The following is a 56,853-nucleotide window of genomic DNA, read 5'->3' as shown; positions in this document are numbered from 1 at the left end:
CACATGCTAGGCTCGTCAAGTCAACCTAAGTGTTTGCATGTGTAAATCTGTCTTACACCCGTTGTATGTGAACGTTTGAATCAAACACCCGATCATCACGTGGTGCATTGAAACAACGAACTGTCGCAACGGTGCACAGTTAGGGGGAACACTTTCTTGAAATTATTATGAGGGATCATCTTATTTACTACCGTCGTTCTAAGTAAACAAGAGGCAAAACATGATAAACATCAAATGCAATCAAATAATAATAGTGACATGATATGGCCAATATCACATAGCTCCTTTGATCTCCATCTTGGGGCTCCATGATCATCTTGTCACCGACTTGACACCATGATCTTCATCATCATGATCTCCATCATCGTGTCTCCATGAAGTTGCTCGCCAACTATTACTTCTACTACTATGGCTAACGTGTTTAGAAATAAAGTAAAGTAATTTATATGGCATTTCTCAATGACATGCAGGTCATACAAAAAATAAAGACAACTCCTATGGCTCCTGTCGGTTGTCATACTCATCGACATGCAAGTCGTGATTCCTATTACAATAGCATGAACATCTCATACATTACATATAGATCATTCATCATTTATCACAACTTTGGCCATATCATCTCACAAAGCACTTGCTGCAAAAACAAGTTAGACGTCCTCTAATTGTTGTTGCAAGTTTTACGTGGCTGAAGTAGGGTTCTAGCAAGAACGTTTTCTTACCTACGTGAAAGCCACAACGTGATTTGTCAACTTCTATTTACCCTTCATAAGGACCCTTTTCATCAAATCCGCTCCAACTAAAATAGGAGAGACAGACACCCGCCAGCCACCTTATGCAACTTGTGCATGTTAGTCGGTGGAACCGGTCTCACGTAAGCGTACGTGTAAGGTTGGTCCGGGCCGCTTCATCCCACAATACCGTTGAAGCAAGATAAGACTAGTAGCGGCAAGAAAGTTGACAACATCTACCCCACAACAAATTGTGTTCTACTCGCGCAAGAAGAACTACGCATAGACCTAGCTCATGATGCCATTGTTGGGGAACGTTGCAGAAAACAAAAATTTTCCTACGGTTTCACCAAGATCCATCTATGAGTTCATCTAGCAATGAGTGATTGGATGCATCTACATACCTTTGTAGATCGCGAGCGGAAGCGTTCAAAGAACGGGGATGAGGTACTCGAACACGACGTGATCCAAATCACTGGAGATCCTAGCACCGAACGGACGGCACCTCCGCGTTCAACACACGTACGGTCAGCGTAACGTCTCCTTCTTCTTGATACAGCAAGAGGGAAGGAGAAGTTGAGGAAGATGGCTCCAGCAGCAACATGACGGCGTGGTGATGGTGGAGCTGCAGTACTTTGTCAGGGCTTCGCCAAGCACTATGGAGGAGGAGGAGGTGTTGGAGAGGGAGAAGGAGGCAACCAAAGGCGTGGATGAAAAGCCCTCCTTCCCCCACTATATATAGGAGGGCCAAGGGGGGGGGCGCCGGCCCTAGGGGCGGCGGCCAAGGGAGGTTTCCCTCCCCCCCAAGGCACCTAGGAGGTGCCTTCCACTAGTGGGACTCTTCCCTTTTGTGAACCCTAGGCGCATGGGCCTCTTGGGGCTGGTGCCCTTGGCCCATGTAGGCCAAGGCGCACCCCCTACAGCCCATGTGGCCCCCGGGGGCAGGTGGCCCCACCCGGTGGACCCCCGGGACCCTTCCGGTGGTCCCGGTACAATACTGATAACCCCGAAACTTGTCCCGATGGCTGAAACAGCACTTCCTATATATAATTCTTTACCTCCGGACCATTCCGGAACTCCTCGTGACGTCCGGGATCTTATCCGGGACTCCGAACAACATTCGGGTTACTGCATATACATATCCCTACAACCCTAGCGTCACCGAACCTTAAGTGTGTAGACCCTACGGGTTCGGGAGACATGCAGACATGACCAAGACGACTCTCCGGTCAATAACCAACAGCGGGATCTGGATACCCATGTTGGATCCCACATGCTCCACGATGATCTCATGGGATGAACCACGATGTCGAGGATTCAAGCAACCCCGTATGCAATTCCCTTTGTCAATCGATATGTTACTTGCCCGAGATTCGATCGTCGGTATCCCCATACCTCGTTCAATCTCGTTACCGGCAAGTCACTTTACTCGTACTGTAATGCATGATCCCGTGACCAGACACTTGGTCACTTTGAGCTCATAATGATGATGCATTACCGAGTGGGCCCAGTGATACCTCTCTGTCATACGGAGTGACAAATCCCAGTCTTGATCCGTGTCAACCCAACAGACACTTTCGGAGATACCCGTAGTCTACCTTTATAGTCACCCAGTTACGTTGTGACGTTTGGTATACCCAAAGCACTCCTACGGTATCCAGGAGTTACACGATCTCATGGTCTAAGGAAAAGATACTTGACATTGGAAAACTCTAGCAAACGAACTATACGATCTTATGCTATGTTTAGGATTGGGTCTTGTCCATCACATCATTCTCCTAATGATGTGATCTCGTTATCAATGACATCCAATGTCCATAGTCAGGAAACCATGACTATCTGTTGATCAACGAGCTAGTCAACTAGAGGCTTACTAGGGACATGTTGGTATTTATTATTCACACATGTATTACGATTTCCGGATAATACAATTATAGCATGAATAAAGACAATTATCATGAACAAGGAAATATAATAATAATGCTTTTATTATTGCCTCTAGGGCATATTTCCAACAGTCTATCCATGCTGTTTGTGTTGTTTCCTTTCTGTGTTACCATTGTTGTCGCGAAAGTTCTCTGCCACCACACTACAAGATTATCATCGCTTTCACCAAAAGTTTTGCTTAGGCGTATTGGTTTAGCCCGTTTGTCATCGTGTGCCTATATTTACTTTGTTTCAGTGTTCCTGTTGTAGTATCACTTCCACTGTTTTGTCTCGAGAGATTTGATGTTTTGAAAAGAAATTTTAAATCTTCCATTTACCCCCCCCCCCCCCCCCCGGTTGATATACTCTCGATCCTGAAGTTTGTCTAGAGTCATACGGTACAAAATTTATTCAAGTTTATATGAAAACTATCAAACAAATGCAATACCAAATTAGTTATCCTTAAATACATCATAGAATGTACTTTCAAAATTATATCAAATTCACATGCATATTTTTATGCTTTATCTACAAACATGGTCTATTCTTTTTATGTGCACTCGATTTAGGCGGTCCTTCGCCGAGTGCTCGAAGGTATGCACTTGGCATATAATTAATCATTTCACGGTAGTGATTTATCGGGAAAAAATTCTATTGCCCATCATGGCGTCTCTGAACCTTGGCAATATTGGAGCTAACTTTATCCGCTCCCTCAATTCATTTCACAAGCACAAACACAAGTACAACAACAGATAGCCTAGATCAACTCGCGAGGGCCTCGTAAATCTCTTTCAGCAGAAAAAAAAACCCTAGGGTTCCTCTGCCTCCCGCCGGCGCCGTCGTCGGTCCACCCCGTTTCCGGTGGCCTTAGGGGCATGGGGACGGAGTGGATCCCGGCCCTTGCCCGTGGGAGGGCTCCCCTTTTAGATCTTTTTTGAGTTTTGTCAGGGTTTGTGTCCTGCTCAGGAAGGTGAGACGGCGGCGGCTCCCTGAAGATGGAATAAATGTCTTCCTGCCTAGTCCCCGTTCTGTTGATGCGTCTCGCATCATCGGTGGGCATGTGGATGTGTGTCTTCAGCGGATCTGTCTTTGGTGGATTTGTTCGAATCTGTCTTTGGTGGATTTGTTCGGATCTGTTTGTCGTTCGTCTATGTTCTTGTGTCTTCAGGTTGGATCCTATTGATCTGCACTCTTCATCGGCGGCGGTTGCTGTTGTGGTGCGCTGGTTCTATGGGGCCTTAGCACGATGACTTCGCGACTGTCTACTACAATAAGGTTTGCCCGGCACTGGCGACGGAGGGGCGATGACAATTATTATTATTTATAGTGTTCGTTGTACTACCACTATTGAAGATGAATAGATCGAAAGTTTTTTCTGTAGTAAACAAAGTGGACACAGGACGTACGATTTTGCTTTTCTCCTATCCATTCTCTTCTTCTGACCCCCAAAACAAAACATGCTTGTAACCTCCCTAAATAGCCCGCATGCAGCAAGAGAAACAGGCGTGCCCTGATTTTGCGCCACTCGCGCATGCACAAGAAGCTCTGCCAACATGCAAACACATCTAGGAGTAGCTAGTAAAATGTAACGTGAGGTTGGAGATCATCCAAAAAAATTATTTACCACTCTTTCTTTATTGGTTCTCCAAGAACAGCAAGAACAAAACGAATGTTAAAGAAAAGAAAAAAAAGGCAACAACAAAATGAGATGAATACACGCATGTGAAAAAACACATGAATGAATGAATGAAGCACTCTGGAATGAAGGAATGCATACTTCACTTGTTGAGGATGCATACTTTACGGCACTCTTCACTCGTCTTCTTCTTTTCGCAACAGCTCATGAAGCAATCCATGTTTGCATATATGGCGTCCTGGTCGGCAGTGGTGGCCTTGATGTAGCAAAATTTCGAGGCTGTACGGTAGCATTCGATGTGAGCACCGTCGGTGCAGGTGGGATCCTTGCATGCCGCGTCGATGTCCTTGACGCAATGCTCGCCAGCAAACTGCTCGACCGTCTTGTTGCCGGGGCAGCCCCCATGCTCGTCGACGGCCGCGTAGAGGGCCGCGTGCCCCCATGGCCATGCGGTAGAAGGGAAATCATAGTTGTCTCCACCGACAATGGAGAGCGCGCTGAACATGCCCTTGATGGACTCGACGCTCTCGCCATTGTCGCGGCAGGCGGTCTCGACCATGTTGGTGCACGCGGGCTCCTTGCCGCACAGCTTTGGAGTACTCGCCGACGCAAGCAGACTTGTCATCCCCCTTCACCACCGGCATGGATGATGTGGCCACCACACCACCACCATGAGGGTGACGGCGAGGAACGACCCGACAACACTGGCCTCCTTGCGCTCACCGGCCATCGATCAATCTTGTTGTCGATTTCTACTCTTCTAGCTAGCTAGATGATGGCTTGATCGAATCCTATATATATCCCTATATATAGAGAGAGAGTTGGGTGATGTTATTGTGATGTTCGAGGCCATGAGCCATTAGTAGGTAGATTGCCAAATTTAGTGCATGCATTTCGACAAGCCCGCCCGCACTCAGGGACGGAGCTTAATATAATTAGCATACACGTACGTGTTGGGTGCAGATGATACCAACAACAGCTTTTGCTTGAGCCTTTTTTTTTCTCTAGCTAAAAAAGGATGGGCAATTTACAGTATGGTTCAAAGGAGATACGTACGTACATGAGCTGACATTTTTACCACTAGAGTGGAGAGCCTGCATACATGCATATAGTTGAAATGTCTGTTTACTGACTGGATTTGTGCCTCTATCCTCTGTTGCACGTTTAACATCTACTGTAACTGCCTCGATTTGTGCTCAGTCCTAAGGAGGCCGGCCATGCATCATCCCTTTGCCTTTGCTGCCGCTATTCTTACCTCCATACCGGTGAAGAAGAGGGCAAATTGCTGTTGCAGTCCTTGTCAAACACCATGGCATCCAAGAGGTCCACGACGATGAGCCTAGCTACCGGAACCAAGGTTGATGACCCTATAGGCTTGAACAAAGCGCTCGACCAGAAAATTTATACTACCCATTGTTTTCTTCCTTGTTGTTTCTTTTTAATGGTCATAAAACAAGTTGTACTGCTGAGTAGATCAGTTTCAGTTTCAGCTATTTTGTGCCGCTACATCTTTTTAATTAGGCAAATAAAAAAAATGATCAGTTTGCGTTCCACATGTGGTCAAAAGTCAAAACTGAGCATGTATTTAAAAAAAATGGAACCTGCATTCTAGTACGTACGTACCACTCCCATACTCATACCTGAAAGTGAAAGGATTGATTTTTATTTTTAATTGCATGTGTATTTGTTTTTGTTTTTTTAAGGGTGAAACATGTTTCATTTATTCAAAAGCCACACTTTACAAAGATCATCACTAACACCAAGTTTAGCTAGAGTATGCGCAGCGCTATTCGCTGACCTTCTCGTCCATCTAATCTTATGGTCCACAAAGACTTGTAGCATGCCTTTGATCTCTTCCACCACTGGCCCAGCTACAGCAAGGTTCTTACTCGGATCATTTAGCATATTCACCACATTCTTGCTGTCCAGTTCCATCTCGAGCTTCTCCACATTCAGCTCCACGGCAAGTTGCACCGCTCGTCTGCATGCAAGAATCTCCGCAAGCTCCGGATCCGACGTCGAAGCAAAGCAGTGGCATGCAGCAATCCGAGCGAATTATCACGAATTATCACGACTCCACCACACTTTTCCCCTGACTTGAGCGTAGCCCCATCCGAGTTCGCTTTGTGCCATCCGTCCGGCGATGGTTTCCATCGCTCCGTCGGAGTGGGAGGCATAGTGGGCTTGTCCCGAATCACCTGCACTGCTTGCCATTCCAGCATATATGAGATCACTGTTTTTGCGACAACTAGAGGATCAGCTATTCTCTTTCCATCCCGTGCATCATTCCTCGCGAGCCACAAGCCGTACAGGCTCTAGATCATCACATGTCGCTGATCTGCTAAGGATTCCGCCAGCCACTCGATCATCCATCTCTGTAACGCGCTCTGGGAGTCAACCAACACCGGTGGGATCGCCACCGGGACATCCATTTTTTTTAGAGAATGTCAGACTTTATTCATCAAGCAACAAATTTACAAAGAGTCTCCCAGATGCAATCTGGAGCAGAATGAAAAATACAAAGACTAGACGAGTTTAAACATGATCTAGCTAAGACATGAGCTAAAACATTGTACTGCCGACGGACATGCTGGAAAGCCACAGAAGAAAGGCCATTAGCCAAGTCTTTGACATCTGCGAGAATGGATCCCACCACCGAACGATCCCTGGCAGGAGATACCAAGCGTTGCACCACAGAGAGGCAATCCGTGTGGAAGATAATATCATCAAATCCCACCTCCCGAGCAAGATGGATGGCCCGCCGGAGAGTGCTAAAGCTTCAGCCAGTTCAGGAGAAAGAGCACCCCTCATGGGTTCAGAACAGACAGCTACACAAGAGCCCTCGTGGTTGAGCACCACCACCCCTATGCCAGATTTATGCCTCTCCTCAGACACAGCAGCATCAGAGAAGGCCACCACTATACCCTGCGGTGGCGGAGACCATAGGCGATCCGAAGACGAGGTCTCACACCTGGATACAGGAACATGCTTGTGGAGGTGTTGGAATATCAAGTCAATATAGGCCTTGGCCCTGGCGGCCGTATGTCCCGGCGCGGGTGGCACCGGTTCGTTCCTCGTTTCGTTCCTGGCCTCCCATATATGCCATATAGCGACAGTGACAATCGTCGCTTCCTGCTCAGAACAACTGGACAAGAATTCGAAAAGCCACTGCCTGGGAGAGGAGAAGGACGACCGACGCAGCCAGATGCAGAAAGAATCCTTGAGCGCATCCCACACCGCGCGAGCATGGGGGCAAAACAGCTGCTGGTTCTTTCCATATTGTAAGCAGATTTGACAGTGTAAACACCAAACTTTGTAAAAGGCCAGCGAGCAAAATCATTCCCTCCGTTTCTGTTAATCGGGATTTGCAAAATATCCTCCGCCACTCTAGTGGGGAAGAAAGCTCTGACAGACTCGGCGTCCCACTCCCCACTCTCCTCCTGAATTAGGCAGTGGACAATAGCAGAGGCCGGAATAGGCAAAAGGGGCTGCAGCACACCCGGAGGCGAAGACGGAATCCAGTGGTCAGAGAGGATTTTGGTGTCCCGCCTGTTGCCAATGCCCCATTGAACACCTCTCTCCAGCAGGTCCCGGCCATGAATGATACCACACCAGGTAGCCGAAGCAGACCGAGGCACAGAGGCATTCCAGAAGTTTCGTTCGGATAATATCTGTCTTTCAGGACTCGGGCACACAACGAACCCGGTTCAGTGAGAAGCCTCCATCCCTGTTTACCCAGCAGTGCTTGATTGAACAACACCATATCACGAAACCCCATACCCCCGAGATACTTCAGGGTCGACAACGACGACCACGATCGCCAATGCATTTCTTCTTCCCATCCTCTCTTCCCCACCATCGATCGGAGACAATCTGCCTAAACTTTTCACATGTGGAAACCGGAAGTCGAAAGCAGCTCGAAACAAAGGTTGGAATGGCTTGTGTGATTGATTTCAGTAGATTCTCATTCCCAGCCCTTGACAACGACCGATCAGACCACCCAAAAATGTTCTGCCAGGCTCTATCAGTCAAGAATTTAAAAGTGCTAGTGGGAGAGTTACCAACCTCCGTGGGCATGCCCAGATAAGAATCATGAAATGTCTCATTGAAAATACCTAGCTGGTTATTAACTCTATTCTTGACATCCTCCGGGTAGTGCCGTCCAAAGAAGGTAGAAGATTTTTCCTTGTTGATGGCCTGACCAGAACCCTCACAGTACGAGGTTAAGACCGAATCCAAAGAGTCCACACTACGTTGGTCGCTCTTAGCAAAGAAGTTGCTATCATCCGCGAATAGGAGGTGTGAGATAGGAGGGCCTTGCCGGCCGTTTTGATCCCATGTAGCTCGCCACAACACTCCTTCTGGAATAGCAGACTAGACAAACCTTCAGTGCACAAGAGAAACAAGTAGGGACTAATTGGGCCCCCTTGGTGGATGCCTCGAGAGGGAACCGCCGGATCAGTAAGTTCACCGTTGACTTTGACAGCATAATGGACGTTGGTGACACATCTCATAACAGTATCAATCCACGCAAGAGCAAAACCCAGCTTGGCCAAACAAGCATGTAGGTAGCTCCACTCCACCCGATCATAAGCTTTCATCATGTCGATCTTGAGCGCAAAGAAAGGCTGCTTCACCCGCTGCCTTCTAATCGTATGGAAGCATTCATAAGCAATCAGGGTGTTGTCAGTGATCAATCTGCCCGGCACAAAAGCACTCTAACACTCTGAAACCACAACCGGCAGTAGCACCTTCAACCGATTTGCCAGATGTTGGGTAACGTAGTAATTTCAAAAAAATTTCCTACGCACACGCAAGATCATGTGACGCATAGCAACGAGAGGGGGGAGTGTGATCTACATACCTAGTAGATCGACAACGGAAGCGTTTGGTTGATGTAGTCGTACGTCTTCACGATCCGACCGATCAAGCAACGAAACTACGGCACCTCCGAGTTCTAGCACACGTTCAGCTCGATGACGATCCCCGGACTCCGATCCAGCAAAGTGTCGGGGAAGAGTTCCGTCAGCACGACGGCGTGGTGACGATCTTGATGTACTATGGCAGCAGGGCTTCGCCTAAACTCCGCTACAATATTATCGAGGACTATGGTGGCTGGGGGCGCCGCACACGGCTAAGGAAAAGATCACGTGGATCAACTTGTGTGTCTCTGGGGTGCCCCTGCCTCCGTATATAAAGGACTAAAGGGGGGAGGCTGGCCGGCCAAGGAGGGCGCGCCAGGAGAGTCCTACTCCCTCTGGGAGTAGGATTCCCCCCCCCCCAATCCTAGTTGGAATAGGATTCGAGGAGGGGGGAAAAGAGAGAGAGGGGCCGGCCCCCTCTCCTTGTCCTATTCGGACCAAGGGAGGGGAGGGGCACGCGGCCCATGAGGGGCTGCCTCTTCTCTTTTCCACTAAGGCCCATCATGGCCCATATAGCTCCCGGGGGGTTTCGGTAACCTCCCGGTACTCCGGTAAAATCCCGATTTCACCCGGAACACTTCCGATATCCAAACATAGGCTTCCAATATATCAATCTTTATGTCTCGACCATTTCGAGACTCCTCGTCATGTCCGTGATCACATCCGGGACTCCGAACAATCTTCGGTACATCAAAATACATAAACTCATAATATAACTGTCATCGTAACCTTAAGCGTGCGGACCCTACGGGTTTGAGAACAATGTAGACATGACCGAGACACGTCTCCGGTCAATAAACAATAGCGGGACCTGGATGCCCATATTGGCTCCTACATATTCTACGAAGATCTTTATCGGTCAGACCGCATAACAACATACGTGGTTCCCTTTGTCATCGGTATGTTACTTGCCTGAGATTCGATCGTCGGTATATCAATACCTAGTTCAATCTCGTTGCCGGCAAGTCTCTTTACTCGTTTTGTAATACATCATCCCGCAACTAACTCATGTAGTTGCAATGCTTGCAAGGCTTAAGTGATGTGCATTACCGAGAGGGCCCAGAGATACCTCTCCGACAATCGGAGTGACAAAACCTAATCTCGAAATACGCCAACCCAACATGTACCTTTGGAGACACCTGTAGTACTCCTTTATAATCACCCAGTTACGTTGTGACGTTTGGTAGTACCCAAAGTGTTCCTCCGGTAAACGGGAGTTGCATAATCTCATAGTTATAGGAACATGTATAAGTCATGAAGAAAGCAATAGCAACATACTAAACGATCGGATGCTAAGCTAATGGAATGGGCCATGTCAATCAGATCATTCTCTTAATGATGTGATCCCGTTAATCAAATAACAACTCATTGTTCATGGTTAGGAAACATAACCATCTTTGATTAACGAGCTAGTCAAGTAGAGGCATACTAGTGACACTTTGTTTGTCTATGTATTCACACATGTATTATGTTTTCGGTTAATACAATTCTAGTATGAATAATAAACATTTATCATGATTATAAGGAAATAAATAATAACTTTATTATTGCCTCTAGGGCATATTTCCTTCAGTCTCCCACTTGCACTAGAGTCAATAATCTAGATTACACAGTAATGATTCTAACACCCATGGAGCCTTGGTGCTGATCATGTTTTGCTCGTGGAAGAGGCTTAGTCAATGGGTCTGCAATATTCAGATCCGTATGTATCTTGCAAATCTCTATGTCTCCCACCTGGACTAGATCCCGGATGGAATTGAAGCGTCTCTTGATGTGCTTGGTTCTCTTGTGAAATCTGGATTCCTTTGCCAAGGCAATTGCACCAGTATTGTCACAAAAGATTTTCATTGGACGCGATGCACTAGGTATGACACCTAGATCGGATATGAACTCCTTCATCCAGACTCCTTCATTTGCTGCTTCCGAAGCAGCTATGTACTCCGCTTCACATGTAGATCCCGCTACAACGCTTTGTTTAGAACTGCACCAACTTACAGCCCCACCGTTTAATGTAAACACGTATCCGGTTTGCGATTTAGAATCGTCCGGATCAGTGTCAAAGCTTGCATCAACGTAACCTCTTACGATGAGCTCTTTGTCACCTCCATATATGAGAAGCATATCCTTAGTCCTTTTCAGGTATTTCAGGATGTTCCTGACCGCTGTCCAGTGATCCACTCCTGGATTACTTTGGTACCTCCCTGCTAGACTTATAGCAAGGCACACATCAGGTCTGGTACACAGATTGCATACATGATAGATCCTATGGCTGATGCATAGGGAACATCTTTCATATTCTCTCTATCTTCTGCAATGGTCGGGCATTGAGTCTTACTCAACTTCACACCTTGTAACACAGGCAAGAACCCTTTCTTTGCTTGATCCATTTTGAACTTTTTCAAAACTTTGTCAAGGTATGTGGTTTGTGAAAGTCCAATTAAGCGTCTTGATCTATCTCTATAGATCTTAATGCCTAATATGTAAGCAGCTTCACCGAGGTCTTTCATTGAAAAACTTTTATTCAAGTATCCTTTTATGCTATCCAGAAATTCTACATCATTTCCAATTAGTAATATGTCATCCACATATAATATCAGAAATGCTACAGAGCTCCCACTCACTTTCTTGTAAATACAGGCTTCTCCAAAAGTCTGTATAAAACCAAATGCTTTGATCACACTATCAAAACGTTTATTCCAACTCCGAGAGGCTTGCACCAGTCCATAAATGGATCGCTGGAGCTTGCACACTTTGTTAGCTCCCTTTGGATCGACAAAACCTTCTGGTTGCATCATATACAACTCTTCTTCCAGAAATCCATTCAGGAATGCAATTTTGACATCCATCTGCCAAATTTCATAATCATAAAATGCGGCAATTGCTAACATGATTCGGACAGACTTAAGCATCGCTACGGGTGAGAAGGTCTCATCGTAGTCAATCCCTTGAACTTGCCGAAAACCTTTTGCAACGAGTCGAGCTTTGTAGACAGTAATATTACCGTCAGCGTCAGTCTTCTTCTTGAAGATCCATTTATTCTCAATTGCTTGCCGATCATCGGGCAAATCAACCAAAGTCCATACTTTGTTCTCATACATGGATCCCATCTCAGATTTCATGGCTTCAAGCCACTTTGCGGAATCTGGGCTCACCATCGCTTCTTCATAGTTCGTAGGTTCATCATGATCTAGTAGCATGACTTCCAGAACAGGATTACCGTACCACTCTGGCGCGGATCTTACTCTGGTTGATCTACGAGGTTCAGTAGTATCTTGTTCTGAAGTTTCATGATCATTATCATTAGCTTTCTCACTAACTGGTGTAGGTGTCACAGAAACAATTTTCTGTGATGCACTACTTTCCAATAAGTGAGCAGGTACAGTTACCTCGTCAAGTTCTACTTTCCTCCCACTCACTTCTTTCGAGAGAAACTCCTTCTCCAGAAAGTTTCCGAATCTAGCAACAAAAGTCTTGCCTTCGGATCTGTGATAGAAGGTGTATCCAATAGTTTCCTTTGGATATCCTATGAAGACACATTTCTCCGATTTGGGTTCGAGATTATCAGGTTGAAGCTTTTTCACATAAGCATCGCAGCCCCAAACTTTTAGAAACGACAACTTTGGTTTCTTGCCAAACCACAGTTCATAAGGCGTCGTCTCAACAGATTTTGATGGTGCCCTATTTAACGTGAATGCGGCCGTCTCTAGAGCGTACCCCCAAAACGATAGCGGTAAATCAGTAAGAGACATCATAGATCGCACCATATCTAGTAAAGTACGATTACGACGTTCAGACACACCATTACGCTGTGGTGTTCCGGGTGGCGTGAGTTGCGAAACTATTCCATAATTTTTCAAATGTACACCAAACTCGTAACTCAAATATTCTCCTCCACGATCAGATCGTAGAAACTTTTATTTTCTTGTTACGATGATTTTCAACTTCACTCTGAAATTCTTTGAACTTTTCAAATGTTTCAGATTTATGTTTCATTAAGTAGATATACCCATATCTGCTTAAATCATCTGTGAAGGTGAGAAAATAACGATATCCGCCACGAGCCTCAATATTCATCGGACCACATACATCGGTATGTATGATTTCCAACAAATCTGTTGCTCTCTCCATAGTACCGGAGAACGGTGTTTTAGTCATCTTGCCCATGAGGCACGGTTCGCAAATACCAAGTGATTCATAATCAAGTGGTTCCAAAAGTCCATCAGTATGGAGTTTCTTCATGCGCTTTATACCGATATGACCTAAACGACAGTGCCACAAATAAGTTGCACTTTCATTATCAACTCTGCATCTTTTGGCTTCAACATTATGAATATGTGTGTTACTATTATCGAGATTCAACAAAAATAGACCACTCTTCAAGGGTGCATGACCATAAAAGATATTACTCATATAAATAGAACAACCATTATTCTCTGATTTAAATGAATAACCATCTCGCATCAAACAAGATCCAGATATAATGTTCATGCTTAACGCTGGCACCAAATAACAATTATTTAGGTCTAATATTAATCCCGAAGGTAGATGTAGAGGTAGCGTGCCGACTGCGATCACATCGACTTTGGAACCGTTTCCCACGCGCATCGTCACCTCGTCCTTAACCAATCTTCGCTTGATCCGTAGTCCCTGTTTCGAGTTGCAAATATTAGCAACAGAACCAATATCAAATACCCAGGTGCTACTGCGAGCATTAGTAAGGTACACATCAATAACATGTATATCACATATACCTTTGTTCACCTTGCCATCCTTCTTATCCGCCAAATACTTGGGGCAGTTCCGCTTCCAGTGACCAGTCTGCTTGCAATAGAAGCACTCAGTTTCAGGCTTAGGTCCAGGTTTGGGTTTATTCTCTTGAGTAGCAACTTGCTTGCCGTTCTTTTTGAAGTTCCCCTTCTTCTTTCCTTTGCCCTTTTTCTTGAAACTAGTGGTCTTGTTGACCATCAACACTTGATGCTCCTTCTTGATTTCTACCTCCGCAGCTTTCAGCATCGCGAAGAGCTCGGGAATAGTCTTATTCATCCCTTGCATATTATAGTTCATCACGAAGCTCTTGTAGCTTGGTGGCAGTGATTGGAGAATTCTGTCAATGACGCAATCATCTGGAAGATTAACTCCCTATTGAATCAAGTGATTATTATACCTAGGCTCGGATGCCACTGTTGGGTAACGTAGTAATTTCAAAAAAAATTCCTACGCACACGCAAGATCATGTGACGCATAGCAACGAGAGGGGGGAGTGTGATCTACATACCTAGTAGATCGACAACGGAAGCGTTTGGTTGATGTAGTCGTACGTCTTCACGATCCGACCGATCAAGCACCGAAACTACGGCACCTCCGAGTTCTAGCACACGTTCAGCTCGATGACGATCCCCGGACTCCGATCCAGCAAAGTGTCGGGGAAGAGTTCCGTCAGCACGACGGCGTGGTGACGATCTTGATGTACTATGGCAGCAGGGCTTCGCCTAAACTCCGCTACAATATTATCGAGGACTATGGTGGCTGGGGGCGCCGCACACGGCTAAGGAAAAGATCACGTGGATCAACTTGTGTGTCTCTGGGGTGCCCCTGCCTTCGTATATAAAGGACTAAAGGGGGGAGGCTGGCCGGCCAAGGAGGGCGCGCCAGGAGAGTCCTACTCCCTCTGGGAGTAGGATTCCCCCCCAATCCTAGTTGGAATAGGATTCGCGGAGGGGGGAAAAGAGAGAGAGGGGCCGGCCCCCTCTCCTTGTCCTATTCGGGCCAAGAGAGGGGAGGGGCACGCGGCCCATGAGGGGCTGCCTCTTCTCTTTTCCACTAAGGCCCATCATGGCCCATATAGCTCCCGGGGGGTTCCGGTAACCTCCCGGTACTCCGGTAAAATCCCGATTTCACCCGGAACACTTCCGATATCCAAACATAGGCTTCCAATATATCAATCTTTATGTCTCGACCATTTCGAGACTCCTCGTCATGTCCGTGATCACATCCGGGACTCCGAACAATCTTCGGTACATCAAAATGCATAAACTCATAATATAACTATCATCGTAACCTTAAGCGTGCGGACCCTACGGGTTCGAGAACAATGTAGACATGACCGAGACACGTCTCCGGTCAATAAACAATAGCGGGACCTAGATGCCCATATTGGCTCCTACATATTCTACGAAGATCTTTATCGGTCAGACCGCATAACAACATACGTCGTTCCCTTTGTCATCGGTATGTTACTTGCCTGAGATTCGATCGTCGGTATATCAATACCTAGTTCAATCTCGTTGCCGGCAAGTCTCTTTACTCGTTCTGTAATACATCATCCCGCAACTAACTCATTTAGTTGCAATGCTTGCAAGGCGAAATACGCCAACCCAACATGTACCTTTGGAGACACCTGTAGTACTCCTTTATAATCACCCAGTTACGTTGTGACGTTTGGTAGTACCCAAAGTGTTCCTCCGGTAAACGGGAGTTGCATAATCTCATAGTTATAGGAACATGTATAAGTCATGAAGAAAGCAATAGCAACATACTAAACGATCGGGTGCTAAGCTAATGGAATGGGTCATGTCAATCAGATCATTCTCTTAATGATGTGATCCCGTTAATCAAATAACAACTCATTGTTCATGGTTAGGAAACATAACCATCTTTGATTAACGAGCTAGTCAAGTAGAGGCATACTAGTGACACTTTGTTTGTCTATGTATTCACACATGTATTATGTTTCCGGTTAATACAATTCTAGCATGAATAATAAGCATTTATCATGATTATAAGGAAATAAATAATAACTTTATTATTGCCTCTAGGGCATATTTCCTTCACCAGAACCTTGGAAGCAATATTAATAAAGCACATTGCAAAGAATGATCGGACGGAAATTCTTCAAGTGCTTGGGTCGCGTGGTCTTGGGGATTAAAACAATAACTGAGTCACAAAAGCCCTCAGGAATTGGCCACCCTTCGAGAAAACCCCGCACAGCCTGACATATATCCTCCCTAAGAATATTCCAATGTGTTTGATAGAAGAGTGCCGGAAAACCGTCAGGACCCGGTGCCTTCGTGGGACCCATCTAAAACAAAGCAGTTTTGATCTCCTCATTAATTAGAGTGCGGTTTGCAGAGATCCTCATTCATCTCCGGAGTTATCTTTGGAGCAATAGCATCTATGACCATGTCCGCAGATTGGCAAGGCTCAGAAGTAAACAATTTATCATAGAAGCTTTGAACCAAGCCCTTGATCTCCCCCTAAGAATTGCAGCAAGAACCATCTATACGGATCAGCGAATGAATATTGTCCGTTCACATTCGGGCAGTCTCCCTAGCATGAAAGAAATCCGTATTGTGATCGCCAGCTTGAAGCCAATCAATACGGGACAGTTGACATGCCATAATTTCCTCGCATTCAAATAGCTCGCAGAGTTGTCCCTTGATTCGACCGTTCCTCAGCCTGTAGAGCAGGGGAGGGGGCGAAGACCTAATGGTAGCTAGGCGTCGTTCTAGCTTCCTGATTCTCCTCCTGATGCATCCAAAGGCCTCCTTGCTCCAGGATCGCAAAGATCTAGCGACATGTTTCAGATTAGACCAGGTTGATTCCAAGGACGGGCAGCCCGCCCGCACGTCCGTCCAAGCTTGTTTGACGGTTCCCTTGTAGTCGTCAGCCCGCAACCACATAGCCTCAAATTTAAAACCTTGCTGAACAGTAGAGACCCGATTCTGAAGAAAGTTGTTGTCCAACGGAACCAGCACTGGGTGATGATCGGAAGAAGTTGCAATAAGATTCTCCACCCGACGTCATCAAACAAACTCGTGAAAGCACCATTTGCAACAGCACGGTCCAGCCGACACTTGACATGACAATCCGGGTCTTGTTTGTTGCACCATGTAAACCTCGGCCCAGAGTATCCCAAGTCCATTAGACCACAGTCCAACAGACACTCTCTAAAAGCTTGAATCTGAGACTTTGACCGATCCCTCGGACCACAATGTTCGTCCTGAGCAAGAACCTCGTTGAAATCACCACAGCATAGCCACGGCCCTTCCCACAGAGGCTGCAGGCGTCGCAGCAGGTCCCAAAATTGAGGTCTATCCTCTCTTCGGGGCTCCCCATAAACAAAAGAAGCACGCCACACCGCACCTTCATTTAGCTTAACACGAGTGTCAATGCAACGCTTATTATCCGCCTTAACTGTCACTTCAGCAGCTTATGTCCAGAACAAAGCCAGGCCACCACTGAGCCCCTCACTACTCACTGTGTAGCAGCCAGAAAAACCCAGGGACCACATAAAGTTCCTCACACGAGACTCCCTCATCTTCGTTTCAGAAAGAAAGAGGAGGGAGGGTCGGTAAAGCTTCACTAGCCAGCGAAGCTCGCCAACTGTCGAGTCCGACCCCAAACCTCGACAGTTCCAGCAGATGATACTCATTGCGTCTGGCGGGGCTGCGCTGCAGCCTCCGCCGGATCCGGGATGGCAAGCTGCTGTCAACACCCACACCCGCCAAGGCCTGGGTGTCCAACAGGAGAAGGATCTGCAAGGCTGACCTCTCGGCGGCTGAGGCGGCGGCGCCCAGCATCCGGACGCCGGCAAGAGAGTTGGTCATTAAGCCACCGGACGTATCATGCAGCCTGGCAACCCATCACCGCGTTCATTTCCTCCCCACCGCCTCTGAGGACAAGGTCGTCTTGGGCGACCGCGCGAACCGCATGTTCCGCTTCGACGCAGGTGAGGGCCGCCGCTGGATCAAGAGCCTGCCAAGCCTCCATGAGCACAAACACTCACCGCTATCCATCGCCGTCCCTCCGTCGGACTTGCACCTCCATGACGGCCAAGACGGCGGCGACATGTACTTCATCGATAGGATCCTCCATCCGGACAAGTTGGAGGCGAAGCCACAGTTCGAGGCCTTGGTGTGGAGGGCGGAGCACCCGTGCTCCTTTTGTAGCAGTACCTGGCACTGCGACATCCTTCCGCTACCACCGTGGATCATCCACCAGAAGCACGCCTATGTCTGTGGTCATGCTCTTGTAGGCGACGACACCATCTGCTTCTCCATTGCCGGCGCCCTCGACGCCGGCACCTACTGCTTCCACATTGCGACTCGCGGGTGGAGTAAGGTTGGCGACTGGGTTATGCCGTTCCAGGGCAAGGCGGAGTGTGTTCCGGAGCTCGGGCTCTAGTTCGGCGAATCAAGAGGCCTCCCCTGCGCCGCCGATATCTCTGGCATCGTCAGAGGAGAGGAGCCGCCGCGGGAGAAGTTGCGGATCTGGGTGGATGATGACCTACCAGAGGAGTAGCAACCGAGCAAACTGTGCAGGTCCAAGGTCATCAGCCTCGGTTTGGGCAGGTTCATCGTTGCAGACTTCTTGGATGCCATGATATTCAACAAGGATTGCAACGAGATGGTTACGGGCAAGCAATTTTCCCTCTTCACTCTTATGGAGGTAGTGTACGATAACGGCCGCAGCAAAGGTGCTGGCAAAGACAATGGCAACTACAATAGTGGTACCAAATGCTCCGGCAACGAGAATTGCAACAATGGCGGCAAAGTCAAAGGGATGATGCGTGGCCTGCGTATGGTTAAGCACAAATCCAAACATTACATGTTTAACATGCAACAGAGTATCGATGTGGTGCTGTAAATGCGTGATTCAATAAGTTATTTTGACTTGCTGAGCTCCAGTTATGTTTGACTATATGTATGCATCCATGCCGGGATTTAATTTGCTATCGGTGTACTCTTGTTGCTCTTTTTTGTTGCTCCTTGTTTTGTACGGTAGGCAGCACAGACATTAGTGCCAAGTCAACTTAGTACCTTTGAATAATCTTGTGATATCTATGATGCATAGTAGCCGAAAACAAGGGTTGGCGCCACGATCCCATGTCCTAAGTTAATGGATGCCAATCGAGGGCCTGGTCAGGGTCGAGTGCGCGTTGATAGGATACGATGGCCTAAATGTGTTCTATGACAGATCTTAGACATTGCAGCGATTCGTGATTCATGTGGTCTGTTTCTTTCCCAATGTTAATACATCCTAGATCTTCTGAACCGTGATGGTATGCTAGACTGTCATCCTTCCCATACTCCTGTCGACACTAGTTTCAAACTTTCTGCCATTGGTGTTCCTTTCTTTGATCCTACTCTTTATCGTAGTCTTGCGGATGCTTTCCGATATCTTACCATCACTCGTCCTGAAATCTCATTTGTTGTCCAACAAGCTTGTCTGCGGCTATTGTTGGCATCGTAACATTCGCCTTTATTGTCGTACGCTACCTCCATACCGGTGAAGAGGGAAAATTGCTTGCCCGTAACCATCTCGTTGCAGTCCTTGTCGAATACCATGGTATCCAAAAAGTCCATGATGATGAACCTGCCGCAACTGAGGCTGATGACCCTGGGCTTCAACAAATCGCTTTGTCGCCACACCTCTGGCAGGTCCTCATGCGCCCAAATCCGCATCTTCTCTGGCGGTGGCTCCTCCCCTCTGACAACGCCGGAGATGTCAACAATGCATGGGAGGTTGTGTGAGACGCCGAACCAGAGTCCAAGCTCCGGGACGTAATTCGCCTTTCCATCAAATGGCATGAGCCAGTCACCAGCTTTGCTCTACTCACAAGTCGCGATGTGGAAGCAGTAGGTGCCGATGTCCTCGGCGCCAACGATGGAGAAGCAGATGGTGTCGCCGCCAATGAGGGCGTGGCCATAGACCATGGCGTGCCTGTTGTGGTTGATCCACGGTGACAGCAGGAGGATGTCGCGGTGCCAGAACCTGTGAGATGTGACGGACGGGCTGAGGCCCCTCCACACCAGGGCCTCAAACTGCGGCCGCCCCTCCATCTTGTCCGGATGGAGGAAGCTATCAATGATGTAGAGGTCGTCGGTGTCTTCTCCATCATGCAGCTGTAAGTCCGTCAGAGGGACAGAGATGGCCAGCGGGGAGTGCTTGTACCCGTGGGAGCTAGGCATGCGGTTCGCGCGGTCGGCCAAGATGACCAGTTATCTGTTCGAGGGAGCGTCGGCGTGCATGGATGGATCAATGAGCCCAACCCAGCAGCGATGGGGAAGATGTCTTCCTTTGCTCATGCCCGTTTACTCCCAAGTCTACTGATATGCTCCTCTGTACCGACCTCAAAAAACTAATCTTGATCTATTTAAAAAAACAAAAGAAATTCTTTATCTGGTCCTTTAAAAATTCTTTATCTGATCCTTTAAAAAATATTGATATTTTTTTGAACATTGTACAGACCCATACGCCCGTGCATAAGCACATAAACTCATGCCTATCCCTACGAGCACCTCCGAGGGGCTGGGCAGACACATCATCTTGAGATTGACGAAGTCGTCACAGACATCTCGTAGCCGGCGGAAATATCTTCTCCCACTGAATGCACATCGCTGGAGGGCCTGAAATAATCCTAGAAAAATGCGAGCATCAGTGTCAAGTTTATGACTTGAACTCTGGTGGGCTGGAGATACCATTGTACTACTAATCATCCAATAGTAGCTACAAAAATCTAATCATCCAATCACAGATTGGTTCAAAAAAAATTGATCTTAATTTTCTGGGAAAAAAAGGAACTTTCACTTCCAAAAGACGATTGCATTACTGCCATGCTTTGCCTCCCTCCTTAAAGAAACTAGATGATACCCCACTCGTTATTGCGGGAATATTTCGCAACATATTTCAATGTGATTTGTTATATGAAACATGAATATTTGAAGTAATACTAATATAAAAAGCTAAAACTAAAAATACGTATAATTTATTATGTTCTATTACTATATAGTTGTGAAATGTCTATTAAATATAAATAGCATAATAGAATGAAAATTGTTATGTATGTTTGCGTATTGAGATGAGTCTTTTTTTCATGCATGTTGAGATGAGTCTTTTTTCATGCATGTTTAATGATGAAGTGACATGCTTACATGTTGAGAGACATATGACAGTGAGGGTGAGCCTTTTCTCATGCATGTTGGGGATGATGTGGCATGCTTGCATGTTAAGATAAATAATTTAGTTGGGGGCTAGCTATTTAGATATTGAAGATATAAGAGCATTTAGATCACTACTTTAGTGATGTAAACACTCTTATATTCTTTACAGAGGCAGTACTTGTGTTATTTGATTATTCTCATTTCCGTTATTTCAATATATCAGATTCAATGTGTGAATCATGATGGATTGTGTTGGATGTGGTTGAGTCACATAGCACTAGAACAAAACCAATTGGACCAACGAAGGAGTCACATACCAAGGAGTAATGCCCCAAAACAGAAACAAAGCTTCGAGCAAGGAGATCGAAAATCGCACGAAAATGAGCAATGGGCTAATCGAATAATTGATGGAATAACTTGTGTTATTGGATTATTCTCATTTCTGTTATTTCAATATCACGGATTCAATGCTTGAATCATAATGGCTTGTGTTAGATGTGATTGATGCTGATAATCTCCTACAAAGTCGCCCTTTGTTTTTTGTGTGTCCAAAAAATAACCTTATTTTTCTGTAGAACAGCAAAAGCACCTACAGACTAAGCTGCATGTTGGGACCAGATGGGATTGGAGCACCCCCAAAGCAAGCAAACTAGCTAGCAATTACTCTCGTTTTCACTCTGTTTCATTGAATGTGCGTACAACTAAACTAAACCAAAATCTCAACACACATATAAACCAGTAGCCCCATTCTGTAGATCTCAACCATGTTAAAACTTCCAAAACTGTCCAGTGTCATCCGGTTAGCTGGTTAAAACCATCATCATGTTTTGGGCAACCATGTGACAAAAGAAAACAGGCATGTCTACTTCAAGATCCACATCAGATGGTTCCAAGTATGCTTTTGTCTGCCCTGTAGTTAATTCAGGTGTTCTCACTTTTGCTGTCTAGTAAGAACCAGCTGGACTGACGGCGGCCACGATGAAAGCAGCAAGTGTATTGACCTTGAGAGTTACCATGTGTGTTATCAGGATATAATTAATGACATGGCTAGTTTCATATTGTTTGTATAAATTTGTATCATGATTGAACGCAGGAAAAAGATGTGTAATACACAAATAATTCATCACTTATCAAATTTAGCTGTAATACCTTTTGGTAGGTTACGAAGCTCTGCTACTCCTTAAACAGATAAAACTACCACGTACAATGCACCATCAACTAGTGCCTTTCTGATTTGGTGCATGTCTAAGAACTTGTGGAGCATCATTTGGGGTAAGGGGGTCAATGCCCCCCCCCCCACCCCAAATATCTTATCTGCAGTGCATCCCTTAGTTTTTTTTTAGTAAATCGGTTTTCGTTAGTTACTAGTCATTTGCTCAAATCAGCAGAACTCCAAGCGCCAAGACGAACTCTGTGGTCAGCCACCTCTACACTGCAGAGAAGCGCTGACCGGGTCTGCTGCTTGGCAGCTGGGGGAACTCGTCGGGTGGCGGTTTCGTGCACTCGTTGTCGTCGAAGTAGATCTTCCTCAGCAGCGCCTACCCATCAGAGAAGCTGAACTCGTGGTCCTTTCTCAGTAGGACCTCCGTCTGCACTTTGCCATCCTGCGGCAATATCTCGTTCAATTTGGGGAGCCCCCACAATAGGCTCATGTCATCTGCAAATTCCACATGTGTTAGTCTTGAAAGAATTTGGGAATACTCTAAATGATAAATGTGTTATGGTAAGTATGTAGGTTTGCAAATTCAGTGCACATATTGAAACAGGAGACTAGATAGTATTTTCTTTTGACCATGTTGGGCACTAGGACAGGCTAGCTCCTTCCGAGCTCCTTAATTCGGGGAAAAATGATTTAATTTGATTAGAAGAAGAAAAAGCTCTCTGCTAGCGAATATGCCTTGGTCGTCTCTTTCCTCGATCCTTCGATGCATCTGTCCATCCGTGAGTACAAAAAAACAAGCCGAGGCCCAAGCCCACACACAATAGACCCAGCCAGGTTTCAGGCAAACAACCCGAGGTCTGCCTAGAATCCGCCCAGATTGGACTGAAATTTTGAGGGGATTTTTATCTGGCTATCGCTTCCTTTCGGTAGAAGGACACCCCCAACCGACTTACAAGGGAGCCTGCACGAGACTACTAGGGCCGCCTAGGGTAGGGGGCGCGCCCCTTGAGCACGTGGGTCCTTCGAGCATCATCTCGCATTGATTTTTTTTTTCTAAAATATCACATATATTCTAAAATAAATCTTCGTAAATTTTATCGCATTATGACTTCGTTTGACATGGATTTTCTGCGAAACCAAAAACATGCAACAAACAGGAACTGACACTGGGCATTGGATCAATATGTTAGTCCAAGGAAATCATATAAATTGTTGCAAAAAGTATGTGCAACGTGTAGAATATTGGCATGAAACAACCAAAAATTATAGGTACGACGGAGACGTATCAACCTCCTACTCGCGACATGTGCGCCCGAAACCGACCGCCCGGATCCCCTCACTCCCATGTGCGCCCTACTGGGCCGGGACTCCCCCTGTTATTTCCTTTTGCCCCCCCCCCCCCATCCTTTTTCAATAGTTCGGGATATCAAAACGTTCTAAATTTCAAAAAGTTGTGAATTTTTAATTTTTTCATGAATTTAAAAAGTGTCCAGGAATTCGGAAATGTTCACGAATTTGTGAAAAATGTTCATGGATTTAAAATTTGGTAATGAATGTAAAAAATGTTTCATGATTTTAAAAATTGTTCATGATTATAAAAAAATGTTCGCGAACTCGAAAAATTTGCAAGATTTAAGAGAATGTTCACGAATTTGTATAAAATGTCCACAAATTTAGAAAATATTAAAAAATTGAAAATTATTAATGAATTTAAAAATGTTCACAATTTCAAAAAAATGTTAGTGAACTCGGTAAATGCTCACGATTTGAGAGAATGTTCAGGAGTTTGTTAAAAATGTCAGTAATTTTAAAAATGTTCACAATTCAAAAAATTGTTCATGAATTTAAAAAAATCATGATTTCAAAAAGATCTTCAAGATTATTAAAAAGGTTCATGACTTAATAGAACGTTCACGAATTTGTAAAACAACGTAAGCAGTAGACACAACTGGATCAACATTATAACTGATTGTTTCATCTTTAACTATGATAGGTTCCTCGCGATTTTCTTCAATAGGTCGATGAAACTTAACCATTTCTTGTTAGGAAGATCAACAAGATTGATTTTTTGGCAAAAAAATAAACAAATGATTTTCTGGCACGACCCACATCTTCCTCTTCGTTGCTGATGCCGGCTCCTGCCGCATGGTCACCTTAATATTTATTTGGATCTTGACATCTAATCGTTACGTCATTACTATTTTTGATTTTCTTTCACAATGTTTTTCACGTGCTTCTTTTTTTGGGTGAAAGAGAGATTTTATTTCATCAATCAGGACATAAGTCGTTCTTACAAATATAAGGGACGTCTCCTGGTCCTGAACCCAACCACACCACAACGCGACCTTCTGTCCGGCCAAAGGAGGCCAGATAATGGCTTACACCAGTATGTTCCCTACAAACATGAGATAGCTTGAACATTCTCCATTCCCTCAAAAGCTTTCGGATTTGATCAACCAACATGGAATAGCGAGACCGGCCCACCATTGATCATGTTAAGAGCGACATCATATATGTGGTCAATAATTAGTTTGGGTTCGTTGGTACTTGCGATTTGTGTTTTGCACTATGTTGTATCCTACTCAACTCGCTTAGAATTGACTTTGAGCATTGTACATTTGCATGGTCATGCTAACTTGTGGGCACTGATTCATCAAAGAAGACGATCGCATTTTCCACGCGAAAAAAGGATGGTTGCATTTTTACTGACATTCTTTGCATGTTAATAGTACTTGCATTATTGGATTATTCGCATTTCCGTTATTTTAATATCTCAGATAATGCGTGAATCATGATGGCTTGTGCTGGATGTGGTTGTTTTTGATAATCTCCTCCAAAGTTACCCATTCTTCTTTGTTTTGTGGCAGAAAATGACCTTAGTTTTCCGTAGTAATGTTTCCTACTCCCTTTGTCCCATAATGTAAAACGTTTTTTAACACTATACTAGTGACAAAAAACGTCTTACATTATGGGACGGAGGGAGTACTTTTTTGTTCTCTAGCAACACACAGACATTCGGCTAGCTTTTCTTATTTCTGAATTGATGCCGTGAATGAAGAATGCATACAAAATATCAGTATTTTTTTGAGAACTATATATAAAATATCAGTAGAGTTGGATGTAAACGGGCCCTAATTTTAACGTATTTGAGCATCACGAGCAAGCCACATTATTTATGTATAACGAAGAAAAAAATGGACGTGTCCTCTGGCCCATCCCATACCATGGCCCGTGTGGTGACTACGATCGATCGATCATGCAGCTAGAGATTGACAGCCGCCGCCGCCGCTCTAATCTAGGTTCCAGGCAGATCGACCACGACGACGAGGTGGTTGCTCGATCCTAGCCGGAGATGAGCGGCGGCATCCGGCGGTTGGTGAACCTGGGGTGTATGATGGGCGCAACCGCGTGTATTCGCTCCGACGCTTGGACCTCTCTAAGATGGACTTGTTTCACCGGACGGTAGAAGAGGCGGCCGCGGATGGCAAGCTGCTGCCAACACTCACGCCCGCCAAGGCCTGGGCGTCCAACAGGAGAAGGATCTGCAAGGCTGACCTCTCGGCGGCGGAGGCGGCGGCGCCCAGCATCCGGACGCCCGCAAGCGAGCTGGTTACTAAGCCACCAGAAGTACTCCCTCCGTATGGCGCTCCCAACGGCTCCTGTACGGACAGGCGTTGCGAGCGTCTCTCGCGATGGTGGCGACGGTGGCGGTGTCTCGGCGCAGGGTGGCAGTGCTCAGGCCCCGGCGAAGGACCCGGAGGCTGGCTAGGGGGCGGCTCGCGCCCCAGTCCCCAGGTGGGCGGCTGCGCCCCCCATGGGTGTCGCTGGGTGGTCGGGAAGCCGCTTTTGGGCGCTGGCGGAGGACGAGTCGGACTGCGACGAGGAGGCGGAGTTAGGCGACGCGGTGGCGTCGGGGGCAGGTGGCCGTGCGGCCTGCTCCATTGGCGACTTCGTGTCGCGGGACGAGGAGCTCGGGGGCTCTCTCAAGGCCGGGCGCCGTCGTGCGTTTGCGCCCGGGGGCCGTGGCTCGCGGCGGGTCGATGCGGCTGCGCACAGAGCGACCCGCTCGGTGTGGCGTCGCGAGGGCCGCGGCATCCTTGCTGCGCCTGACGCGGGGCTGCTCCTGCAGCTCGCGGCAGACCAGTCGTGTCCGGCGCCGGCGTCCCCCGTGGCGGCGGCGGCGGTGCGGACGACGCTGGGCGTGGTCAACCCTAGGGTTGGGGCGGACCAGCAAGCGGTCCAGACGGGCCAGCCCATGCGGGTGGTGGACGGCCCAAATGCGGTGGTGGCGCGGGCTGGGGCCCAGTCCCCTGACGCGCGGGTGGTACAGGGAAGCGTTCCTGTCCCCAGGACCCAGCCCGACCCACAGGGGGTGATCCAGCCCAATCAGCCCAGCCCAGAGAGGGCACATAAATGGCTCTGGATCCCCCGCGGAACCCTAAATCCCTCGCTAGGTTTCCCAGCTACCGCTGCGGAGGTGCGGCGCTTCGGTTGTCTCGCCCGATTCCTCTCACCCACTCCACTCCCTTCCCCACTGCGGCGCACCTTTGCAGAAGTAGTGGCGATGGGCTCCAAGCAAGATCGCCGGGGGAAAAGCCTCCCATGGAGCCGCCGCGGGACCGCAACCGTGGCCGCGCCGACGACGAGGGGGGTTGGGGGCCACCGCCTGCGTGGTGGCTCAAGGAACAGGAAAGGAAGAAAAAGAAGAAGGCGGAGTACAAGCAGCGCGGCCTCGAGCTCAAGCGCAAGGGGATGCAACCAGCGACGGGCGGCGACCGGGGCGGCGACTCCCACGCGAAGAAGAAAACCAAGCCTGCGGGGGCGGTGGCCTCCAAGCTGCCTCTTCCGCCCAGATCTGAGGTGCCGGGCTCATCCAAGGGCACGAAGGCGGAGCCAATCCCGATCGAGGAAGCTGACGGACCTGAATGCTTCCGATGCGGGCGCACGGGCCATTTCCAGAACCTCTGCACCTTCAAGCCCCTGTGCGTGGTGTGCACCAACACTACAAGAAATCAGTTAATACATGACGGAACCAAACCGTCATGGCTGGGCACAAAACCATCATGGATGGCCATGCGTGACGGATTCGAAATCCGTCATGTATATCGCGTCATAATTTGACCACCATGCGCTCCATGACGGAGCTACCAATACCGTCATGGATCCATGACGGCTCTTGACCGTCATGTATGGCACTTAACTGATGTGCTAACAACGACGTTAACGCGCATGCCACGTCATCATCCGACATGGCAGCCAACATGAATCCAACATGGCGGCCCATTTAGTAATCAGCCCATAGACAATTTCGGTCCATTGTTTTCGGCTTCGGCCCATGTGATCATCAGCCCAGTTAAAATCTCAGCCTGCTGAAGTTGTGGCCCAATTAGAATTTTGGCCCACTGATTTCCATTAGATGCAACTTTAGCCCACCAATTATAGTCTAGACCAATACCTATTTTTTTGTGTCTGTTAACATTTCAAGCACATACTTTTTTTAAAGATTTTTGCTCACACCATTAAATTAGAAAAATCACACAAACATAAATTACAACCAATAATAAAAAGGAAAATGAAACCCATTAAAAAAATACATAAATGCAAGTTACAACCAAGTCATGTTCGTTGATTTTTTTTTTGAGAAAATGGAAGTAGAGTACAACATCATGACGCTGAACTTATTAGGCTAGGATCCACTAGATCCAGTACCACCATCGTCTTCCATTTGCTAAAAAAAGCCATCATTTTTCCACCACGGAAGAACACGCCTAGGAGGGGATCTCACCGCATATGGTGCCCCTAGATTCTGGCTCCTCAAGCACGCATGGGAGGGGATCACGTGCACGAGCCGCCTCGGTGCCCATCGCCATCTAGCTCGCGTCCGCTCCGCCCTGCACTTTGGACGCGTGGCCGTGGAGGGGCGGTCACGAGCCCGTCGACGCCTCAGTACCCATTGTCGGGCGGCCTCGAGCACGCCCATCGGGTATTCTGCCGCACCAGACCCATCCAAGTCTGCGAGCCCGTCGACCTTTGCGGGCGTCGCTGCTTATATGGACGAGGCAGTCGTCGAGGCGGCAAGCGCCTTGCAGCGACACGGGCACCGGTCGCGGCTGAACGGGAAGCCATCCCGCTGGCGCCATAGGTCCCGTCCGCCAACGCTCGGGAAGTGGACGCCGTAGCACCGTTCGGCCGTGCGTCCGCCACAGCGCTGCTCCCCGTCGACCGGTTGATGCAGACCCCTCGGCGGCCCAGCGCAGTACACGCAAAGGATTCGATGGCGGCATGGGCGTCGTAGACTCGTGGGGGCTGTGCTTGCCTTCGGTGAGAGGATAGTGGAATGGAGATGCTGGGAGAAGGAAGATGTGGATTAGGGGAAGGAGGAAGGAAGGTGCTGCGAGGATAGGATCTGGAAGGATCGACAGATACGTCTGGTGGGTGGAGAAGAAACACAGGAGATGGGAACCAGTCTACCACCGTTGGATTGGAGAGGATCTGACGGCTGTGACCGGCGATCCGCGTGAGGGTAGAGTGAACCAATCAGATGCCACGGTTTTCTTCACGCAGGATACATGCATACTCAGCCAGGAACCTAATGGGCTCTTGTTGACTCTCGGCCCAGCTGTGAGCAAGGCAGTCCAGATTTTGAATTTTTTTTCCATTCCGCAAATAACTAAGTAAGGCACCGTTCTAAAACAATTTGCAAAAAAATTACCATATGACCCCAGCACACCTTCTACATCTACATACTACATATATTTTATTTTTAAAAGTTTCAATATTTTTCAAACTGGTTTAACATATTGTTATCATTTCATTGGAGTTTCAATAAACTTTGAATTTGTTTAATACTTATTATAGTTTAAATGAATTTATGTATCCTTATTGATTAAGTTAATTTGAGCTGCATGTAAATCAAATAAGGTTAACATAAAATCACAAACCAATAATTATGAACATATGTGTTGTTCTTTCTCATAGCTTAAAATAGTTGAAACATCTCCCCTGTCATAACTTAAATTATGTTGGGGATAATTCAAAATTCTATTGGCAACCAATCAAGAATAATAATAGTAATAAAATATCTAAATGTGGTCAGATATGAAAGCTATATTTCCGATCACAACATCTTTTTGAAACAAATTTTACAAAAACAATATTGTAGGACTTATGATTTATGTTAGCTCGTAACCTCAAAATAGATGAAAAGATCACATGATAGTTAGGGATAATTCAATCTTTACCTAATGAACCACAAAATATTTTTGTTGAAGTTGAGAAGCACTAAATATAAACATTTATTATACGTATAGTATATTAAAAAGTGTTATTTAGTTCTCTATCCAAAATAGGTTGAACAATATTATCCAATCATTAGAATAACCAAAGAACACTTTCAAAAATATTTTGAGTTTTTACACATATTGTTTTGAGTGAATATCAATCAATTATGTTTTTTCTAGATTTAAAGTATACCATTATAACTGGTAAATATTTTCATATATTAGTCATATTTTTAGTGAATAATTATTTAATGTATGGATTTTACTTAATGAATAAATATTTTCAACTCACAGGTGACCTAGCCATCGTCAACGATGTGCGGTGGTAGGAAACACTTGCTAGAAATTTAGCAATTTTCGTGTATACTGCTTGTGTGTTTTTACGTGAGAGTGGAAGGTACTAAATGTACTAAGTTCTCTGAAAATAATTAATTCAAGGCTAGTGGATGAAGCATATGTCTTTTCACCTTCAAACATGGCTCTTTCCCTCTCGAAACATAGATTCTTCTTTGGAGATGGCCCGGTTTCTAAGCAGCGTACGTCATAGCTTTTGCAAAACCTTCTCAAATCTTTACCACAACCTTTGGGTGTCATAGGAGGGCACGAGGCCAAATTTCATGTTTTCTAGACTTCGTTTGCATTTTCAGAATTAAAAACAAAATAACCAAACTCTATGTCTGGGTCAAGTCTAGGCAACCTCAGGTTTTGAACCCCTTTTCTTTTTTTTACTAGTAATTTGTCTGTGCTTTGCACGTTAGATTATTATGTGTCATCACAATACTAGTAAATCATGTAAATTAAAAGTAAGATATTATATGCTATAATAAAATTATCATGTTGGGAACTTGTGGACTGTTTTTTACAATTCGTATCGAATCACGGTAGCACAACAAATTTCTATATGAAGAATGCTTTTAAAAAATAGACTTTTATTCCAAAAGAAATGTTATTGACGTGTTTGTGAAATCTTTTAGCTTTTTCAAATTCAAACTTGAAAATACAGATAAAGTTGGTTTGATGTTAATTTTCACCTTTTCAAACCGCAAACTTTAAATAACTTAACATCCTATGAAGAATAAATAAATTAAATCTATCTAAATTTTCTATAGGCTGTTTGCATATTTTCTATAGGTAGTATTGCCATGCGTACAATTTTTTCAACAGCGTACTAATTCTTTTGAGAATAATAAAAAATGCTTTCGTGCATGCATTCAACAGTATTTTTTTTGTGGGAGCATTCAACAGTATTCATGCGAGGGCACCATGCCAAGTTCCATTTTTTTTCAAAATTCGTTTGCATTTTGTAGAATTAAAAAAACAATAAACTCCATGTTCAAGGTCGAGTCTGTCACCCTCATGTCTGTAACTCCTTTTATTTTCTTGGATAAGACGCAAATATAGACTCAGCAAAACAAGTAGGGTTTTTCAAACCAAATTGGCCAAAATTGTCATGCACTTGCAATTCAAATTGAATTGTATTCATTAAATGCCACGAAAATGCATGAAATGACTTAAATATGGCAAACGAACCCCGAAAAATGTCAACTTTTGACATGGATCATACAACTATGTATATTAAGTGTATGAAACATTTTAAGGTCAACATATGATGCAATGGTCGCTTTACCTTCACAACTGACCTCTTCCTTCTCGTAACATAGATTCTTCCTCAGAGTGGCCAATTTCTAAGTAGCGGATACCACCACTATTGTGAAACTTTCTCAAATTTTTACCAGAGCCTCTAGGTATCATACGAGGGCACCATGCCAAGTTTCATATTTTCAGAACTTCGTTTTGATGTAGGGTGGAGACCCTAAGTGGAGATCTTTCACAAATTGGAGGGTGATCCACAAAAAACGCGAAGAACACGAAGAACAAGAGGGGAAATCACAAGAGAAACACTCAAGAACAAGTCCGGGGGCACCGCGGGGTCTGGTCACCCAGGGGTGGATGGTGCGGGCACCTGGGGTGTCCAGAGAGCCTCTGTTGCTTCGTGTCTTGGAGCTCTTCCTTCTCCCTTCTTGTTTGCTTGTGACTCCCTGCTAGCTTCCTACGGTCATCTCGTTGGTACCTACGAATGCACAATGTTTCTCTTTGAGGTTGAACCCAATTCTCATGTGAATTCCAATGATGATCGAAGAGGAAAGAGTTAACCTCGGTTTCGATGGCACGTGCGCGAGCTCTCGTCATTGGTCCTTCTCGAGGTGCTTGATGAGTTGTAGTAGACTCCACGGGGATGATGGAGGGATGCTCCGCATCACGTTTGCATTTTACAAAATTAAAAGATTGTCAACGTGTTTACAAAATGTTCGTCAAGCATTAGTTTTTTTTGGCAAAGTGTATTTAAAAAAAATGTTCAACATATTTTTAGAAAATGTTCAACATGCATTCAAATATTATTGTGTAAAATTCTTCTTAGATATTTACAAACATCTCTAACATTTTTAGTACATTTCTAAAATTTATTACTATTACACAATTATCGATGTGTTTTTAGAAATTGGTCAACGTGTTTTCAGAAAATGTTCAACGTGCATTAAAAGATTAGTGTGTAAGAAAATTAGTTCATGTTTACCTCTTCAAGGTACAAAATAACAAAAATAGAATAGAGATTTAGAATACACAATAATTGTACAAAAAAATTATTGAAACTTTTATATATAGGGAACACAAATTTAAAAATAAAAAGGGGAAATTAAACATGAACTTGCACAAAATAAAAAAGAAATCCAGTAGAAAACCACCCATTCGCGTACAGGGCTGCGCAAATATATGTGAGGTGAGCATTAGACAGAATTGGTATGTATAGGAGAAAGTAGTACTAAGTGTACAAAATTCGTAAATTTTTACTTGATAAACCATAGCCTAGCTAGCATCACGGGCAAGTTTTTTTTTTTTCAGTTGAGCACCGCGGGTAAGTGATTACCTCAATTTAGAGGTCAGTGTTCGAACCTGGAGTCTCACTTTTAACTAGCGACACAAGGTTTGTCGCAAAAAAAAAAAACTAGCGACACAAGGCCCAACTAAAAAAACTAGCCATTTAAGGCTGAACTTCTATAGTATTAATAAATACAAGGTGTAAGGGCTTCACACATCTTCTGCTGTAGCTCAGTGGCAAGGACAGGTCTCCCTGCTCGTGAGGTTGTGGGTTCGAGTGCCTCCCCGCGCTACCGATTTTTTTTTTATAAATTTCACAGGACAGACCAACACCGCATCAGTGTGACCGAGTTGGTTCACCAAATGGCCCAAACACAGTAGGACAAGTCTGCAACTAGGGCCCGGTCGCATGACCGAGTTGGTTCACCAAGTGGCCCAAACACAGTAGGACAAGTCTGCAACTAGGGCCCGGTCGCATGACGACCGTCAGTTTGTCCGAGCCAGTACACGGCAGAGTAGTTAAAAAAATCATGGGACAACCCTATCACGCCACGTCTGCAACTATAAATCCATGACGGTTTCAACATTGTAAAAATGAAAGACAAAACTCTGCATTTTAGGACCAGTTAGCCGCTCCCAGATTCATGACGGATCCCATGACGGATCTACTTAAACCTTCATGGTCTATGACGATTTTTAGGAACGTCATTGGAAATTCGTCATGAATTAACAGATTTCTTGTAGTGCAAGGAGGGGCACACGTCAGCGCAGTGCCCAACCCGCGGCAAGCCTCTGCTCCTCCAAACCATGGGGCACGCCATCTCCGGCGAGGGTTTCTTTTGCCTCCAGTACCCGGATGATTCGAGGGAGGAGCCGCAGATCCAGCTGGGGGCCAACGCGGCCGTGCTCTCCATGCCTTCCGGCACGCTCACCCAAGAGATTCTACAAGTGGAGCTGCCACACCTCTTCGAGGGCGAATGGGACTGGCAGATCTCAGCTATGGAGGGAGGGGCGTTCTCGGTGGTCTTCCCTGACCCGGTGATGCTCCGGATGGCAACAAGGAGCGGCAAGCTGTTCCTCTCCCTCAACAACCTCATGGTGGACATCCGCGATGCGGTCCTCGACGCCCCCAAGGGAATGGCGATGCCGGAGGTGTGGGTCAAACTGGGGGGAATCCCTCCCAAGCAACGGCGCTCCGACCTGCTCATGGTCTATGACGATTTTTAGGAACGTCATTGGAAATTCGTCATGAATTAACAGATTTCTTGTAGTGCAAGGAGGGGCACACGTCAGCGCAGTGCCCGACCCGCGGCAAGCCTCTGCTCCTCCAAACCATGGGGCACGCCATCTCCGGCGAGGGTTTCTTTTGCCTCCAGTACCCGGATGATTCGAGGGAGGAGCCGCAGATCCAGCTGGGGGCCAACGCGGCCGTGCTCTCCATGCCTTCCGGCACGCTCACCCAAGAGATTCTACAAGTGGAGCTGCCACACCTCTTCGAGGGCGAATGGGACTGGCAGATCTCAGCTATGGAGGGAGGGGCGTTCTCGGTGGTCTTCCCTGACCCGGTGATGCTCCGGATGGCAACAAGGAGCGGCAAGCTGTTCCTCTCCCTCAACAACCTCATGGTGGACATCCGCGATGCGGTCCTCGACGCCCCAAGGGAATGGCGATGCCGGAGGTGTGGGTCAAACTGGGGGGAATCCCTCCCAAGCAACGGCGCTCCGACCTGCTCATGGCGGCCACCACCATGCTTGGCCGTCCCCTGCTGGTGGATGAGGAGTCCCTCATTCGTCCGGGGCCTGTACATATGCGTTTCGCATGCCGCAACCCCCGCAAGCTGCGTGGTCTGGTCCAGATCTGGTTCAATGGCGAGGGCTTCAACATCACCATCGACCCCGAACTTCCCCCGGAGCAACTCGCGGCGCCTGCCCTGCCTTCTCCAAACCCTCCTTCTCCAAATGACCAAGGCAGGGGTGGGGAGGGGCGTGATGGAAACCTGGGCGGCGACAAGGAGGCGGATGCAAGCATGGAGGATGATTCCATCGATACGGCGGCATGGGAGAAGCTGGGCATCACTGACAAGGGCGGGGCGACGAACCGGGCGCCGTTGCCTTCGATGGAGCTGCCGCCGACTGGGGGGGTCCATGGAGCTGGACCTCTCCATCCCCAACCAGTATGGCTCAAACCTGGGCTCGGTCACGTCCCCCCGGTGCGGGCGGTGGCGGAGCCTGGTGCGGGACAGATGGAGGAACCGCTGGGGGAGGCGCGCACTCCCATTGCGGTGTCCATGGAGTCGCTGCCGCTTGTCTCGCGCTCTCCATCCCAAGGGGGCCGCAGCTCCAACAAGCTCGGGGCGGTGAAACAGCTCAAGAAGGTGGCCGTGCGCAAGGTTAGCGCGGAGGCCGTTCGTGTGGCGGAGCTCCAGGGCGCGCCGGTGACTCCCCGGCAGGTGGTGATGGCGCTGGCCGTGCCCACCCCCGACCCGATCGCACATGAGGCGGCCAAGACGATGACTGTCCCGAAGGCCAAGCGTTCCAAGGCCGTCGTAGACGGGCAGGTGGCCCCTGTGCGGGTCAGCGCGTGGGCCAAGGGCGCCAAAGGAAACATGCCTTCGCTCCAACGCGCCCAACTCCTCCAAGCACAGAAGAATCTGGAAACCTCAGGTAATCCATTGCCTCGCTTTTTGATTTTGGATTCTTTATCGGACGAGCACCTAGGTGAGGTGTTGGTGGAGAGTGGGGTGGAACCAATTGGGGAGGGCGGGGTTAGCGAGCTAATCTCGCTGGTGCGCGCTAAAGAGTTGGCTCAGGCGGCACTCGCAGCGGCGGCTGCTTAACACGCGGAGCGTCTGGCTGTCGAGGAGGAGCCCTCGACGTCGCTAAGACTCCGGCCCGAAGGGGAGACAACAACAGGGGTTGCTGCTCCTCCCTCGCCTCGCTGCGGCAAGGTGAGGCGCGTGGCCAAGGCGATCACCTCGAGGGGTGTCCGCCTGCGAAACCGCGTCATCTAGATGCGGATGCTCATTTGGAACATCCGTGGCTTCGGCCACTCGGGGCGGCGCACCCAACTTAGAGACTACATCAGGAAAGAAGGGATAGATATAGTTGGGCTCCAGGAAACCATTAAAGCTGATTTTCGTCACCAAGACTTCGTAGCCATAGACCCTTTGGAGCGTTTCATTTGGCAACATAGCCCGGCTATTGAGCATTCGGGTGGCATGCTGCTAGGATTTTGCAGTGCCATGTACGAGGTGCTGTCCTGGGAGGTAGGCACCTTCTTTATTACAGCCAATATTTGTGTGAGAGCTTCGCTACGCGAGCTCGTGATCCTGCAAGTATATGGACCAGCAGATCACTCACGTTCGGCAGAGTTTCTGGGAGAACTCGAAGCCAAGGTGTTGGCAGTCGCCGCATCCCAAGTCCCGCTCCTAGTGGGTGGCGATTTTAACCTCATCCGATCGAGCGCGGACAAAAACAACGACAACATCAACTGGTCAAGGGTGACCATGTTCAACAGCGCAATTGCGTCAATGTCACTTAGGGAAGTGGCAAGGACGGGGGCAAGGTACACTTGGACCAACAAGCAACTAGCCCCGGTGCGATCCGTCTTGGATCACGCTTTCATGTCTCCGGAATGGGAAGTGGTGTTCCCATTATGCTCGCTCCTTGCTGAAAAAAGGATCGGCTCGGACCATGTTCCACTCATCTTATCTTCAGGGGAAGATAGGATTCGTCGCAGTCCACGTTTCTTTTTCGAAACAGCGTGGTTCGAGGTCCCTGATTTCGACAACATCTTTTGGGAAAGATGGTTGAGAAGTGTTCAAGCCACGGGCCAGCAGCGCGGCCCTATGGAGTTTTGGACAGCGGTCGGGGGACGACTACGTGCAAGCCTCAAGGGATGGGGCGCGAACCAGGGACGAGACGAGAAAGTTTTGAGGGCGAGACTTCTCGATGAGATTGCAACCCTCGATACTCAAGCAGACGCGCGTCCTTTCTCGGAGCAAGAATGGGCGCATCGATACGCCTTGGAAGGGCAAGTCGAGGCGCTGCTCCGATCCGAGGAGGAATATTGGAGACGTCGAGGACTTAAGTGGACGCTCAAGGGCGATGCGAACACTGGCTACTTCCACGCGTACGCGAATGGTCGTCGCAGGAAATGCCTAATCCTGAGACTGCAGACGGAGCAGGGGCTCCTTCTCCAGCAATCAGAGATTAGCAAACACATCTACGACTTTTACATAAGCCTGATGGGGACCGACGAGCCTCGGCGCGCCAGGCTGAGTGAGGAAGCCTGGCTGCCAGCACAAAAGGTCTTGGAGTCGGAGAACGAAGAGCTGGGGCTCGCGTTTCTCCCCAAGGAGATCGACGAGGCTCTCCAAAGCATGAAAACAGACACGGCACCGGGGCCCGATGGGTGGCCGGTGGCGATGTTTAAACACTTCTGGCCATTGTTGCGCGATCCCATCTTCGCGGTGTGCAATGGATTCATGCGCGGTTTTGTGGACATCGCTAGGTTAAACTACGGCGTGCTCTCCCTAATACCGAAAGTGGCGGGTGCGGATAATATCCGCCAGTACAGACCAATAGCGCTCATTAATGTGCCTTTCGAAATATGCGCCAAGGGCTGCGCCACGCGGCTTACTCCGATAGCACACCGCACAATCAGTCGTTCCCAATCTGCCTTTATCCGCGGCAGGAACATTTTGGAGGGACCATTAGCGCTACAAGAGACCCTCCACGAACTTAGACGCACGCGTGAACCGGCAATTTTACTTAAATTAGACTTCGAAAAAGCTTACGACCGCGTCAACTGGGATTTCCTCAGACAAATCCTGTTGAGCAGAGGCTTCTCGCCGGTGTGGGTGCACAGAGTCATGCAGTTGGTCTCGGGGGGCCAAACTGTGGTCTCGGTGAGCGGAGAAGTAGGGCACTTCTTCCGGAACAAGCACGGCCTCCGACAGGGTGATCCCATGTCACCGCTCCTGTTCAACTTTGTGGCAGATGCTCTTGCGACCTTGCTGCGGAAAGCAACGGAGGCAGGCCATATCAAAGGGGTGTTGGGGCACCTCATCCCAGGGGGGATATCGCACCTGCAATACGCCGACGACACGCTCCTGCTGTTCCAACCGGACCTGCACAGCGTGGCCACGATCAAAGCCCTGTTGATTAGCTTTGAACTTATGTCGGGGCTAAAGATCAACTTCCACAAATGCGAAGTGATGCCCATGGGACTCGAGCCGTCAGATAGTAGGCGTATCGTGGACCAACTCAATTGCAAACTAGGCAAACTTCCGTTTACTTACCTTGGGCTCCCGTTGGATGCCAAACGCATCTCGATAGATGGCTGGGCGCCACTCTGGACCAAGGTGTGTGGGCGGGTCTGTCCGTGGAGGGGGAAGTTCCTCTCTTCTGCAGCCCGACTAGTGCTCACAAACGCGAGCCTGTCCTCGCTGCCGTAGTTCGCAATGGGGCTGTTCCTCTTGGCTGAAGGGGTGCACGCCAAGATGGACACACCACGGCCCCGTTTCCTTTGGGAAGGTGCGGGACCCAAACGCAAGTACCATATGGTCAGATAGGACGCGGTGTGCAGACCCAAGGACCTAGGGGGCTAGGGATCACAAACCCACGGATCCTCAACATTGCACTCATGTGCAAATTGATCTGGAAGTTGTCGCAGGGGGCGACCGGTCTGTGGGTGGACATACTGCGCAATAAGTATTTCCCCAACGGGAACTTTTTCGAAGGCAGGGCGCGGGGCTCTCCCTTCTGGAACGACCTCCAAGCGGTGCGCCCGGCCTTCGCCCTTGGCGCCAAGTTCATCGTAGGGAACGGGCGCTCGGCCCGCTTCTGGCTTGACCTAAGGCTGGGAGCGCAGCCCCTTTGGGCCCAATTTCAGGACTTGTACGTCCTGGCGGTCAACCCAGAGATGACGATAGCGACGGCCCTAGCCTCGAACCCCCCCGCGATCCACTTCCGTCGAGAGCTAACGGACCTTGAACAAGCACATTTTGAGGAGCTGCTTGGCTTGACACAATCGGTGACGCTGTCCACTTCCGCGGACACAGTCACTTGGGCTCTCTCCCCGTCTGGAAAGTTCACGGTCAAATCCCTATACCGCAGGCTGTGCCAAGCTCAGGGACCGGCATTCCCAATGCCGACCGGTTTGTGGAACGCCCGTATTCCGCTTAAAGTCAAGGTGTTCTTCTGGCAACTTTTCCGCAATAGACTTCCCACATCGGCCAATGTTGCAAAACGCAACGGCCCGTCTTCCGGCTTATGCGCCATTTGTAATACCATGGAGGATGCGAATCATGTGTTCTTCCGCTGCCCCCTAGCGCGTTTTGCCTGGAGCGCAGTCCGAGCGGCCACCAACACCAATTGGGACCTGCAATCGGCCGCTGACCTAGCGGCCATTGTTGCGTCGACGTCGGGTGGCAGTAAACGCGTGCTTTGGAGCTGCCTAGGTGCCCTAGCCTGGGCAATGTGGCTTACAAGGAACAAACTTGCCATCGAGGGAATCTTCCCATCACACCCTGCTAATATTCTTTACAAATGCAACATGCTTATGCAGCAGTGGAGTCCGTTGGCGAAGCACAAGGATGCTGAGAAGATGAAGCAAGCTCAAGATCGTCTTCGCCATGTCTACATTTTGGCTAGGGAGCCGCCCGCCGCTTCTACGACGTGAAGTGGTTTCTTTTGTCTAGCGAGCGAGCCTGCGTGCTCTATGCTCTTGGCCTTGGCCTGTAATAGACTCGCTTTGATCACTTTTGGCCGCTGGCCTGTCCGTGACCCTGCTGTGCTTGCGCGCCAGCGTAACCTGAGCCTCCACGCTCGTGACCTTGCTGTGCTTTCGTGCCAGCGTAACCTGAGCCTCCGCGCTCGTGTCGTCTGTCCTAGTCCTCGTCTATAAACGCTGCCTAAGTTTGTGGGCTTTATTAAGTTAAAGCCGGACGCTTCTAGCGTCTCCGTTCTAAAAAAGTACTCCCTCCGTCCCAAAATTCTTGTCTTATATTTGTTTACATACGGATGTACCTAATACTAAAACGTGATTTGATACATCCGTATTTAGACTAATCTAAGACAAGAATTTTGGAACGGAGGGTATCATGCATCCTGCCAACCCATCACCGTGTTCATTTCCTCGCCACCGCCTCGGAGGACAAGGTCGCCTTGGATGACCGCATGAACCGCATGTTCCGCTTCGACGCAGGTGAGGGCCACCGCTGGATCGAGAGCCTGCCAAGCCTCCACGAGCACAAACACTCACCGTTGTCCATCGCCGTCCCTCCGTCGGACTTGCACCTCCATGACGGCCAAGACGGCGGCGACATGTACATCGTCGATAGGATCCTCCATCCGGACAAGTCGGAGGCGAAGCCGCAATTCGAGGCCCTAGTGTGGAGGACGGAGAATCCGCGCTCCTTTTGTACCAGTACTTGGCACTGCGACATCCTCCCGCTGCCACTTTGGATCATCCAACAGAAAGCACGCCTACGTCTGTGGTCATGCTCTCGTAGGCGACGACACCATTTGCTTCTCCATTGCCGGCACCGAGGGCGCCGGCACCTACTGCTTCCACATTGCGACTTGCGAGTGAAGTAAGGCTGGCGACTGGGTTATGCCGTTCCGGGGCAAGGCAGAGTATGTTCCGGAGCTCGGGCTCTGGTTCGGCGAATCAAGTGGCCTCCCCTGTGCCGCCGACATCTCTGGCGTCATCATAGGGGAGGAGCCGCCGCAGGAGAAGTTGCGGATCTGGGTGGATGATGACCTGCCAGAGGAGTGGCAACCGAGCGAATTGTGTAGGTCCAATGTCATCAGCCTCGGTTTGTGCAGGTTCATCGTTGTGGACTTCTTGGATGCCATGGTATTCGACAAGGACTGCAACGAGATGGTTATGGGCAAGCAATTTGCCCTCTTCACTCGTATGGAGGTAGGGTACGATAATGTCCACAACAAGGGCAATGCCAAGAATGACAGCAATGGCGCTGGCAAAGACAATGACAACTACAATAGTGGCACCAAATGTCCTGGCAATGGGAATGGCAACAATGGCGGCAACGGCAGCAAAGTCAAAGGGTTGATGCGTGGCCTGCGTATGGTTAAGCACAAATCAAAACGTTACATGTTTAACGTGCAACATAGTATCGATGCGGTGCTGTAAATGCATGATTCAATAAGTCATTTTGACTTGCTGAACTCCAGTTATGTTTGACTGTATGTATGCATCCATGCTGAGATTTAATTTGCTATCGGTGTACTCTTGCTGCTCTCTTTTTTTTGCTGCTTGTTTGTTTACGGTATGCAGTACTGACCTTAGTGTTAAGTCAACTTAGTGCCTTTGAATAATCTTATGGCCCCAAAGTACATAACGATATATAGCGCTCGTGACTTGTTCTATCTACACGCACCAGCACTGCACAGACATGTGAGCATTTTCTTCTATTTGATGACTGCCATTAACAACTCAAAATCCCAGCACACTTAGATTATTAGAACGAAGACGCTAGAAGCGTCCGGCTTTAACTTAATAAACCCCACAACTTAGGCAGCATTTACAGACGAGGACTAGGACAAACGGAACGAGCGCGGAGGCTCAGGTCAGCTGGCGCGAAAGCACAGCAAGGTCACGGCAGGCCATAGCCCAAAGTAATCAAAGCGAGTCCATTACAGGCCAAAGACCATGAGCATAGAGCACGCAGGCTCGCTCGCGAGACAAAAGAAACCACTTCACGTCGTAGAAGCGGCGGACGGCTCCCTAGCCAGAACGTAGACTTGGCGAAGACGATCTTGAGCTTGCTTCATCCTCTCAGCATCCTTGTGCTTCGCCAACGGACTCCACTGCTGCATAAGAATGTTACATTTGTAAAGAATATTAGCAGGGTGTGATGGGAAGATTCCCTCGATGGCAAGTTTGTTCCTTGTAAGCCACATAGCCCAGGCTTGACACCGAGGCAGCTCCAAAGCACGTGTTTACTGCCACCAGTCGTCGACGCAACTATGGCCGCCAGGTCAGCGGCCGATTGCGGGTCCCAATTGGTGTTAGTGACCTCACGAACTGCACTCCAGGAAAAACGCGCTAGAGGGCAGTGGAAGAACACATGATTCGCATCTTCCATGGTGTTACAAATGGCGCATAAGCCGGAAGACGGGCCGTTGCGTTTTGCAACATTGGCCGATGTGGGAAGTCTATTGCGGAAAAGTTGCCAAAAGAACACCTTGACTTTAAGCGGAATACGAGCGTTACACAAACCCGTCGGCATTGGGAAGGCCGGTCCCTGATCTTGGCACAGCCTGCGGTAGAGGGATTTGACCGTGAACTTTCCGGACGGGGTGAGAGCCCAAGTGACCGTGTCAGCGGAAGTGGACAGCGTCACCGATTGTGTCAGGCCAAGCAGCTCCTCTAAGTGTGCTTGTTCAAGGCCCGTTAGCTCTCTACGGAAGTGGATCGCGGGAGGGTTGGAGGCGAGGGCCGTCGCTACCGTCATCTCCGGGTTGACCGCCAGGACATACAAGTCCTGAAATTGGGCCCAAAGGGGCTGCGCTCCCAGCCATAGGTCAAGCCAGAAGCGGGCCGAGCGGCCATTCCCTACGACGAACTTGGCGCCAAGGGCAAAGGCCGGGCGCACCGCTTGAATATCGTTCCAGAAGGGTGAGCCCCGCGCCCTGCCTTCGAAAAAGTTCCCGTTGGGAAAATACTTAGCGCGCAGCAGGTCCACCCACAGACCGGTCGCCCCCTGCGACAACTTCCAAATCCATTTGCACATAAGTGCAATGTTGAGGATCCGTGTGTTTGTGATCCCTAGCCCCCCTAGGTCCTTGGGTCTGCACACCGCGTCCCATCTGACCATATGGTACTTGCGTTTGGGTCCCGCACCTTCCCAAAAGAACCTGGACCTTGGTGTGTCCATCTTGGCATGCACCCCTTCGGCCAAGAGGAATAGCCCCATCGCGAACTGCGGCAGCGAGGACAGGCTCGCGTTTGTGAGCACTAGGCGAGCTGCAGAGGAGAGGAACTTCCCCCTCCACGGACAAACCCGCCCTCCCACCTTGATCCAGAGTGGCGCCCAGCCATCAAGCGAGACGCGTTTGGCATCCAACGGGAGGCCAAGGTAAGTGAACGGGAGTTTGCCTAGTTTGCAATTGAGCTGGTCCGCGATACGTCTACTTTCGGACGGCTCGAGCCCCATGGGCATCACTTCGCATTTGTGGAAGTTGATCTTGAGCCCCGACATAAGTTCAAAGCTAATCAACAGGGCTTTGATCGTGGCCACGCTGTGCAGGTCCGGTTGGAACAACAGAAGCGTGTCGTCGGCGTATTGCAGGTGCGATATCCCCCCTGGGATGAGGTGTCCCAACACCCCTTTGATATGGCCTGCCTCCGTTGCTTTCCGTAGCAAGGTCGCAAGTGCATCTGCCACAAAGTTGAACAAGAGCGGTGACATGGGATCACCCTGGCGTAGGCCGCGCTTGTTCCGGAAGAAGTGCCCTACTTCTCCGTTCACCGAGACTGCAGTTTGGCCCCCCGAGACCAACTGCATGACTCTGTGCACCCACACCGGCGAGAAGCCTCGGCTCGTCAGGATTTGTCTGAGGAAGTCCCAGTTGACGCGGTCGTAAGCTTTTTCGGAGTCTAATTTTAGTAAAATCGCCGGTTCGCGCGTGCGCCTAAGTTCGTGGAGGGTCTCTTGCAACGCTAATGGTCCCTCCAAAATGTTCCTACCGCGAATAAAGGCAGATTGGGAACGACTCATTGTGCGGTGTGCGATCGGAGTAAGCCTAGTGGCACATCCCTTGGCGCATATTTTGAGAGGCATATTAATGAGCGCTATTGGTCTGTACTGGCGGATATTATCCGCACCCGACACTTTCGGTATTAGCGAGAGCACGCCGTAGTTTAACCTAGCAATGTCCACAAAACCGCGCATGAAGCCATTGCACACCGCGAACATGGGATCGTGCAACAATGGCCAGAAGTGTTTAAACATCGCCACCGGCCACCCATCGGGCCCCGGTGTCGTGTCTGTTTTCATGCTTTGGAGAGCATCGTCAATCTCCTTGGGGAGAAACGCGAGCCCCAGCTCTTCATTCTCCGACTCTAAGACCTTTTGAGCTGGGAGCCAAGCGTCCTCACTCAGCCTAGCGCGCTGAGGCTCGTCGGTCCCCATCAGGCTGATGTAGAAGTCGTAGTTGTGTTTGCTAATCTCCGATTGCTGGAGGAGGAGCCCCTGCTCCGTCTGCAGTCTAAGGATTAGGCATTTCCTGCGTCGGCCATTCGCGTACACGTGGAAGTAACCAGTGTTCGCATCGCCCTTGAGCGTCCACTTAAGTCCTCCTCGACGCCTCCAATGTTCCTCCTCGGATCAAAGCAACGCCTCGACTTGCCCTTCCAAGGCGTATCGATGCGCCCATTCTTGCTCCGAGAAAGGACGCAAGTCTGCTTGAGTATCGAGAATTGCAATCTCGTCGAGAAGTCTCGCCCTCAAAACTTTCTCGTCTCGCCCCTGGTTCGCGCCCCATCCCTTGAGGCTTGCACACAGGCGTCCCCCGACCGCTGTCCAAAACTCCATAGGGCCGCGCTGCTGGCCCGTGGCTTGAACACTTCTCAACCATCTTTCCCGAAAGATGTTGTCGAAGTCAGGGACCTCGAACCACGCTGTTTCGAAGAAGAAACGTGGGCTGCATCGAATCCTATCTTCCCCTGAAGATAAGATGAGTGGAACATGGTCCGAGACGATCCTTGTTTCAGCAAGGAGCGAGCATAATGGGAACACCACTTCCCATTCCGGAGACATGGGATCTAGGGCTGGCCGCCACCCCTAGGGGTGGAAACCTAGGTGGGGGCGCAGCCCCTCCCCTCCCCCTATATATACTTGAGGTTTTGGGCTGCCAGAGACACGATTCAATCTCCTTCTTGGCGTAGCCCTACCCCTCTCCCTCCTCGTCTCTTGCGGTGCTTGGCGAAGCCCTGCTGGAGTACCACGCTCCTCCACCACCACCACGCCGTCGTGCTGCTGCTGGATGGAGTCTTCCCCAACCTCTCATTCTCCCCTTGCTAGATCAAGGCGAAGGAGACGTCACCGGGCTGTACGTGTGTTGAACACGGAGGTGCCGTCCGTTCGGCACTAGGATCATCGGTGATTTGGATCACGACGAGTACGACTCCATCAACCCCGTTCACTTGAACGCTTCCGCTTAGCGATCTATAAGGGTATGTAGATGCACTCTCCTTCCCCTCGTTGCTAGATTACTCCATAGATTGATCTTGGTGATGCGTAGAAAATTTTGAATTTCTGCTACGTTCCCCAACAGGGCGTGCCCGGCCGCACGCTGGAGGCCGTCCTCGAGTACATCGAGGGCGGCAACACGCCGAGGCTGGAGTACCCCTCCCCGCCGTCCTTCTCTCACCGTCGTGGGAGCTCGTGGATGCCGAGGCGCATGGATCCCAGGGCGTCCTCCTCCTCGTCCGGTCGGTCGACCGGCTCTCCCTACCTCCGCCCCGTCAAGCCGGAGCCCCAGGAGCCCTAGGACATGCTTGTCAGCCGGCTTACCCGCAGCTCCGATATCCGCATCGCCGACTCCACCCTCGCTCCCAGGCGCCTCGTCCTCGTCGCGCCCAAGCTGGAGCCCAGTCTCCCCCCGGAGTACGAGGAGATAGCCTGGCGCGGCTTCTCCGATGCGGACGCCCTACAGTGGGCGCGCGACGACTACCTCCGGACGGAGATGACCCGGCAGACCCGGGCCCTGGAGGAGATTGCCGCCCGCAAGTGTGGGCGCGAGGACAAGCACAGCGTCGTGATCCTTGACAGCAACGACGACGAGGCCGCCGCCGGACTGTCCAACCCGCCGCGCCAACTGGGGGAGGGTTGCAGTAGGGACGGCGGCCACGACGGAGGCGGTGACGACGACGACGATGATGATGACGACGACGGCGGCGGCGACTACACGCGGTTCTACAGCCTCCTCGGCATGTAGAACTGCAAGGGTGGCGGCCGGCGAGGCGAGCGAGACGGCGGGCGGGCCTAGTAGTGTTTTTTTTTGTAAAATACTTTAAATATGTATGAGTGGGCGTGTTTGTGCCGTGTTTGGTCGAATTTGGTTTGAAGTCGCCGAAATATGCATGAACTCGCCGTGTTTGCGCCGTTCAAAAAAATCTCTTGGGCGCCGCGACTGGGTGGCATCACGTCCCCAGCGCGCGTTTTGCGCCGGTGTGTCCCCAAGGGGCGATTTTTAGCGCCTCCTGGGGGGGCCAACGGCTGGAGATGCTCTTAAGGATGGTAGATTTCACTTTTGAATACTTTTCATAACATTTTATATTATTTTTCTGGATGAACATATTAATTCAATGCTCAAAAGTAGTTGTTGTTTTCTGCATGTTTTTGGTTTTTCAAAAAATCCATATTTATGTAGGTAAAAAGAACCTTGAGGATTTAATAATTTTTTTTCATGGCCACATGATTCCAGAAAGTGCTAGGACTTACCGGGGGCCAGCCAGGGGCCCCACGCGCCCAGGGGTTGACCCGTGTGGGTAGGCCACGTGCCCCTGGTCACTGCCTTCCGTCCATTCTCCCACCTATAAATTCCATATTTTGCGAAACCATGCGAGTGATTTTTCTCTAATTTTTTCCGCCCCCACATGTTTCTGTTTCGAGGAGATCGACCTGAAGGCCTATTCTGGTACTCCGCAGAGGGGGTATCCATCACTGGAGGCTTCTTCATCATCATGTTGTCTCCATGATCATGTGTGAGTAGTTCCTTCAGGCTAGATAACATCCTCCGTCGAGGCTATCACGAACATTTTCGGACATCCCCATTTCCTCCCCATAACCGGATATGGGGATTTGTGAACAACCCAGACAAAGTGGGGATCCGGTTGGGTGGCCTCTTGCCTTTTCTCTCCTGTTCAGGTAGTGACCAGGTTGTCTGCTCAAACGTTTTGGGAAGATTTAAGTGGTCCAGAACCGCCGGACACCTCCATAATGAGGCTTGCTTCCTCCAGCGCGCTCCCTGCATTGCCATGCTCTATGCTGACCACATTCGATCTTCTCGGTCCAACCCAGGTTAGAGTGTCTTTGGTCCGGTCCCTTAAAACAACAGGGCCGCCAACCTGGTCTATCCGGTCCAATCCAAACGGCAGCTTGGTCAATGACCGGATCGGTCCAGACAGTGTCCACTCTTATCAGGTATTTCCTAATTAGTGATCTAAACACTTTTATATTTTTTTATGGAGGGAGTAACATCCAACTTACCTGCACCTTGAAGCATTTGCAGATACATATATGGTAATTGGTTGAGCTGCGTGTCAAATAGGTTGCGGGATTTGGTCCTAACTGGAGCATCCGCTCTATGTTGGGATGTATGGCTTTGTCCTAATGACATTTGTTGTTTTAAAAAATGATTATCAACTCTATTGTGCATGTTATGTACTCCCTTCGTCTCATAATATAAAAACATTTTTGACACAAACGTTCTTGTATTATGGGACGGAGGGAGTACTTATGTATACAGTGGCTTCATATTATACTTTGTACTAGAAGCGTATGTGCGCTTCGCCCTGTTGTTTGCCTCCGAGCATCTCTAGAAATCTCACTCATTTTTAGTGTGTTTATATAATGTTGTGGCTATTGTTTCTAAGTGGATGGATCGTCCTAAGATTACGTCAGTGTTCCTTGTATTAGCAGAGCACGGGTCAGCCACATCCACAAGAACAAAGGCATGGCCAACAGAGGAACAACGAAATCGAAGGCTCCGACCAACAAATGCAGAGCAACAACAACAATAGAAAAAACCATGAGACATCACCACCAATAAAGAGACAGGTCACAGCGCCAGAACGAACCGTAGCACCCCCGCATCAGCACAATAACCATAAACCCAAAATCCACCAAATCGAAACGGAACACGTCGCCCAGAACCCACCGACCAAACACCTCATCAACAACGGATCTCAGGAGTCAGGATGACATGACCCCTTCTCCTGGCCTATCCCTAAACCAAAACTAAAAGAAGGATCACAAGGGAAGGGAAAACAAAGGATGGTCCATAAACTAATCGAAATGAAGTCGCATGACACAAAGCAGTTCTTGAGATGTTGGTGGCCTCGCTGATGTAGATGTGGAACCCAACCTTAAAAGTGGGTATACGTGTTGACTTACAATGTATAAAAACTTCCATTTTCAGAAGAAATTTGGTGACACCACATTGTTCAAAATATCTTAAAAGTTCAAGTTCAAGGAGGGGAATTAGGACATACAAGTACGATATAGCATACGAATTTTCAGAGCCCAAGTTGAACAAGAGGAATCACAAAATAAATAGTCCTTCCTAATATAGGCCGGAGCTGAGGTGAGGTAGCTTCTTCTTGTTCTTCGGAGGCAGAAGCACCGAGCTGAGAGCTTTGGGAGTCACCAAGGCGGCTTTCAGTAGCTCCGTCAGCTACAATAAAAAAAATCAACAATACCACCTACTGTTTGCAAATCAAAGGATAACAACATGGCAGAACATTTTTGGCAAAGATAGTAACCTGAGATTTTGCGAGGCTGAATTCTTTCTCCGCAAGATCATTTGACTGAATCTTGGCCTCACAAACAACTTGTATAGTGTTCTCCAAGGATAGTGGAAGAACATGCAGATTATCAGTCACCATGAAGTTCTGAGGGCCTTGCTTGACATACCCTTTACCCTTGTCACTTCCTCCCTTTGGGGATTTCGGATCACATTCACAGAGGTTTGTGGTCTTTACAGTGTCACGGCAATTCACATAATTGCCATGTCGATCTTTCGCGTGACAGTTGACATGCTTGGGAAAACCTAATGTCTTGATGCACTTGAAGCATGCCTTAATTTGTTGCTTCCTTTGAGCTGATTCTTCAGCTTGCACTATCTTAGTAGCTTCAGAAGTAAAGAAAGGTGCCAGCTTTGGTGATAGTAGCAAGCACTGGCATGGTTCTCTGATGCATCCTTTAGCACTTCCATCTATGCTACTGTACAGATTACCGATGCATCCAATTGATGGCCATGAACCATAAGTCTTAATGATGGATCCCAGTGGTACGGTCAGGAAGCCAAATAGGAGCTCGACGAAATCGTCATTAACTTCAGCATAGAGCAGCGATGAGCTGTTCGTCCGAAGAACTCTTATCCTCACATTGTCCAACTCATGCTCATCATCATTTCCCTGCTTAGGATGTAAACTCTCCAGTAGCATCTCTAGGGCTGAAACATCATTTGAGATGGCAACATCAAAACAGTGACCAGTTAAAGGCTGCTTCGACGTCAATGATCTCTTGAGCAAGTTAGTCATCTGTAAAAGTAAAAAGGGATTATAAGACCAATACACGGAATATTGCCGAGTTTTATAAAAGAATAATTGCAATAATTAGCTTAAAAAACTGAGTTTGGATGACAAACCTCGACTGAACTGAGCTGGATCACCCTCTGCTCAAGACGGGAGGGATCCTCCACCCCAAACTTCTTAAAAAGTGACAACATGAGAGAAGTTGAGGCTGGTGCTACTTGGAGATCATCAGTCACGATAAACTTCAAGCATCCTTTGACAAAAACTCCATCTGCAGAACCAGTAGCAAAAGTGATATCACAATTCTCCGGCCACTCTCCAGGGATCTGCCCCATGACTTTGCCGCATTTGCAGGCAGCGCCGGGGACCGAGCTAAACGAGCCGTCGGCCTTCGCGCAGCAGCTCGTGTGGCCGCAAACATAGACCTCCCTGTGCTTGGTGTCTTCGACTCTGACCTTGAGGTCGCAGCATTGCTTCGCCGCAGTGCTGATGGGCCTAAGCAGCATCGCCTTGCAGGCCTCGGTTCTGAAGAAGTCGTTGGAGAGCTCCTCCACGCTCTTGTAGATCTCGTCGAGGCATCCGACCTGGGACTGCTTGCCGAGGAGGCGAACGACGGTGCCGAGAGGCAGCGTGAGGAAGCCGAAGAGCACGTCGACGAACTCCTTGCCGGACTCCGCGAAGAGGACCTTGTTCTTCTCCTTGTCCACGAAAAGCTTCACGTCGACCGTCGGTTCTTCTTCCGTCGCCATGGTAGAGATGGTGATCGATGGGGATGCGTGCTCTGGCCTGCAGAGTGGCGCCTTGGGGCTTAAATATGCTACTGCTACATGCTATGGATTCGGGAAGTTCACGAGACGTCACGTCTGAGAGCATGGTTAGAAGGGCTTGGATACATTTTAGTCCCATGATTAAAAGTAGTGGGACTAAAACTTGATAGCCTTACCCATGTTTGGATCCAAATACTAAAGAGACTGAAATCAAGTTATTGAGCATTTATTATTCTCCAAACTCTCCAATCCAGAACTCGCATGTGTTAAAGGAGAGGCATTAAATGATGAGAGAGAGGGCTAATACATATTTTAGTAGGTTTCCTATGACTAAAAAATTTTAGCCTCAAGACTAGTCCTAACCTCTCTTTAGTCAGGGGTGCTTGGAACTTTAGCCTCTAAAAAAGACTATTTTTAGTCAGACTAAAAATAGTTCCTTGGATCCAAGCACCTCTTAGTAGTATAGCCACCTGCTGGTTATAAGCCAGTGTCATGTCATTTACAACCTATCTTAACTAATATGTACAATAATAGATCAAAAGAATGTATTATTTTTTTATTATGTGGCCCACCTTTCATTCTCACAAAGCGCCTAGGAGCACGTGCTAGAGCTAGCTCTTCACGAAGAGCCCGCTTACCTTCTCTCTTCTCTTCTCTTTCTTTCAACTAAGCAGAAATATACTAGTTTATTCTTTATAGCCCGCTGATTCAGCTCTATTGTACTTGCTCTGAAGCGGAAACGACGGACGGAACGCACGGGGCGAAGAGTCGGCCTAGCAGTTATGTTTAGCTCTTCGATTTCCACATGAAAGCTTCTGCCCTGGAGTGGAATACTCCCTACTTTCTAGTTTATATGGCTCAATTCAGAAATCTCATCAACTAAGATAGATGGTGAGTGGTAGAATACCTTTTGTAGTATGCAAAAGCACCTAATTGATGCTTTTATTTTTCTTAAAAAATTATATTTATCAATGCATTAATTACAATGCATGCATGCATAAAGTACATGCATTGGTCAATTTTCTCTTACTTGCATGCAATAATTTAATGCACCTTGGAATTTAAACTTGTGATGAGGAACAACCAAATTGAGCCTTACAAAATAGAAAAAGTTAAATTTTGAGATAAGCCCTATAAACCGAAAAGAAGGGAATAGTTTTTATCGCATTGACTTTGCTATAACTTCTGCATCGAATTACTCACGAGAAAGTGGAAATGTCTCGTCGATGATCAACTTCGGTTATGTTCAATTTAGGTGCCATTGATCAACTTCTGTAAGCCGACTGAAATTTTATTTTGGAGTAGTCGGTTTTGTGTGCCATTGATCTTGCTTTGTGGTTCATGCTTTTTTTTCTGGTATGTTCTCTCAAGTGCTTGGTTTGTGCTAAATGGACTGAACATATATTTTGGTCAGTCGATTTCTTAATAGGCTGATGCCCATTACTAGGAGCGACCCACCAACCCCCTTGTCCATTTGTTTTTCTGTTTTTATCTGTTTTTGCTTTTATTTTTTATTTTCGTTTATTAGTTTGTTTTTATATTTTTTGTGCTTATCTTCTATCTTCTATATCTAAATAGCTAGCCTTCACTAACTATTTCTCTCAACATACAAGCATGCCATATCGTCCCACAACATGCATGAGAAAATGTCCACCCCCCACTATCATATTTCTCTACATGCAAGCATGCCACTTCATTATTAAACATGCATGAAAAAAAGACTCATCTCAACATCCAAACATACATAAGAAATTTCATTCTATTATGCTATTTATAATTAATAAAAAATTACAACTATATAGTAATCAAACATAATAAATTATATGTATTTTCAGTTTGAGCTTTTTATATTATTACTTCCAATATGCATGTATCATGCAACGAATCACACTGAAATATTGCAAAATATCCCCGCAACAACGTGCAGGGTATCATCTAGTTTTCGAAATGTTGCGTGAGTGTAAATATATACACACGAATACTGTACAATATGTGCCAAAATTGCATTATTATATGATTAATATTTGCATATTAAAAAATGCAATTCAGTGTAAAGTTGTGTGCAAGTTTATGTTATTTTTTTCATTTTATTTCTTCTTAAGGGGTAATACCAATACTAATTCATTCTTATTTTATAAAAACAGTTATTTAAATCTTGTTTTAGTTTTCTTTTAATTTTTCTTCTCTTTTTTAAGGGTGACACCAATGCCACTAATTCATTCCTTCATAGGAAACTTAGGTTTTGCAAAACTTCTACTATCATATATTTATTCAGGCATATTTTAAAAATAGCAATTTTTGTGTAAATTTTGTGTAAATTTTGTCATTGTTTGCTTTAGACTTTTATTCATTTTCTTAAAAGGCAATAACAATGCCACTAATTCATTCTTCCTTAGAAAAATTTATAATTTTGGTTTTATTATCATTTTATTTTAGGTATCTTTAATGGTAATACCAATGTCAGTAATTACACAATAATATTCCTGTTCTTGCATATTTAAAAAAGTGCACTTTTTTGTATATAGTGTGGAAATTTTGTCATTGTTTGTATTAGTTTTTTCTATGTATTCTTTCTTCTTAAAAGCTAATACCAATGCCACTAATTCAACAATAGAAAAACTAAATATTTTGATTACGATTTTTAAAATTTTCTTCGTTCTGGAAAGTAAATAACAAAGCTACTAATTCCTTTTTTTCTTATAGATCTTCATTGTTTCGAATGTTTTTCCTTTTTTTTCTTAAAGGGTAATACCAATGACAGTAATTTATTCCTTTTTAGAAGTATTCTTTTTTGGGGAAATTTCCCTATTATATTCCTCCTAGTTCAGTTTAAGCCCAAGAATTTGGTGGGCTTCTGTATTTTGGTTGCAAGAGTTTGAGTTTCTGTTTTTTTAGTATGTGTCTTTTTTGTGGGGTATATGTCTTTATTTGTTGATACTTACTTGGTTTTTGTCGTATTACAGTATTTTAGCTTGAAAAACAATACTACTTTAGATAAGATTTTTAGCACATTCGTGTATCTATAGAGTATGTCGTTCTTTGTTCATGCTGCTAACCAGATACTGATACATACGTAGACTCGTAGAGGGAGGGAGTTGGTTTGAAGCTAGCTAGCTTTAGTACGTAGTTTAGCTTACCTGAAAGAGAAGCCAAGGATATAAGGTGTTGCATGCAGTGTGTTGGACTACACATATGAACTTTTCTGCATGGGCTGGGCGGGATGCTTTTCCACTCGCGTAGCTCCGCCCGTATCTAGCCAGTTGTGGGGGAAAAGTGTCTGGTCCGAAATTTAAATTCAGTCAACTAATCCCTAGGCACTCCCTTGTTTGAACTTTGAACGCATCTTAGGCTGTTTTCCAACTTGAAGGCGTTTAGCTACATGTAACTTTGCCATGTCGCTTGGAGCCCATTCAGATTTATGTTTTCTCGAGAAGTCTGAAGGCCATATATTATGAAAAAAAATCAAACCTTACAAAACCTTCCTTATGAGAATAAAAAATTATAGACAAGTCTTTGAAGAAATCAGTGTTGTCTCCCTTATGCATAGCAAAGCTCGTTGCTGACTCCAGGCCAATGTCTCAGTGAAGCAGTCTTGTTGAAACCCATCAGGAAGTCGTCGATATAGACCAGAAGACATCAACGATCATGACCTGGACAGGTCACCATCTTGGAGAACCTGACACTTAAGTGGTCCAGAAATTAAGCCCAACTTTAGTCAGACAAAGGAGGAAAACACAAATCACGCCAGTTCCCCGAAGGAGCTCAACCTGGCTAAGCTCCATCGAATGGGGAAGGAACCAGAGAGCAAAAACACGCCACAACACCATGACCTATGTAGGACTCCATCGATCAGTAGACAATACAAAAAAAATGATGCCCTTGCCTGAAGCTCCACACATGATGGACATGACTTTATTTATCATCGCCAATGGCAACATCGCTTCATCACCGCCAGCTAGACACCTAAGACTTAACTCAAATTAAAGCTCAGATGACTAGAGACTATAGAGACAACCCAGACCAAGGTCCCCCCACCTCGTCGGTGCTAGAAGGCACCCAAAGGCGAGGGGAACCGACATCTATGGATCCCTTAGAAGGAAACTTAGCACCCTTTGTTCTTGAAAGGAGCCCATTCAACTTTAGAAAAGACTTGATCAGGGTCACACAATATGAAACAGAAGGAAAGGTCGACATGAAGTTGCCATATTCTAGCATGTCAATTGCGACGCCCCTACGAATTTTAAAAAATGATCAAAATATCATTACAAGTGAAGGTCCAAGGTAGTACATGTTGCCCTCACAATGAGTTGATCAAACATATGTTTTTAATGCAAGTTTACTCAAGTTGTTTGGTCCATAGCCAACATGGTCTCTAATCTTTGTCCACCCATAATGATGGTCATCTCCAGAAATTCGAGGCCCGAGGGCAAAAATCATAATTTGGTCCATTTTTTTAAATCATATAACTAAAGAACATATGTACCTAAAGCATACTATCACTTTATTATATAATTACAAGTTTATTTTATTTTGTACAATATTTAGACATGTATCTAAATTATTTCTAAAAAATTAGTAGAAGGGCATTAAAACAATTAACTAACCTCATGTTCTACCAAAAAGAAGAATCAGACTAGTATCTCTTGAAATGATATCTTCAATCATATCTTCATACTTAATCTTTTCTAGGACATCCTTTTCAAGTACTATTGTCGCCAATCCATTGAGTCTTTCTTGTGTCATGGTAGAACGCAAGTAGGACTTCAACAACTTGAGTTTAGAAAACCTTATTTCCACATATGCAATCGTCACATGAATGGTCAAAAAAATTATGTATGCAACTACAACATTAGGATATATTAAGGAGTGTTTCTTTAAATATTCATAATACAAGTTGACCCATAGATTTCTGAACTAAACTGTGGAGCAAAATTATCTTGCAAAATTATTCAACCCCATCAATTATCTTCAAGATTAACACAAGCAGACATCGAACCCGTGTCATCCAATGATCGTAACCTAACTGAAGTACTACCTCCATTTGGGTTATTGGTTCCATCGTATTTCATGCCAAATTTTGATTGTAGATTTGATATACAAAATATAAGTCGTAGGTCACAAAACTTATATTGTTGGGTTCATATTCGAAAGAGGTTTCCAATGATACTATTTTGTGGTAGATTACTTTTTTTTTGTTAGTTAAATCAAAGGTCAAAGTTTGACCCATAATACAAAGGGGGCTAATAAACCCGTACGGGGGTAATAAACAAGAAACCAAATGTCTTTCATACCCTAGATATTGTTCAAATCTTAATAGTAAGAAAATCACTCAAATCTCGTGCTAAGTGAACTTATAGTTCGATCAACAACACATGTAAGATAATTGAACCTAAATGACTCCTCTACGGATTCTGAATCAATAGATGCAGAACTGGCTCCCTCATCGAAATATCTTTTCATTTTAATTTTACGCTTGGTGCAGAACTTTGGATGAATATCCATCTCCATTGCTATTTTTATCAAACATAAAATTGACTAAGTAGTGTGTAATAAAATAAGGATCGAGTATAACCAATCGGGAGCAAACTTTGTTTTTGTTATACTCATAACCTAGCCCCAGGGACAATCAAATTCATTACGGGTTCCAATATGACAATGCCTAGCTTCATGGACACATAATTTTGTCATACTCCTATTCTTAATCTAGTGACAGGAATGTCAAAATTAATCAATTACCAGGCTACTAGTGATCATTAATCCAAAAATAAATAAATCGGTTACCAATATCTAGGATTGGAGAACTAGAAACAGGGTGTCGATCGCTGATGGACGAAGCCAGGAAAGGATGAAGCTACCAGCCGGCGTCCTGGACGATGTTGGCGGAGATGAATAGATTAGCGGAAGGGCGAAATGATCCGTCGATGGAATAGAAGATTAGCCAGGAAAGGATGAAGCTACCAGCCTGACCAAGCCTGGCAGCCAACCCCCAAAGTCAGAGCATGCTTTGCAAGATTGTGAGTCTCAACATTCGAAGTCCTAAACTCATGGCTAAAAAAAGAAACAAAAGCCCAAGAATATTTCCCTTATTTCATGAACTACCGCACCATAGCTTGCAACGATACCACTTTTAATCGCTTCAATGATCACCTTGCGGACCGATGCCACAAAAATCCTCTGAACATAAAGATCCTTAGCTAGAGCCAACGCCTCTCTGGTAGCTAGGGTTTCTAGGGTAGCATGGTCCTCAATGATTCAGAATACCATCACCGAAGCTCCAAAAAAAGTACCCTCTTGGTAACCACATATCGCTCCTACCCCCCCCCCCCCCCCCCCCGCGCCCACACACACACACACAAACCCCTTATTGCAGTCGGGTTGAAAACTTGCGGTTGCGAGAGGGACGCAACCACTTACAATTGTGTGTTTGATAGTGTACATGCAACTAACACCAGTGAATTCATGGATTCGAAAAATCATGAATTCAAAATGAAAAATGAAAAATGAAAAATAAAAAAAGGAGAAGGAGAAAAAAAGGGATAGGCTAATACGGGTAAAAGACACGGGGCGAGTAACGCGTCACTCTAACTCCCCCTCTCTCACTAATTTTTTTAGGGGTCCCTCTTTCACTAAATGCACTAGTGGATAGATTTTCACGTCCATGCCCCCACTTCTCTTCAAAATGGCCTATAAAACACAAAAAATGCAGGGAATGGAAGGAAAAAACTGACGGGCGTACATCAGTACAGACTGTTTAAATGAAAGATGATCCATCAGTCTTTATTGATGATAGAAGTGTGGTATTTATACCCAGGCGGAAGTACACATGGTGCTTGGCGGTCAAGTAAACACATAGTTACTTGAGAGCCAAGGAATTACATAGTTGCCTTGAGAACCAAGTACATGGTTGCTTGAGAACCAAGCAACCTATCTAACAATTAACTTAATCCTAATTAGCTTAATTAATAAGCAACTATTCTATTCTTAACACTCCCCCTTGTACAACGCCTCTTCTTTGGTACATCCATCATCCTGACAAATTCTTTGAATAATCTTGAATGTCTCCTCCAAAAACCCTGTGGGAAAAATATGAGGAGAATAGTGCAGATATGTTGCGAAAACTCCTTTAAACCCAGTGGGAAAAATAATAAGGAGAAAATGATGCAACATATAATGATTATTGTCTCTTGATAACTCATATGAGAAAAACCTTTGAAGAAGGAGAAAAATCATTGATGAGTTTGGAGAACAATTAATGTCTTGAGTACTTTCTTTAAAAAACCCGATAGGGAAAATAGAAAGTATGACGTATTATCTTTGATA

The 56,853-nt window shown here is 47.1% G+C and overlaps 1 protein-coding gene and 3 pseudogenes across 1 annotated transcript; 2 read left to right on the top strand and 2 right to left on the bottom strand.

Annotated features, from left to right (window-relative positions):
• Positions 1-4,260: 4,260 nt before the first annotated feature.
• Positions 4,261-5,020, bottom strand: LOC147986599 (uncharacterized; annotated as a pseudogene).
• A 2,516-nt stretch (positions 5,021-7,536) lies between these two features.
• On the top strand, positions 7,537-18,857 carry LOC125537788 (uncharacterized; annotated as a pseudogene).
• Positions 18,858-24,689: 5,832 nt separating this feature from the next.
• LOC125537787 (uncharacterized) lies at positions 24,690-40,633 on the top strand (annotated as a pseudogene).
• A 7,160-nt stretch (positions 40,634-47,793) lies between these two features.
• On the bottom strand, positions 47,794-49,515 carry LOC125537785 (uncharacterized). The gene is made up of 4 exons (XM_087542078.1): positions 49,110-49,515; positions 48,880-49,019; positions 47,993-48,772; positions 47,794-47,904 (listed from the first exon to the last, which is right to left on the bottom strand). The coding sequence occupies exons 1-4, from the start codon at positions 49,513-49,515 to the stop codon at positions 47,794-47,796; spliced, it is 1,437 nt and encodes a 478-aa protein (XP_087398204.1).
• Between the last annotated feature and the right edge of the window lie 7,338 nt (positions 49,516-56,853).

This window comes from Triticum urartu, chromosome 2A (assembly GCF_056163025.1).
Source record: "Triticum urartu cultivar PI428250 chromosome 2A, HENAU_Tu73, whole genome shotgun sequence".
Taxonomy (NCBI): Eukaryota; Viridiplantae; Streptophyta; class Magnoliopsida; order Poales; family Poaceae; genus Triticum; species Triticum urartu.
Note: the sequence above shows the minus strand (reverse complement) of the source record. Positions and strands in the feature narration are given on the sequence as shown.

Excerpts from the sequence above, each read along its gene's own strand:
- LOC125537785 (XM_087542078.1), bottom strand. The coding sequence starts at position 49,515 with ATGGCGACGGAAGAAGAACCGACGGTCGACGTGAAGCTTTTCGTGGAC. Across the intron at positions 49,020-49,109 it reads CGGCGCTGCCTGCAAATGCG|GATGCTTGAAGTTTATCGTG; the intron begins GCAAAGTCATGG and ends TTTTTGTCAAAG. Across the intron at positions 48,773-48,879 it reads TCCAGCTCAGTTCAGTCGAG|ATGACTAACTTGCTCAAGAG; the intron begins GTTTGTCATCCA and ends TTACTTTTACAG.